This window comes from Notamacropus eugenii, chromosome 1 (genome assembly GCF_028372415.1).
Source record: "Notamacropus eugenii isolate mMacEug1 chromosome 1, mMacEug1.pri_v2, whole genome shotgun sequence".
Classification (NCBI taxonomy): Eukaryota; Metazoa; Chordata; class Mammalia; order Diprotodontia; family Macropodidae; genus Notamacropus; species Notamacropus eugenii.
Genome location: NC_092872.1, coordinates 83,195,746 through 83,267,834, shown reverse-complemented (window position 1 = coordinate 83,267,834; position 72,089 = coordinate 83,195,746).

The window sequence follows — 72,089 nt, the reverse complement described above, 5'->3', positions numbered from 1 at the left end:
CAGTTCTGATCCTTAATAGCTGTTAACCCAGTCAAGTCACTTACCCTATCAAGTCTCACTTTCCTGGTCTGAGCAATGACTATTACTACCAATGTTAACGAGTTATTACATAGAAAACATCTCCCAAACTGCAAAGTACTCTCGAAGAATTGTGGTCCTCCCAGCATCACTCCTGTCTTTCCAGTGCCTGACTAATCCTCCTTCAGTAAACCACCTAGCGAGCAAAAATCCAACAGGCCATGATGAAACCTCAGCTCAAACATCTTTCCCTGTCACTAGAGGTTTTTCTGCACTGTATTCCTGTTTACTAATTAGCGGAGCTGCTCTGTATTACAACAATGTACAGGTGGAGTAATGAATTGAGATGTAGGTTTCATAAAAGTGATTAACTGGTGAATTACAGTTTGGCTGAGAGTTCCATTATTCCATTCAGCTTCACATCTTTCTGTCCAAATCAGTTCTTATATAGATGCTATAGCCACAGGTGCAAAATGCTATATCTTAATATTAATTAAGTCCTCATTCCTTTGAGTTTCTTCTTCTCTTTCAGGAAACCCATGTTTGGGGATGGGAGGAGAGAGAAAGGAGAATGGTATGGTGGAAATATTGTTAAATTTGGAGTCAGATGGACCTGAGTTCAAATCTAGACTGTCATTTACTACTTGAGAGATGTTAGGTAGATCACTTAACCTCCCTGGGTTTCAGTTTTTTCATAAATGAGGTGGCTGGAGTAAAGGACCTCAAAGGTCCCTTCCAGTTATGATCCTATAACCGGGCTTCTTACTGCACTCAGTGATCTAGAACATAAAGTCCTTTGTTTGAAGAGTCCCAATCTGTTACTATGGAAAGAGAAATTTCTCTAGAGTCACAGAAAATGGTTTCAAATTACTGCCTTGTGACTCTGGGTAAATCACTTAATCTCCCTGGGGCTCATTCTTTATCTATAATATGAGAGGGTTGGACCCGATGTTTCCTGAGCTTCATTCCTCTGGATCTATGGATCCTGTGACTTTGCCTAAGGTGTGGGTTACCACACCTTGACCTCAGAGTCTTACCAAGTAGTTTTAGTGTCTAGAGTGAGCAGAGCGGGACACTTGAGATAGAGACAGGGATCTTTTGAGAATGAGAATCAAGTCAAAATATTGTCTTTCCCTAGTTATTTATCTATCCATCAATTGGTTCTTACATACTACAAGTATATACTACAGTTATCCCTTCCCCATCACAGTTTCAGTATATCAGTGGTCAGCATAAAAAATTAAATGGGAATTCTAGGGGAGCTTTGTGGCAGTCACAGATGACATGTGAAGGCCAGCAGATGACATTGAAAAAGTCTAGAAGTTCAGAAATGCATGACATATGTATAGTATTGTATAATATCTATATATTTTATCTTTTAATACTGTAAATGCCTCATAAAAGAAAAAGAAAAAATTAAGATTTCTTCTCCAGTATGGAGGGAGGGCTAAAAGGTTTTTCCATAGATTTTCTAGTTTGTTGGGGTACTGTGCCCCTAACCCCTGCAATATGGAAGGGATAACTGTCAGATGCTGGGTCATGGCTGTAGCTCTCCTCTTTTTTCCATCTTAGTCATATAAACTGAAGTTTGGAATAGGGAACTAGATTTGGAGACAGGAAGATCTGGGTTCCAATCCTACCTCAGATACTTGCTAGCTGTGTGACCCTGGCAATTCACTTAACTTCTCTGAGCTCCAGGTTCCTCATCTGTAAAATGAGGAGATTGAACTCATCGGCCTCTAATTTCCCTGTCAGTTCTAAAGGGATGATCTTATAAGAAGTATAGACCATCAGTTCTAAAGGGATGATCTTATAAGAAGTATAGACCATCATCCTATCTCTACTGGTGGAAATTATTAGGAGGTGAGAACAAGGAGGAGGTCTAAGGGGAGAGTCAAGCCCAGAGGGCCTCTGACACTTATTGTGGACAAAGTTGGAGGGGTCATCTGAAAGAAGATTCACAGGTAACTCTTGCCCCTCAAAAAATGAAAGGACCATCCAGACTTATGTCTTCATTTTCAGAAGAGGAAGTTGGGGTCCCTGGAAGTTAAGAAATTTGCCAAAGGTCACCCAAGGACAAACTAACAGAACCATAATTCTAATTTAGTCCCTCTCAACTGAAATCTAGTGTTCTTTCCACCCCATCACACTACCTCATATTCTATGGTTTAAAAGTTAGAAAAATTCCATGAAAGCACTTAATTATACTTTAAAACCATACGAAAAAATGTCAGCAATTCAGCTAATACAAGCTAAACAGCACATGGACATTAGGTCTGCAGAGGGAATGAATGAACAGCTGGGTGGGAGGTCGATCATGAAAGTCACAGGCTCTTTAATTAGTGGGTGTTGCATACAGACATTTCTGGATACAATTATTATTGGTGTGATGGATCAGAGTAGCCTAGATGTGAAGTTGGAAAGAGCCTTAGAGGTCACCTAAATCATCTCCCTCATTTAATAACTGAGGAAACTGAGGCTCAGAGAAGTTATACAAGCCACCCAAGGTCATGCAGTTAGTGACAAAGACAAGATTTGAACCAAGAACTCTAACTACAAATGTATCAGACTGATGTATCCATCAGACTGGAAATCAAAAGACTTGGATATTAGTTCTGACTGAGAATCTAACATGCTACATAGCCTTGGATAAGACATTCTATGGGACCCACATCCTTGAATGCCTAGCAAAGAGGTTAGACAAGATGATCTCAAAACTCCCTCCTAAGTTCTGAAATTCAATGGGTAGTCAATGTCTTCTCCTTTGACAGATTATAAATATATTCTTGGCCTTGAAGAATTATGGTCTAAACTTTAGATTCAGCAAATCCAGAGAATAAATTTTAATTCTTAGAGGATGGAAAGACAATAAAGAGAGAGACTGGGAGCAGAGCAAGAGATGGTTTGTTATTTCTTGTGCAAAATGCTGCCACCACAGGAAATGGCCTCCTACTCCCTGGAGAGCTAGGTGGCTCATTAAAAAGCCAGTTTGTAAACAGGGTAATGATTTTTCTCCTGGAATCAAAAGCCGCAAGGATGACACAGCAGCCTTTGGACTAAAGTCACAGAATAAAGAAAAGAAATGCCCATTCTCCATACAACAGAGACAAAGGTCTAGAGCCCCCAGAAAAGGGAAGGGAGAGGTGAGAAAATGTAATAAAGATGGAACAGCTAAACCATCGAATTTGTCTTGTATTTCTTTCATTGCTTAAAATAAAGGCAGTCTTACTTAAATTGGATTTTTTTGTCATTTTATTCTGAGCCAAAAACAATGGTAAAGTTTATATGGATTTGTGATTCTTACTTGTGACATCCCAAAAAGTTTAGAATAAGCAATTTTAGTTGGCTTTTTCTTCTTAAATATTGACATAAGGAAGAGGCATGCAAGTGAGTGACACCTACCTCAATATTATCTTCTTTCTGAAATGGCTGAATTTCCTGATGGATACTGTACAATCATATTGTCCCCAGTCTTCTGTCCCCACTCCCACCCTGAAAAGTGCTATTTCAGAAGCATATTTATGTGAAGATTAATTCATCTGGAAAACCTTGATTTTTATCAAGAGAGAACTCTGAGGGGAATTATACTTAAATACCTTTTTCTCAGGAGGATCCCTTCTGAAAAACTTAGAAAGACTCAGCTCTTTCACCTTTGCAAGAGGTATATGGTGCCACATATTGAACTACATACAGACTTTTCAGTTTGGATCAGTGAAATCTGAAGAGGAAGTAGGGTTCTTGTTGACTTGCTTGTTTTCTTTGCTGGGTTTTTAAAAGAAACCTCAGATTGAGACAGTTAGGTGGTAAAGTGGATAGAGCACCAGATCTGGAATCAGGAGGATCTGATTTCACATCCAGGCTTAGACATTTATTAGCTGTGGGAGGGAGGAGGAGGAAGAGAAGGAGAAAAAGGATGAGGAGGAGGAGAAGGTCCTGGACTTTAGAAACCTGGAAACTCCAATATCCAAAGAAAATTGAAAATGGCATTTAAAGCCTGCCCTAGTTGTGTCTTGCCTATCTTTCCAAGCTGATTATATGTTATTCCACCTACCCAGTCTAGATTCCTGCCATGCAACCTTAGCTTGGTGTTCCCATCTATGACATTTCCCAGCTCTGTGACTTTACACAGTCTATACCTCCATGTCTATTGAATACTCTCCTCCATCTCAACTACTAGCTTCCTTTAAGCCATAGCTACCTCCTTCAAGAGTCCTTTCCTCATTCCCCTAGCTTCTAGCTACTTCCTCCAATTTCTCTAGATTTATTTGCTACAAAGCTTGTGTTTACTTACTTGGGATTATGTTGCATGCCCTACCCATTCTCTAGAAAATTGCAATTCTTTGAAAACAGGGACTATCTTGCTTTTGTGTTGATATCACCAGTGCTTAACTTGTGCCTGGTACAGAGTAGGCACATAACAAATTCTTGTTGATTGCCTGAGAAGGTAGACAGATGGATAAAGAAAATCTCTGAGTGGATGAACAGTTGATGAAATATCTTCCAACCTGGGAATTAAACTATGACCAATGAAACCAGATTCATAAAATCTATACCCAGTAAGAGAGTCCCCAATACAGCATACTCCTGGGGAACTCTCCAACCAGAAGTATCATCTAAAGTCATTTCCACATGGAATGTGGTTTAAGTCATTAGGACAGATATTGATAACCTTTTAATAGACATATCCCAAGGTCCTCACCATATGCCTTCAGGAATTTTGCAGGACAGGGAGAATATTAGACTTTTTGACTCACATGTAGGGAGTATATGCCTCCTGCAGCCACTACAGCCCTGACAAAAAGACAAGAAAAGAGACGGCAAACAGTATAAACACTAACAAAAATCTACCTGCATTCCCTCTTCTATACATGTGGTGTAATTCACATAATGTTGGTGCTGTGGTCAGGAAAACCAGTGATTTATATCTGCCTCTGATACTAACTCTGGCACCATGGGGTATGCTATTTAAGCAATATGAACCTCAGTTTCCTCATCTGTAAAGTGTGTATCACAATACTCTACCCCTCTCTCACCAAGTTTCTGTGAAGATTAAATGAGATAATATATGCAAAGCACTAAACAAACTCTAAAGGGCTATAAATATAAATTATTACATGCCAAAAATCAATGCTTCCAGTATTTAGAAGTTTAAGTTTTAAATTAAGAGGAAAAATTCGGTCAAAATGACAAAAATGCCCAATCACATCTGGTATGACAAAAATAACAGAAGGAGGTCACATGGGAGAGATACTCATTGCTCTTGGTCACTCGATGGTATCTGGGCACTGGTAAGATTACGAATGAGACTCAGAAATGCAAAAAAAGAAAAAAAACATGCTCACATTCTTCCCTTAGGATGGTGAACACCTCCATCCTATCTCAGTCAGAAAATTGAAAAACAGATACAAAATTGTTTAACAGAAATCACTTCCATGTAGACATTTATGTGCTAGGGAGCTCAGAGTGACTGTTTCCCCATCCACAACCTAGGGTTGGGGGAATAAAATTTACATCCCCAGAAATCCTGACTGCAGCAGTCATTATCAGAGAAGTTCTATGGGTTCCATCTTCTGTGATCTTGCCTCACTCCCTTTGACATTAGTTGCAGTGAGTAAAGCACAGAACTGTCTGTGGAGACCATCACAGTCCAAAGCTAATTGCTCCATCCATGGACCTGGAGAGGTGAAATGTTTTTGTTCTGATTCAGTTTTTCTTCCTTCAGACAAAGCACTAGAACTTGAGACTAACTAGTCTCCTTGCATCTCCTGCCATTTCCCAGAAAATGTAATCAAGTTGTTTCCTCATAATTTGAAGTTGGAAGGGACTACTGAGACCATCTAGTTTAAACCTCTCATTTTACAGATGAGGAAACTGAAGCTTCAGGAGATTAAGTGACTTAACCAAGGTCAAACAGATACTGTGTCAAAAGCTGAATTTGAACTCGCATCACTTGACTCCATTGTTAGTGGTCTTTTCACTGTACAACCATGACTCCTGTACCATGGAGTATTCTAGTCTCTGGGTTTTTGATTCCCTACCTGGATTATTTCTCCACCCCCTTTATCCATTCAAATGTTCTCCTTCCTTGAAGGTCAAGCTGAAGTCCCATCAATGACTGTTTCAGCCTTCTTTTTCCACCCTCCTCTGGATCTCAACTGCATTCATCTGTACAACATATTGTTGATTTGTAACTATCTTGTACTTATTTATAAGGTGACCTAAAAGTCTTAGTGTAGTTTTAAGCATTAATAGGTTACTACACTAAAACTGGGAAAACATTCATATATGTATATGCGGGAATAAATATAGAAATAGATAGATATGTGTATTTGTCTATAGATATGGGTTTATCTCTATGTATATGCATATATATATATATAGATACAGATATAGATATATGTCCCTGTTATTTCCTCCATTAGAATGTAAGCTCCTTGAGTGGATGAATTATTTCTTTGTATTTCTGTTGTCAGGACCTAGCAAAAGTGCATGACTCATGGTAGACCCTTAATAAATGTTTGTTGATTAATTTTAAAGTATTCAATTATCCTCTCCTCTATTAGAGTATGCCTTTGATGCATGAAGTTAATCCTGGGGCTCCATAGCCTATTCCAATAGAGAAAAGACTCTGGTACGTCCTCCAAGTTCAAAAGTTTCTGAGTATGGGCTTGGAAATACCCTCTGTGTTTACTGATGAGAACCAGTCTGGGTATACCTGGAAAGTTTCATCTTCAAAAAAAATAGGTCACCAGGTGATATTTTTTAAAAATCTTTTAAATTTACTTTTGCAAAATAAACCAAAACAAAACCAACCTCATTAAAGCAGGAGTTGTGATCTACAGGTACCATTTTCAAAATCTGCTTCCACATTGGTGGGATCTACCTGCATCTAATATAGAGGGATCTCATCCTGAGAAGCTTCTTAAGACACTTAGATTCTACTCCATTCTGAGTTTAATACAACACCTCTACACAACAATATGGCAATACATAAAAGGTCTCTTAGGTTGTTAACAAAGACAGAACCTGTTTCTATCACCTTGTGTTTCAACCACTTGTAACTGAGAGTTGCCGGAGTCTCAGAGAAGTTAAATGACTTGTTTATAGTTACATAGGCATTAAGTATGTGAGGCTGGATTTGAACTCTAGTCTTCCTAACTATATGTCCATTACTCTATTTACTGTATACCCTACTTCTTTCATGGCATACAGCAGCAATTAATATCAATTAATAAATGCTTGTTGAATCAAATGGATCCTTGAAATATAAGAAAGTTTACTATGATAGAATGAAGACTGGATTTAAATTCAAGTACTTGAATTTAAATCCCAGCTTAACTCCTTGCTACTGTCTGTGTGACCTTAGGCAGCCACTTCATTTCACTGGACCTCACTTTCCTTATCTGCAAAGTAAAGGAATTGAACGCAGTAATCTCTAAGGTCTGTTGTAGTTTAAATTTCTAAGATCATAAGCATAGTTCTCTCATTATTCCATATTTCTTATTTTTATCTCTCCAACAACAATAAAAATGGACTACTTAAAAGCAGACTGTATATTCTCTGCTTTTGAATCACACACAAAGATGCCTACTGGGCATACACTTATTGACCTGAATGAGGTAAGGTCCTTATCCTCCACAGTGCCTATATGTGTGCCTAGGAAACTGGGCACCAAGGCCAATGACAGCTTGAGTCATTGTTGTCTCTTACCAAAAATAAAACAGAACAGCAACAAAAAAAACCCCCATAGTTTGTCATTTTCTTTCCCCCAAAGCTCCTAGAGATGAGACTTACTGCAGCCTGGAGAACTGTATCCCCACTCATCACAATGATTGACAGGGGATGGGGAAAGGCAATTATCTAAATGGCCCAAATTGACTTCTCTTATATATGCAAAAAGAATCAAGCCTAGTCTCTGGTCTCTGTATCTAATTCTGACTGGTACCTTGGAGTGAGGAAAACCTGGATTCTAATCCCACCTCAGGACTTAATCACTGTGTGACCTGGGCAATTTAGCCTCTAAAATGTCTTGCAAATTTTAAAGGCTAAATAAAAGTCAGCTGTTGTTATAAGATCTGACTAGGGATGAATCTGATGACTCAGAGAGATATAATCATAGAATCACTGCTTGTTAGAAATGGAAGGGAGCTTAGATTTGAGGGAAAGTCTGATCTGAGCTTTGTGAGATTTTTGTCAGGGGGTGATTTAACAGTGTTAATAATAGGTCTAGGGGGGCTTAGTGTACTGGACAGAGGTCTGGTCTTGGAGCCAGAAACTTCTGAGTTCATTCTACCCCAGAAAAACACTATACATGTGACCCTGAATGAGTCACTCCATCTTACAATGGCCTTTGACAGCTCTCTACAATTCTAGGTTCCAAATGAGTAGGTGATCTGAAATTAGAGAAAAGTTCTACACCAGGGAGATTCCTCTACTGGAAAAAGAAAACAATAACAACATAGAATCCTAAGATTTGAGATCTAGGATTAGAAAGGACCTTAAGACCATACAGTCTGACTCCCTTTATTTTTACAGATGAGGAAACAAAAGTAGGGAGGTTACAATCCTTGACCAAAGACCCACAGGTAGTAAGCATCACAGGTAGAGTCCTCTGAGTCCTTCTGTTATACAGGCCCTGATGAAATAACCACAATAATAAAAGCTTACACAAAAATAGTATTTTTTAGAATAAGCCAAGTTACACCACATTGCCCTATGGTCTTCACAAACATCATCCTTTTTCCGACCATTGCATTAGCATACTTAGATAGGTATGTAAAATGTTTTACAGGATGATAATGATGATTAACATTTGTGTTTGCATAATACCTTAAAGTTTGCAAAGAATTTCATGACATTATCTCATGTGATTCAGCCCTTGAGGTAGATTCTATGATCATACCCATATTAGAGATGACGAAACTGAGTCAGAGAGGCTGTGACTTGCTCAGGTTCACCTTGCCGGAAAATAAACTAGGTGGGACTAGAAACCTCATCTCACTGGCCCTGCAGCCACTCACAGAACCACTATTGGCGCTCCAGGACTAGGGGAACTGAAATTAGACCCACTTCTTATTAAGTCATTCAATTAATGATCTTGCTCTGGTGGTTCAATCAGGTCTCTGATCCTGATTTCTTGGAAGAAATCCTACTCCACCCTAGGTCTATGTTTTCCCTTCATATAATCTTAACTCCTTAAGCGGAGAGTGGGAGATGATGATGCATTTCCACTCTATTCCTGCACAGGCAAATCTAGCACTCAGGAGTGATTGAGGGGGAGCAGCTGAGTTTCCTAACACACCATTGGAGAGGGAACTGATATAACAGATGCAATTAATCATCACTTCCTTGACAGATGGGCCACCATATAGCCTTTGAAATCCATATGATCCTCTCCCAGTTACCACATGTGCTGTTTGATGATGCGGTGAAACAATCTAAGAAGGCTCCGTTTCGGAGCTCGTGTTTATGTTTAAACAGCTATTTTTTCTCCTCTCCATGTTTTCCATAGTCCCATTATTTGGCTGAAAGTTGTGTCCGATTGGGAACAAGACAGCTGTGTTTGGAGGAGCGATTGTCTTCAGCCCAACTACAGCATTTATGCTTAGTTTTCTATTGTTGAGGTCTGTGACTGCCTGGCTGAAAGCCTGATTGAATACTCCCTTCTTTTCTCAGAACTTCCCTTCAAGCGAGATGGACTGGAACCAGAACCCTGCTTACCTCAGATCCCCTTTGGAAAAGAGTGATGTCCTGCAGAAAGGATAGACTGCCTTGTAAACGTGAATACCTTTTGTGGTTATTTCAGTCCAAAGTTTCCTTCTCCAGTTGTTCCAAGTACGCACAAACTGAACTCATCCCAGGCTATTAGAAGATGAGAGGATCATAGAATGAGAGCTGAATAGAATCGGGAAGTCTTCTGATCCAAACCACTTCCTTAACTGTCTTGTTGTTCAATTAGTCCTGTCCAATTATCTGTGACCCCAATGGGGTTTTCTTGGAAGAGGTACTAGAATGGTTTGCCATTGCCTTCTCTAGTTCATTCTACAGATGAGGAAACTGAGGCAAACAGGGTTAAGTGACTTGTCCAGGGTCATATAGTAAGTTCTGAGATTGGATTTCCTGACTACAGGCCCAGTGCTTTATCCACCACACTACCTAGCTGCCCCTTAATTGTCCCACAGAACTTCAAAATCTTTTAATTTAGAATGAAAAGAAGGAAAAAAATGGAAAGGAAGTAAAAATTTAGATAGCACCTACTATGTGTCAGGCACTATGTTAAGTACTTTTAATAAATATCTCATTTAATACTCATACAAACCTGTAAGGTAGGTACTATTATCCCCATTTTACAGATGAGAAAACTGAGACAAACAGGGTTAGGTGACTTACTCAGGGTCACATAGCTAGTAAGTATCTGGGGTTGAATTTGAACTCAGGTCTTCCTGACTCCAGGATCAGGGCTCTATGGTACCCCTAACTGACTAGTAATTCACAGCTCCTAGGAATTAGGAAAGGATTTTTAAATATCTTTCCAAATCATTCAGTTGAAGCTAGAAAGTCTTCTATGCCAGAGATGTCAAGTTCCTTGGCCAGCAAAACTCCCCAGTCCTTCCAGGCTCCAGAGGAGAAAGTGAAGCTGGTGAACCTTGCACAGCCCTTCCTCACTTAAATCCAATTCAATTGTAAGTCATGGCATCATCTTCCTGATGTCATGTTCCTCCTCAAGAACAAAGGACAAACCACAACACAAAACGGAAATGGGAAATGTTTAACAAAATAAATAAAAATATAATACGACATAGATAATGTTAACTTGTGGTTTTCTAAGTCAGTCTGCAGTCACAGGGATCCTTGCTACTTAAGTCTGACACCACTGTTCTATGTCATTCTTTTCCCAAAGAGTAAATTAGGATATTTTATTGCGTTTAGGAAAATGAGGGCAGTTAGGTGGCACTATAGTGCACAGAATGTCAGGCCCGGGATCAGGAAGACTCATCTTCCTGAGTTCAAATCTGGCCTCAGACACTGCTTTGCGACCCTGGACAAGTCACTTAACCCTGTTTGTCTCAGTTTCCTCATCTATAAAAAGAACTGAAGAAGGAAATGACAAACTATTCCTGTTACTTTGTCAAGAAAACCCCAAATGGAGTCAAAAAGAACCAGATATTACTGAACACCAGCAGAAACAAGAAAACTATTTCCCAGAATATCAGTCATAGGTGCCATTTTTATAACACCTTCAAGTTTGCAAAGCACTTTACACACAACATCTAATCTGATCTTCACAATCACACTTTGAGTAGCTGTTACTTTTGCCCCTTTTTTATAAATAGGGAACTTATGACCAGAGAAAGGAAAGATGTGCCCACACTTCCCAGCCTTGCCCAGACTGACCCATAATCTCTCTGTCCAAATCCCATGCCCTTAGGAACACACACACACACACACCTAGACACACACATACACACATAGACACACACACACACACACACACACACACACACTGCAGGGATTCTTCCCTCCCCACTATGGCTACCTTCATGAATATCCTCTGGGTCACAAATTAGCAAGTAGTGTCAGAGGCAGGACTAAACTCAGGTTTCTTTCTACCTCAGTTCTTGCATTTTTCACACCAACTCTTACAACATCATAAGATTTAGAGTTAGAAGAATCCTTGGAGACTATCTAGTTAAAACTAGGTGGCGTAGTAGATAGAGAGCCCAGCCTAATGTCAGGAAGATCTCAGTTCAAATCTAGACTCAGGCACTGACTAGCTGGATGACTCTTAAGTCACTTAATTTTAGTTTCCCCAACTGTAAAATGAGCATCAGAATAGCTCCTCCCTCCCAAGGTTATTGTGAAGATCAGTGAGCTAATATATTTGTAAAATACTTAACACAGTTCCTGGCACATAGTAGGGGCTTAATAAATGTTTCTTCCCTTCCCTTAGAAGAGTTCTTAACCTTTTTTTGTGTCACGGGCCCCTCTGACAATCTAGTGAAGCCTGTGGACCCTCCTGAGAATAATATTTTCAAATGCATAAAACAAAATACATAGATTTACAAGGAAAATTAATAATATTGAAATATACTTATCAAAATATTAAAAAAGAAAGGATCATGGGCCCCAGATTAAGATTCTTTGATCGAATCTAACCCCTTCATTTTACATAAGAGAAAACTGAGGCTCAGTAATGATACAGGTAAGAGGAAATGGGGCCAGGATTCAAATTCATTATCTCTGACTCCAAAATCAGATCTGTTTGAGCCAGTCTAAAGAGATTCTGGGTCTCTTCGCTCCCCCTTGCTAATTTGTAACCCGGAGGATATTCACGAAGGTAGCCATAGTGGGAAGGGAAGGGTTGGTGTGTGTGTGTGTGTGTGTGTGTGTGTGTGTGTGTGTGTGTGTGCATGTGTGTGTGCGTGTGTGTGTGCGTGTGTGTGTTCCTAAGGGTGTGGGGTTTGGACAGAGATATGATTAGAATAGCATATGGTTGGATTTGGGCCATGGGGCAATGAGAGCCAATCACAAGGTATGGCAACAGGTTAGGGTTTACTTCACTACACCCAATCAATCAAGCAATAAATTAACCAAGCTATATTTATTAAGAACTCCATCATAGGAATATATGATTAATAAACTTTCTTCCCTGAGTTTTAACAGTGATTTCCTATAGGGCTACTTCGAGGTAACAGCACAACCTGTGCTACCCTCAGAAAGAGTGATGCCAACATTTGGTGGCAAAGCCACAAGCCTGTTCTATACTTTAATATGAAAATTAGTTTCGAGTGACCTTTGCAGTGAGTCGGGGGGGGGGGGGGGGGGAATGCTAGGGAACTGGGATGGAGCCATAAGGGTTTGTTGGTTTTTCAGAGGTGAGGGGATTGCAAAAATGTCTTCCTTTCCTTATTGATCTGCTATTCTGATATTAACGTCGCAGCCCACAGTCCTGCTTCCTGGCAGGGTCTCGAAATGCCAAGCACACAAGAGATTTCTGCCCTTTGGCCCTCTCTAGCTATGTTTTCTCTTTTCCTTTTCCCTCTGCACAGTCTCAGAGATGCCTACTATGTACTATGGAGAATAATAAGCCTCATGTATTTTCTAACTTTAAACCATTTCCCTTTCTAAGGCCAAATTATAACGCTATTGTATGTTAGCAGGAAAGTGGTCCCTGGCTTTCTGGGGGGGGGGGGAGGGGGAGTTTGAATGGCTAGTGGCTTCAGGTTTTTCCCCAAATCTCTCCGAAAGTGGATGTTTCCCACCAACCCCACAGCTGAGACCTCGGAACTAAGGCTTCTCCTCATACTCCTGAATGATTTCTGGCCCCAGACCAAGTTACCCAATTATTTCTGAAATAGCTTAAGATGAGGAAGGAACTGCTATTAATTATGAAAACGAGGAAAAAAAGAGAAACACATGCTGGTCAGACAGACTTTTAATCAGTCCTGCTTCGGTTTTCAATCTCACAACCAAGTGGGATCATTAGCTAGATGCAGCAGCACTCAAGCCAGCTACTACTCTCAAGCTACAAAAATTACTTGCCAATGGACACTGACCAAATCCATTCATGGCATCACAGACTTAGGGCTGGAAAAGACAGGAAAGGTCATCTTGTCCAGCCCCCTCTTCTTATCATCCCTCCTGGTCATCACCATGGTCTCTCCCTAACAGGAAGAAAGGATGACTATAGATCATGGGGGAGTGGAGGGAGAGTGCTGGCCTGGAATCTGCCCCTGCCTTGTTTTGATCTGGCTCTCCAGGCATGTGCCTTGCTCTCTTTGTGATCTGATTTTCTTCTATTGCTGTGAAAGCAAGCAGAAAGTCATTGTAAGAGGGTTTGGATTGTGTTATAAGCTGAGTACCCAGGAGGTTGTTCTGAGCTTAGAATGGGGGCAAGAGCTTGAGTAAAAAAGTGCATTGTTCTCCATATATAGTCACAGATGACCCCTCCTCACTCTTGATTCTCAAAGGACTCACAAACTTTCATGGTCCAGCTTACTAACAATGGTAATAAAATCTGATATTTATATACATCTTTAAGACTCGAAAGTGTTACACATACACACATATCTTATTTGATCCTTATTAACCTTTTGAAGTAAGTGCTATTATAATCCCCATCTAACCGATAAGAAATCTAATCCTAAGAGAAGTTGTGACTTTCCCAAGGCCACACATCTGGTAGTAGCACAGTGCTCTGTCAATTTATCCCTTCTCCTACCCCCTATACTAAATTGAAATTCCTTTGAGATCAGGGATTATTAACATTTTGTTCATTCTTACTTATGTGCTATTTGTTGTTGTCATTTCTGATGCTACATGACCCCATTTGGGGTTTTCTTAGAAGAGATACTGAAGTGGTTTGCCATTTCCTTCTCCAGGTCATTTTATAAAGGAGGAACTGAGGTAAACAGGGTTATGTGACTTGTCCAAGGTCACATAGCTAGTAAGTAGCTGAGGTCAGATCTGAATTCATGAAGTTTATCTTCCTGATTCAAATTCAGCGTTCTATCTACTTGGACACCTTGCTGCGAGGCGTTCAATAAATACTTAATGAACAGAAATAAATGATGGTATTGATTCAAAAGCAGTAGATCTTAGATCATTTCTACCACGATCCCTCCCTCAGAAAGCCCTGGCCAGGGCTAGGGATGCAGCCATGAACACACAGAACAAAACAATGGAAAAATATTTCTGTAATCCCTCACCTTCCCTTGACCCCTTTCAGGCCTCTGATTCTCCCTCTAACTACAATCTTATAATCCAACAAGACATACAAAAGGGTATGGGAAAGAAGCAGAGCTTCCCACAAAAGAGGTTCACTTTAAGCTATGAGTTCCCTGATGCCATCATCTCTAACCATCTGACTTTCTGAATTATCGGTCTCTATTTGATCCATCCTCATTAAACTGAACTTTTCAACCCTTAGTTTACTCCAAACCATTATAACTGTAACTCCATGGCATCTGTCCTAAATCCCAAATTTCTGTACTCTTAGCTCCTTTTGACCTCTGGTAGTGTGGACTATTGGCCAACTATCCTTGTCCGAGATCCTCCCTGACCAATCATACTCTATCCTGACATAACAGTGAACCTGATACCCTCAAAGGGTACTGACTTCCTGACCTAGACCTTACCAGTGCTATCATTTAAGTACACTAACCAAGCACAGGAGTAGAAAGAGGTTGGCTTACTCCAGTCATCATTTGTTGCATGAAGGTGCCACAGTTCTGAGAGAAATGGCAGCCTTCCTCTCCCATCAGCTCCAACCATGCTTAAAGAAGTTCTTCAGGCAGGTAAGTACAGGATACTCATAAGTCATTGCCTTTAACAGTGATAAGGCATTTTTTTTTCTATTCAGATCAGGAAAAAAAAATATGAAGAGACATCAAGGATATCCATCAACTTGGTTTTGCTTACTGGTAGCATTCAAGAATGTGTTATTAAAGAGATGGTTGGCAATCATGTTGAAAAGGAAGTAGTGATCACAGTGATCAAGAAAAGGCTATGTCAGCTTCAACTCATTTCCATTTTTAGCAAGGTTACTAGATTAGCAGCTCAAGGGAATGTTGTAGATACAATTTATTGATATTTTAATAAAACATTTGATGAAAGATAGAGAAATATACCTAACAATTAAGTAAATTCAGTACTGAGCTCAATGGGAGAACCCAAAGAACTTATGGTCCCATGCTAATATGGAGCAGGCGGTTTCTAATGGAGTACCCTATCAAATCAACTCTTTGCCATTTAATATGTTCATCAATTCTTTGGATAAAGATAAACATGCTTGGAAGACCTGCTCATCAGATCTACAGATGAAACAAAGCTGGAAATGTCTTTCACCTATAGTATGGAATAGCTACACTATTGATGGCACAGTCAGAATCAAAAAAGCTGATAGGTAAGAAAAATTGAGTTTAATCTGATCAGAATTATATGTAATAAAAACTGATATAAAGTTATTCATTTATTTTTTTAAATATATATTACATAAGTATAATATCATTTGTCTAAATAGGAATTTGTCTGAAAAAGATTCCAGGGCTTTAGTGAACTGTGAATTTCACATGAGTCAATAGTATGATCTGGCAGCCAGAAAGACAAATATGATTCTAGAAAATATTGAGAAAGGTATAGAATCTAGTACATGACAGGTGGGAGTACCATTGTACTCTGTTTTGTTCAGATTACACCTGGTCAAAACAAAGATATCATGTTCTGTTCTGGATGCCATATTTCTGGTAGGGCATTGATAATCTAGGGAGCATCCAGAGGAAGGTAAACAGGTAGATGAATGACTTATAAAGAATTGCTGAAGAAACTGGTGATGGTTCATCTGATTTTTTAAAAAAAAGACTTAGAGACGACATGTCAGTTATCTTCAAGTAATTGGAGCACCCATCACAGAGATTGCTAACAGCTCACATTTACATTGTGCTTAGAGGTTTGCAAAGCACTTAAATATTTTATCACAACCACCTTGGGAGGTAGCAGCTATTATTTCATTCATTCATCCATTTTTGGGTTTTTTAATAGTATTCTATTTTTTTTTCTAATTACATGTAAAGACAAATTTTCACATTCATTTAAGATTTTTTGAGTTCCAAAACTTCTCCTTCCCTTCCTCACTTCTCTGTACCTACCATTATTATCCTAATTTTTATATATAAGAAAAATTGAGAAAGTGAGGTTAAGTGACTTGCCAGGGCCACACAGCTAGTAAGTGACTAAGGCAGGATTTTAATTCAAGTCTTCCTGACTTTAAGTCACATACTTTATCCATCACACCTGCTAGCTCCAAGATAGATTAGACGTGTTCTGCCTACATTCAGAAGACAACTGAGGAACAGTGGGTGGAAGTTGTAAAGAGGCATATTTATGATGGAGGCAGGGAAAATTTCATTGTTAATGAGAGCTATCCAGATGCTGAGGAGACTAACTCAGGAGATAATGAATTCCTCTTCCTTAGAGATCTTCATGTAAAGCCTGGATGAATGCTTGGGTACATTGGAGAAGGCATTTATGTTCAGATATGGGTTCTGCTAGATGGTCTCTCAGATCTCTTCCAAATTTAAGAATCTGGGAATGTGTTTGATGCTGCCTGCCTCCTGAAAAACAAGTCCTATTAAAGTCCCTTGAACAGAGAGAGACTCACTAGAAGCTAGAATTCTAGTTCAGAACTTTTCAGCATGAGACTCTGGTATCTAACAGATCTCCATCTGAACCCCAAACCTTCAAATGCCTTGTGTACAATACCCCAACCAAGTTTTTTGTATCCTTAAGATAAACTTCAGGTTGAAGAGACTATAATCATGGAAATCTGCTACTAATAAACCTCAGAATTTTGAGGAAATCACATCACTTACCTAGGCTTCATTCTGCCAGTCTATAAAATGGAGGGGGGTGGCATGTCGAGATGCCATGCTTTCTTAGATCTCTTCCAGATCTAACGTTCTGATATGGTAGGATTGGGAAGTAGGCTGTATAAGAAGAGTCACACAACATACCTGTCTGCTATATCTCTTAAACCACATGCCAGGAAAGCTACTGAAGAGATTTCATTCCATATAGAGTTTGGACTAAAATAATAAAAATTTCTTAAGTGCCTACCATGTGCCAGGCATTGTGCTGGGGATATAAATCTGTAAAAAAGAAATGAAGTTCCTGACCTCAATGAGTTTATAATCTAATAAGGGGAGATAATAACACAGAAGAAAGTTGAAAAGTGGGGAGAAGGGATAAGAAGGGGAAGATGGTACTCTATGCAGGAGTATGATGGAGGGGTCAGTCACAGAAGTCCCAAAGTAGTGCAGTCCGGTGAGAAATGAGGATATATCTGAACTGAGTTCTTTCTTTAAAGAGAGATTTGGAGTTCCAGTTTTCACCCTCCAGATGGCCATAACACATCTACAATTTTGCAATTATATCAATCATGAGTTTCTAAGCATCATGCAGGAGTATTTGGCTAATATAAAAGAAGACTGAGTCTAAAACAAAATCATTCTTCAGACAAGTAAAATAAACATTAAAGCTCACAGAGCTGAGATTTTAGTGATCTCTATCACACATTGTTACTGTCTCTGGATTGAAGCACCTAATGGCTCAGGAGCTTCCTAAATCTGACTCTCAGACTGCTATGAGATTCCAGCTTTATGTTCTCACACGCACACTGGCCCAGAGTCAATAAAAAAAATCCTCTTCTGGATAAATGCCACATTTTACATTATTTCAATCAGTTTCAAATTTATTCATAGAGTCACTAAGCCACTGAGAGCCCTCTGAGGTCATTCTAATTTGAGGACAAGTGGTATCCACAGGAACTGTGAAGTCAGGTGAGGGAAGTAAGAAGAAAGGCCAGGAACCAAACCTCTCAAGAGTGATCTGGGGATTTGGAGACTCCATGGAAATATAGACCACTCATATTTGATTGGACGCTTACTCAATGCCTGAAATATGACTGAAAAAAATAATCATAGACTCTGGGAGAAGGGAAAGGAATAAAACACTTAGATAGTACCTACTATGTGTTACTGTGTTAAATATGTTTTTACAAATGTTATCTCATTAGATCAGAAAAAGTATTGTCTCATAAGCATTTTTCAACCATTTCATATAAATGTCTTCTGCTTCCCTAGACTTTATGTCCTTCAGGTGAATGGGATATCATCATCTTCTTTGTACCTGTCTCTTCCATCTTCCAAATACACACACACACGCATGCACGCACGCACACACACGCACACACACACACTATGCAAGAACAAAGCACTAGACACACAGTGCTCAGTAACAAGTGTTGACTGAGAATACAAAAGGCAAAGACATGGGAATAAACTGGACACTGTTTCACTGAACACTTACCAGAATTACTGAACTTTCATTTATTTCCACACCAGAAGAGCCAACTGGACCTTAATTTAAAGAATGGCAATACATTGGATTTGTGACCTGGTGTTGGACTCTGAAATTGGCCAACTTGAGAAGTAAATAGCTCCTTGGACAATGTGAAAGGGGTCCACAGCTGCCTACATTTGGCAGTTTCCACAGGAAAAAAAATGTTTTTTTAATAGTAGAAGCAAAATCTAGACCTGAGGGAAGAATAATTTCTGAATTGTCTGGACAGATTCTGAGGTATATTTTTAAGGGCAAGGAAAGGGGTAAGCATTTAATAAGTATCTACTATGTGCCAGGCACAGTGCTAATCTAAGCACTTTACAAATATTATCTCATCTGATCCTCAAACCAGTCCTTTGAGATAGGTGCTATTATTTATCTCCATTTTACAGCTGAGGACACTGAGGCAGTAGCTTGCCATGGGTCACACAACTCCTAAGTGTCTCATATGGGATTTGAACTCAGGTCTTCCTGATACCAGACCCAGTGCTCTAGCCACTGAACCACCTACCTATCTTTTTAAAAAATGATAATAAAGTTGTTGGGCCCTCAGCTATAAAGGAAACTCAAAATGTTCTTTAGATATTAGCAAATGGGAGAATGGGAAGATTGCAAACCACCCCCTTGGTATTTGTGATGGGGTGGTGGTGGTAAGAAAGTGCATTGTGCATGATCAGTTGGCCAATATGAATGTTTATAAGAAGCAGGACTACAAATCAGTGCATTGTCAGTGGGGTTGTTCTGGTACCAAACTTTGAGGTATGTTTCAGGTCTTCAGACATACTTCCTTGAACGGTTTGAGCAGAATTAATGCTGGGATTATATGTAAGCTGACATGTTTACCTCCCTATTCAATAAATTCCACTGGCTCCCTATTACCTCTGAGATCAAATAAACAATCCCACTTAGACTTTGGAATGTCCTTCCAAAGCTGGCCCCCTTTCGTTTTCATTTCCATGTCCTCTATGATTCAAACACAGGCCACCTGTTCCTGGCACAAGGATGCTCCATGGATGTTCACAAGCCATCTCCCATCCCTGAAACTTTTTCTCTCCTCATCTCAGCCACCTGGTTTCCATGGCTCTCTTTAAGTCCCAGTTAAAATCCCTCCTTCTGCCAGAAGCCCTTCCTGACCCCTCCTAATGCTAGTGCCTTCCCTCTGGTTTCATCTTCAATTTATCCTATCTCTATCTTGTTGGGCACATAGCTGTTTACACGTTATCTTCCCCATTACATTTAAGGGCAGGGAATGTTTTGGGCTTTCTTTGCATCCCCAGCACTTAGAACAGTGTCTACCCATGGTAGGAACTTAATAAATGTTTTTTATTGACTTTAAGCTCTGAGACTAAACATAGGCTAGTCCTTGTGCCAATTCCCATGGGACAAGACCAACATTATGGGAACTATAATGATGAAGCCTTGGCAGAAATTCTATGACTGTCACAGTTCAGAATCCCCAGTTGTCTCTATGAAAGAAAAGAGAGTGCCCAGGAGAAAACAAGGAAAGCCAGTGTCCATACGTATATGCATGTGTCTATGAAACCTGGAATCAAATACCAGGTGCTTAATATTTCAGGGCATCATATAAGGCTGGACAAGCACAGCAGTTCTTAACCTTTGTTGATGTTATGGATCCCTTTGGTACTCTGGTGTACTCTGTGGACCCCTTTTTAGAATCAGGTCTTTAAATACATGAAAATAAAATATGTAGGTATACAAAAACCCAACTATATAGAAATATAGTTATCAAGACATTTTAAAAAACAAGTTGATAGACCACAGACAAAGAACTTCTGGGTCTCTAGATGCTATCTAAGGTTCTTTTTCATTCTAAAAGTGGAAAGTGAGAAAAACTTAGGCCAGATGTTAGCACTTGTCATTTCATTGTCAATAATCCCTGTCTGAAGAGTGGTCAGGGAGGAAGTTCTTTCCATGTGGTCTCTATGGGAGTAGACAGTATATTCCATGTGAAAGTTAGTACTCAACTGGGATAGAATCATTTGCTTACAAATGGCTTTCCCAGTCTGTCAGGCTTTATGGAAAAAAGAGGTCTCTGTCAGGTCACAAACACTGACTAGAACTTAACTACAATTAAACCCAAGGACAAAATGCCACCATTTGACATACAGAGCTCACAAAGGACTTTGGTTTCAAGTTAAAGAATGCCAGGAGGCCAATGAATTATTGTAATCTAAAACAATGGTATCAAATGCAAATAGAAATGGAGACCACTAAAGCACACAGGAGGACTCCAGTGGGCGGCATACTGACTTAGTTTTAAAACATATTATTTCTATTTTGGGGGTGTTAATTATTTTGCTAAATACTTCCCAGTTACAATTTAATCTGTACAGTCACACTCTGAAGTGTTGGTGGCATGGCACCTGTGGTCCAAAGGACTTAAACAGTCCACATAGCCAATCTCTTGCCTTCCACTGGATGAACATGATTCCTTCCCTTCACAGTACAATGATTTCAAACAAGTAGTTGGGAGAACAAACATGGTTCTCAACATTCCTTCTCCCACCTTCTACCTTTGCACAAGCTATCATCCATGCCTGTAATTGACTCTCATCACTTCTATGTCTTAGAATCACAAGTTTCTTTTAAGGTTTGACTCATGTCTTATTAGAAGCCTTTCTCAGTGCCCTAATTATTGATGCCCTCTCTCTTCTCAAATTAGCATGTATTTACTTTTAGAACATGGCTCAATTGATAAACAACTATTCTTGGAATGAGGGTGCCCTGAGTTCAAGACTTGTCTCAGCCATTCTTACCCTGACAAAGTTAAATGACCTTTCAGTGCTCCAGGGAACTCTAAGCTGTGGAAGATTTACTGACATGCAGTGATAAGAGGGATTTCTCTCACCATGGTGTCTCCCTATGCCCATGAAGTTAGGTCCAGACACCTCCCTTCGTCAAAAAATTAATTAATTGAAAAAAACATTTTTTACATATTGTGTTCACTGTACCACACACACACACACCAGAGCATAAGTTTCTAGAGGGTAGGAATGGTTTTCATTTTGTCTTTGCATCACCAACAACTAAACATAGGTCTTTTCCCATATCTGGCACTAAAGTCATGCTTTTTGAATTGGACTGGAAAGCTCCACTACGTCCTCTGAGCATTTGGTGAGGAACAATCTCTTTCTCACTCATGAAAGACTCAATCATCGCCACCCATTTAACTGGGTTACCTGGAGAGCACACAACCAATTTTAATATTCATCGCTTTGAGAGAAAACTGATTAGATATTTGACTTTACCTAGAAAAGCGAGTGCTCTGATTTTAATCTGAATAAACCCGCCTGGTGGGTGGGTGTTTCTCCCCCCTGGAGATATTGAAAAATTTAAATAGTAATTTAAAATTATAAAAAGACAAAAGACCTCATATTTGCAGGATGGCCTCTTCTCTCAGGGCCCATCTGAATTAGCAGAGGCAGCAAGTCCTAAAAATAACCAGGCAAGAGAGGTGTCCCATTCACGAGGGCTCACATTAGCACTTTGATCATTTGCCCATCAAACTGTGCATTTCTGTATAGGAAACCAAGAACAGCTTGTCTCCACAGTCTATTATAATTACCACTAAATGCTCTAGAAACTTGGCAGTTTTGAATTTCATAACACCCATGACTGACATTCCTAATTAATACTATTGTTTTTCTCCTCTGGCTGAATTTCCTGAATGCCAACATGCATAGCATACACTAAAAACAGACATTAAAGAAAATAACATCAATGTTAATCTCCAACACAAATATATCAAATGCCTCAGTGAAGTGTATAGAAAAGGACTGCATTCCTATAAATAATGGATTGTCAGTGCCTGATAATCTTTATCCTCCTACGCTAATAAGATGATAATCTTTCTCCTCCTGTGTCCTTGCTTTTGGATTTCCAAATTATTTTCAGTAAAGGACATTTTTAACATCTTTCTCTAACCTTACTCTTAAACTGGAAAATGAACATTTCATAAAAAAGCTCTAAAGGTACTTGGAAATATCATTACCTGTCCATACCCATAGCAAGCTTTTGGTGAATACTAAAAAGGTCGAGCCTAGTGTACCGCATAAGACCTGACACAAAAGGGTAGTTCTAACAAATACTTGTTTTATTGAATTGAATTGAATTGAATTTCTGCATCTTCTTTGGTATTACCCATGCATACTTGGAAGAAGAAAACTCAAAAGCTGTTGGACTTGTTGCACTTCTATGAAGATGATGAAGTTATAAAGATGTGTCTAAGTTTCAGAATACAAATAACAAAGAGTGCTGGGTTCATAACGGGTATAAAGTACACATTTGTTGCTCAATAGATGAGTATAAATCCCCTTCTGAGTGTGCAAGACTTTGACCAACGTCAAGCTAGAAATGGGACTAGAAGCTGAAAAGATGACAAAAGACTTACAGGTGGCATTAGGACCATGGATAGTGTCATTATATAAAGAGAATTTGGTGTTCTTTTTTGTCAAATGCCTCCTACACATCAATCATGTTCTAATTTATTTTGCAGGTATTTCTGTATTTCTCATCTTCCTTTTTGACTGTTGGATTCTTGTGAGTGGGGAAAGTGTTAATTATCATCTCTGCAATTCTGTTTGAACAATTCCCTGTACTTATGTTGATACTTTGGTATATCAGTAATCAAACTAAAATGGATACTCCTCTCCTAAAGTATATATTACCGTCTATCTATGCTCTCTCTCATCCTACCCAGCTTATGTCTAGGTCCTCCCATAATTCTTCACAGTGAATCCACCCAATGTGCTAGAGACCTTCCTCTAGATCCCCTAACATGGTGCTACCTAACAGTTTTCCTTTGTCTTTGCAACATTTACAGAGTAGTTCATTAATTAACATAAATTGAATTGAATAGAAATGAACTGAATTGAATTGATCTTCCCTCATGGTAGCACTCATACTGCTTCTATGAACTGAAAAGAGTAATCCTGAGGACAGAAAGAACTGGACACAGATGCAAAAGATCCAAAGTCCACAGTTAAACAAGATCCTCTATCTCCTCACTCTGGGCATTTGAACTGGCTGCCCCCCATGCTCAGAATACTCTCCCTCCTCATTTGTCTCCATGATGTTCTGGTTTTCTTTAAATATCAACTAAAATCTTACCTTCTATATGAATCCTTTCCTGATGTCCCTTTAATCCTTAATGCCTTCCAAGTAGCACTTCTCTCCAGTTTATCATGTCTTTCTTGTTTATACATAGATGCTTGCATGTTGTCTTCCCTACTATATTCCTCAAGAGAAATTTGGGTTTTTCATTGATTTATTTGTTTATTTTTCTTTTCTTTGGATCCCTAGTACTTAGCACCAAGCTTGGCACATAGAAGGTGCTTGATAAATGTTTGTTGACTAACACTCAAAACTTTGTCTAACATCTTTAGACAAGAGACAAATGGTTCAGAAATTATGCTGGAAGATTTTAGGTCTATTTATAAAGGTTCTCCACTATAATTTTACACTAACGACTCATGATGGCTCAGAGATTACACTGGGTATTCAAAGGTTATACCAGCAGAGAATATGTTTTGTCAGTTGTAGAACTGGAAAGGGTTCAAGTAAGGGACCAATAAGAGACTGCATATCCTTTTTCTGAGGTCTAGGTAGTTAGATTCAAGAATGCTCCTCACTAGCTTGGCTTATAAGTGATTAATTTTGACTGCAGGAATTATCTAAGATTGTCAGGTGGCACATGGGGGAAGGGAATATGTGTTAGTATAAGAAACAGCCACAATGACAAAATTGTTACTCCTAAAGGAATAAAATAATAAAAGGCCACAAAATGAAATGCACTGGGATGGAGAATCTCTCCTATCTCAAGCCCATCAGACTCACAGCAGGTGCAATTAATTCTTTAGAATTACAGTTTAGGTTAACTTACCTATCATTTCCCAAGAAGTTCTAACAGTGTTGGCCATAGTAGTTTTGACATGAGTTGGGGTGGAAAGATGATTTACCCTGGATTCAGTTAAAGCTGCTTCTACTAGTTCAAGGGAAGGATGAAATGTATCTTTTTATTAGTAATTATTTTTATGAGATCATTCTAATTGTCCCTGTGTTTTAGTACCACCTCTGACTTCTTAAATTTCTAATCTAGCTTTTAAAAAAAAAAATAACTGTCATGTTTCAAAAATATCTGAGGCTTTCTTCCTTCTGACCATATGAAATCTGAGTCTAAGAATATAATAATCTCCTATCGTATTTATTATGCCTAGTCAAAGTAATGAGACAACTTTAACTTTGTATTTATTTGAGGGAACCTGTTTCAAAGGATGATGTTGTTATGGTTGATTGTCTGGCTTATAGATTGAAGTCTTGGTTGGTTAAATGCCATGTTTCTAAAAATATACTATCGAGAAGTCAGCCAGCACAACATCTGTGCTCACTGAACAGTTCCAGAGGCAGATGCCTATGTTCTATACTGGGACATCTTTGCCCTGGGCAATTTCATTGCATAAATGAACTAATCCTCAAATAACTGGAAAATTCAATCAGAAACAACTTCCCGCTCCTTTTTCACCAACCAGGAAGAGTTAACTGAGGCATCTTTTCTTTTTTTTATATACTATTTTGAAACTCTCCAGCCACAAAAGAACCTTAATTTTTCAAAGAATTATTTTCCCTTCGGTTCAAAGAAGTTTGATAATGATTCAATCCATTACAAGGTCATTCTCCTCTCAGGAGAGAATAGACTTTCACTATAGCTATGGGAATGGCTATTACCCAATTCAGAAGCTTACTTAGTTCTGTCTACCTCTCCACAGAAGTACAGAAAGCTTTTCATATTTCTTTAAGCAGCAACACAGAAGAAAAGATAAATTTTCTAAAGAGACATTTGGAAAATAAGATTCTGTTCAGTCACTGAGATCAAGGTGGTCATTCATTTCCAGTGGGTGGATATAGCAATCCCTAGACTCATTGCCCCACCTGTGGTGACTCAATTTAAGGAGCTGCACCTCTCCTTTCTGTCTCTCTTTTCCTTCTTGACAACTTTCCCTGCTACATGGCATTTAAATCTTCATATAGGTTAGGCCTGAGGTCTTCTGTTTTTTCTTTGGACAAATCCATGCCCTTCAACTTTCTACTTGCCATGTAGGAACTTAGTGAGAAACTGACTAGACAGGCCACAATGCTACAGTGTTGTATGGGTCTCTCTCAAGTGCATGCCTTCCATTTGTCACTAAATATTAAGAAAAACTGACATTTCTTGAATATTTCTCTTGTAGAATTCTGACAGGTTTGAACTGATGGCCGGCTAGATGGCTGGGACCTTATCATCCTTTTTCACCCTTTGACATTTTCCTCAACTCTCTTTCTCTCTTGACATTGCCATGTCCACAGTTGCTTTTTGAAGAATCTTCTATAAAACTCAAGCTGGCTGACACTCATTTCTCTCTTCCTCCTTCTTTCCTTCCCTCCCTCCACCGGCATAGGCCACAGGCATGATTCCAGTAGATGCAAGGACATGAGATATTGAAGCCATTAATACTAAGAAATAAGCCACATGGGTGACCAGGAAGAACTCTCAGGGATGAGGGCTATGTATAGAGGGGCTTGAAGTCAAACCAGTAGATTTCTGAGCACAAGTCTTGCAAGGAGAACAAATATGGGACAAACAACCATCCCATGTGATTGAATGCCCATTCATGTGGATTGTCCATCCATTCATTCACTTTATGGATGCTTATTGAGTACCTGTTATAGATAGTGTGGGAGACTTAAAGGATTAATAGCACATTTCTGCTATTTACTATCTATTGTTTTTAATGACATTTTCATGAGTAAAGCTATATCTTTTTGTGATATTGAACCATCTGGTGGTTTACTATCTAATTAATAAAACATATACACAAATACATGGTATAATGTGGCATTATGGTGACAGATACAAAACGTTATGTTAATTCTGAGGAAGGAGAGACCTCTCCCTGATGGAGAAATCAAGGAAGAATTTATACAGGAAATGACTTCAAGCTGAGCTTTAAAGGGTGCATAAAAATGTTATAGATAGTGGATATAGTGCCAGGCCTGGAGCCAGGAAGACTTAAGTTCAAATTCTGCCTAAGACACTTAATAACTTGTGACCTGTGTAATCCTTTTTGTTTCAGTTTCCTTATCTGTAAATGAGCTAGAAAAGGAAATGGCAAACCAGTCCAGTATCTTTGCCAGGAAAACATCAAAATAGGAACAAGAAGAGTTGGACATGACTGAAATGACTGGGTGGCGGGGAGAAGGGATGTGACTGCCTATAACCGTACAAGCATATTTTAGAGAAGCATGCTGCAGTTAGTCTAAGATCTGGTATTGGTTATTCTGAAAGTAGAGATGGATGTGAAGACAGTTGCTGAGGGGACATGAAAGGGCAACTAGCATTTTGATGAACATACATTCTGATGAATAAAACTAGAGTATGCTTAGAAAGTGAGTTTATGGTATGAATACTTGGGGAAGGGGAAAGGAGAGAAGGAAAGGGAGAAGAAAAAGATGAGTGTGTGTTGGTGTATATGAGGGAAAGTATTAGGGATCCATCAATTTGTAATAAAACCTGGTCTTAGATAGACAATGGGTAGGACTGAAATAGAGAACTAGATCCTGCTCTAAATTCTTGCCCACCTCCCAACTGCTGTGATGCCAGGACAGAGAAGAATGATGATTAATGAATAATGAAGTCAGATACTTTCATAAAATGAATGTAAATTATGGATTTATGAATATCTCAGTTCTGTTTGGAGAGAAAGAGAGTGAGAAAGAGAGAGAGAGAGAGAGAGAGAGAGAAGAAATGCGATGCAATGAAAGGTGAGGTGATAACCTGGGGTACAACGTGACCATAGAGAGGAAGCCACAGAAAGGTATTCTCAAAGGTGTGGAAGCAGGAAAGCACAGGTAGGGTTTGGGCAACAACAAATTACCCAGCGTGGTTGAAGTAAAACATATATGTGTATATGAAGGGGATTAGAGTAAGTTAAGTCTGGGAAGAGAAATTGGGGCTCAGTGGTAAAAGACTGAGAAGTTCAGGCAAAGGGTTTCAATTTTATTCAGTAGGAAACCAGAAACAAAGGCTTTAGAGCAAAGGAAGCGAGGGTGAAATGATCAGAGTTCTCCATTAGGAAGATTAATGTGGTAGCAGTTAACTATGACATTAGTTCGCTTAAATGGACTTCCCAGACTTCCTTTACAATGATATTAAAGCAGCTGCAGGAGCCAATTGGACATTTTATTTTCTTTTTATCAACTACCACCCACAGGGTAGGCAACTTGGCCCAAGCTAAAGCAGCAAGGCACCCTAAGGGCAAAGAAGAGGTGGTATGTGCCAGGCAAGCCAAACCACCATCATCACTTTGACTAGTATTTCTGCACAAATCATGATGGAGACCATCCAGTCCCTTGAACCCAAGAACCAAATGGTTCAATATCACAAAAAATATAGTTTTACTCAGGAAAATGTCATAAAAACAAATGTTCTGATCTGCTTTGCAACTGCACCTTAAGAACAACTGAAATTGAAACCGTCTTTGTCTGGTGTATTCTCCTACTAGAATGTGAGTTCCTTGAGAACAGAGATCAATTTCCTTTTCGTTTTGTATCCCCAGCATGTAGCAGAGTGCTTTTCACCCAGTAAGCACTTAGTAAACATTTTTTCATTCATTCATTCATTTATTCATTCATTCATTCATTCATTCATTCATTCATATGGCATCAGGGTCTATCATCTGTATCATTCTCTCCAATGAGAGGGAGGGAGGGGTCACAGGGCCAAGAGGCTTGAATGCTTATAGGCTTCAGTGTGACTCATTTTTTTGGTTGTTGTTAATTTGCAAAAGAATGCCCTGAAGAAGAGCTAGAAACTGGACAAATTCAGATAGCCCTAAAGCCTAAGTCCTATATTAGAGACACAATGAGTTAGTCACAAGGAATCTTAATTATTAAAAAGTCACCAAGTTTAGATCTAGTCTATGTGAATTCAGAGCTCCAGGTCTTGACACATGGGTTACGTTATGTATTTATGTATCTCCGACACAAAAAAAGTAGGAAAGAGATAGACAAACACGCCAACAGAGGGCATCACGAAGACAGACACAGAAGCAGAAGGGAAGTGTTCTGGATACTTACATTTTTTCCTGTTGATCTTTTTATAGACATTAAACCTTGAGAACAGCTAAAATTGTACCTCTCATTTACTTTGGGAAATATCCTTGTATCTAGGACTTTCTGAATGCAGACATAATGGAAAGGATGCTGGATTCATTTGTTTCCACTCCTGTTCCTACTATGAACTTACTACTCGTAACTTAGGTAAGTCATTACATTCTTTGGACCTCAATTTCCTTGTCTTGAAAGAAAAAAAAGAGTTGAATGACATCCTTTCAGTTCCAAGTCATAGGGAACCTTCGAGACCCTCTATTCTAATCCCCTCATTTTACAGATGAGGAACTGAGACCAAGAGGAGTTAAGTGACTTGCCCAAGGTCTCAGAGGTAATAGGTATCTAAGGAGAGATTTGAACTCACGTCTTCCTCACTTCAAGTCCAAATTGCAATCCACTATGTCATGCTGTCTATCCGGCCCCCATGATCCAATGACTGGAGACAAGGCAGTTACTTTGAACTAGAATATAAGTTTTAGGCTAAATAATTACTCAAAGAGTCCCTGAGGCATGCCTTCCTCCTATGTTAGCCTTACTTACACTTTAGTGACCAACCTTCCAAGAATATATGCCATTAGAAAGTCAAGCATCTCTAGTATGGTAGAAGAACTAAGGCATGGGCTTTTTTTAATAAATAATCCAAAATTAACTCATAGCTCAGAATCAAAGAATTTCAGAAATAGAAGTAGCTAACTAGTTCAACCCATACTTGAGAATAGAATTCCTTATAAAAAAAATTCAATGAATAGTTCATTTCAAAAAGAGAAGAAGAAGAAAAAAGATCATACAATGCATTGAAAAAGTGATTTAATTTTCTGCTTGACTATATTATAAGCTCCTTGGACAGGAATGTTGGGTAAATCATAGGGTTGCTGCCCCCACAGTCCCTAATATCATATCTTGAACATAAGAAGTACTTAAGACCTGTTCATCTGAAATCTGTTTTTTTCCCACTTCGTTTTGTGATAGTGTTTATTTTTATTTTCAATCATGCCCTGCTCTTTATGACCTCTTTTAGGATTTTCTTGAGAAAGAACAGAAAAAGTGGCTTGCCATTTCCTCCTCCAGTTCATGTTGCAGATGAGAAAATTGAGGCAAACAGGATTAAGTAACTTGCCCAGAGTCACCTAGCTAGTGTCTGAGGCCACATTTGAAATCACAAAGATGAGTCTTCCTGACTCCAGGCCTAGCACTCTATCCACTGCATCACCCAGTGACCTAATAAAATATATTAATTTGTCACATCTGACCCAGGAACATGCAGATTTTAGGGTTAAGGGGGAGGGAAGGCTTAGAAATCATTTAGTCCAAGCCCTCCTCTCTACAAATGAGGAATGATATGACCTGCCCAAGGTCACATAGGCATTTCATAGTAGAGTTCCATTATCTTACCCCTGAACCACATGACTCCTATCAGAAAGCACTCTTAAATGCGGTGCTTTAAATTAGTGTGCATTCCCAATCTGCAGCTCATCTTGAGGCTTTTAACACTAATTTGGCTTGGAGAAGGGGAAAAAAAGCTCTCCATTTTTCTTCTACGGTATTATCTCACAAGGAGATTGGCAGGCACGAGACAAACTGCATATTGGAAATCCCAATCTCTCTGTTCCACTGGGCCATGTTACGGAATGTCGCTGAGCTCAGCGCTAATTAAATATGGGGCTTACTTCCCCATCACAGTTTGCAAGCCATATGCAAGCCACTTATTACATGACTCCTTCTTCTTTGACATGTTAGCAATTCAATTTCCATTTCAGTGTGTTACAGCTGCAGTAATAACCCAAGCCGCCCCTGAATCTTTTCTCCCCTACATTGGAATTCTATAACCGAAGCTCCCATCTTCTTAAGCACTTCCTGCTCTCCCTGTCTTGGTCTTTCTCAACCTCCTGAGGCTCAGTAGGCATCTTAAAGGATCATTCACAGCACAATTTATGGATCTGTTTGCTTTATCAGCTTAACTCAGAAGTAGTTATTTTAAGCACCTTATCTCAATGGTGAATATAAAAAATAATGAAGCATGTAGGAGGGACGTCAAAATTATCTAAACATAGCAAACTAGGGTAATAAATTTTATTTCTCTTTGAGAGATGATGAAAACATCCAACTGGAATTGCCCTTGTGTGATTTAATGAAGCAAAAAAAAAAAAAAAATCCATGCTAGACAAGTAGGTGTTCATTACTCACTTAGAGATAGCAGGCTACATGGAACAGAAATGAAGGCCTCCTTTGGAAGGTCAGAATTCCCCTGATGGGTTGGGATTGGGTAATGAGGCTACCCTGTCATCAAATTCAATCACATCCACCTGTGAGGCCTCACAGTGGGAGGTGACAGATGATCACAAGTCATACCGATAACCACTACTTTCCAGAGGCAAAGTACATGCAAAAATATTCTTCTCACTACTGGTCATTTGAAAAGATTGTTTAGCTATGCACTATCCAGGTAACTGGGGCTCTTGGCCATCAAAATTCTCAGACTGCTTTTTCTCCTGATTTCCATAAGGCTCCTAGGAGCCCTTCTTTCATCAGGAACAAAGGGGACAGCTATATCAGGACCCTTTGGGGAAGCAATAAGGCAAGCAGTTGAGTATTTGTCCAAATGCCAAGGTTAGGCTGCAGAGGAGGCACATTTAAGGCCACTGTACTTTACCTCCGATGTCTTTCCCTATGCCAGCATCTAAGCCTGAATTTTGGTGCTTCCCTTGCCCTTATTTACTTTCATCCAATATTGTGACCTTGGTAAACAAACTAGACCCTATTCTCTTGTGTTCCCAATCCTGGCTTGATCCTGACGTCTTGTACTTCTGACCTCATCTTGAATTTCCCATGATGCATTCCCCCAAGTGTCAGTATTTCTGACCTCTTATAAACTTTGCATTTCCTGATTTTTTATTTCTCCCTTTGCTTGACAGTTTGGCTTAGATTTTTTCGTAATGATACGTACTCTGATTTCAATTAAGCTCACAGTAGTAACCAAACAAAAAGGCCTGGATTGCCATATACATTAAAAAGAAAAGACATGTGATAACTTTTTTTTATTTAAAAGGAATTGCAAGTTGTATGTAATAGACTTGCACTTCCTTGTGCAATTATTTTTTATGTTATATTATGCTATGGAAATATTCTATTCCATAAATTGTTCTATTCCATAAATTAAAAATAAAAGAAGTTTTAAAAAATATTTGTGACAGGGCCACTGAAGAACTGTTATTTCCTCATGTGTACTTAATTGTTTGCAGACTGACTCTTCATTTAGATTGTGATCACTTTGATGGCAAGGATTGATTTTTTGCCTTTCTTTGTGTCTTCTGCACTTAGCACAATACCTGGTACATAGTAGGTACTTAACAACTAACTAACCTGAGATAGTGCCTATAACTTAACTAAATCTTCCTTTAACCTAGAAATTTGGGAGAACTCCCAGTCAATCTATAAGCTGTTTTTTATGATCATGACTGTTTTTCCAAAATTTGTTTTTAAATCCAGTTTCAGCAATTCAGGATAAAGACATGCTCAGGACATATCTTCAGAACCAAGCTATTCTTTTAGTCATTTTAAAGCCCTTTAGAATATGGCCCCAAACTACCTTTCCAAGCTGGTTTTACCTTGCTTTGTTTCTTGCATTCCAGTTTCCAGTCACATAGGCCTATGTGTACATGAAGTTCCAGCTGCCACTCTCGTATTTTTGCATAGCTACCCCTAGGAATGGGGGGGATGGCACCCCTTCTTTGCTTCTACCTCAGAGAATGTCTATCTTTCTTCAAAGCTCCACTTAAATGCTTCCTCTTACGGGTTCTCCTAGATGCTAGTGCTCTCCCACCACTGAAATTGCTTACTACTTATCTTGTGTATATCTTGCACTGAATTTTCTTTATACACCATCATCATCCCCCAATAGAATGTAAGCACCTTGAGAAAAGGAACTGTTTCATTTTCATCTCAGAGTCTTCAGTGCATTGATAAATGCTTTTTCATTGAATGAATGAATTTCCCAAGGAGATATGTTTCCTATAAAGAGATTATTTAATGGTTTTCTGACATCGTAGGCATGTCCTGCCCCCTCTCTGATTGTTTTAGCCTCAAGTCAGGAATGAAAAAAGAATTTTGATTTGCCTGTGAAATAATTTCATTCAGATGCTTCCTAATGTGTTAGGGTCTGAGTTTCTTTGTAGGTAAGTGCTGCAAGAGGTCAAAAGAGAGAAAAGGGATCCAAGTCTAGGTCTACTAACATTTGAGATGGAATGGAAACTATCCTTTGCTTTTCTTCTTTCACCTTTTCTAATAAGTTAAATGTCCATTTGGTTTTGTATTTGGCTAAAGAAGAGCTTTCTTTGTCCAAACTTGGTCCCTTGATGGATGACTCACTCACTGTTCAGTCATAAATAGGAGCCAACTAGAGCTCCCAATTCTTCCATGCACTCAATGTGAATTGGGCTAATGGGATGAAAGCGAGAAATGGAGTGGACAGAAGTAGAACCTTTCTTCGATCAATTATTGGGTTTCTTCCCTGATGGAAGAATAAAAATAACTCCAACTCTAGACTCAGAGCATTTGGGTTCAAATCCAACCTCTGATATTTACAACCTGTATGATCTTGGCAAAGTTATTTGATGTCATTGGAACTAATTTATAAAATTAGGTGGTTAGACCAAGAGGTCTCTGAGGTCCCTTCCAGCTCTTGTGTGTATGTATGGAGACAGCTAGAGACACAGTGGATCGAGCAGCTTCCTGGCATCAGAAAGACATGAGTTCAAATATGACTTCAAAGACATACTAGCTGTATGACCCTAGACAAGTCACTTAACTTCTATCCAATACCGGTTCCTCAACTGTAAAGTGAGAGTAGTAATAGCACCTACCTCCCAGGGTTCTTATGAAGATGAAGTGAGATCATATTTGTAACAGTCCTTGATACAGTACCTGGCACATAGTAGGTACTTCATAAATACTTATTCCTCCCCTTCCCACCAGAGTTCAATGGACTCATTGACCAAATATCAACTGAGAGCCTGTTATGTATACCAGGAGGCATGATAGTGCAATGTTAGTGTGTTCATCCCTTTTGAACTCTTTTTGCAGCATATTATAGTGATTTTAGGTTAGGACTTGCCAAGACAAGTTTTACAGCAGAATAGGAATGTTATGTTAAAAGCCTACTCATCCCCTGCTTGATTCCTAACCAAATAATTGATCCAAGAAAGGTTCTACTTCTGTCCACTTCATTTCTTACTTTCATCCACATTGAGTGGATGAATGAAAAAGGACTTAGTATGCATGGAGTATGTGCCAAACTCTCTGCTAAGTACTGGATAAATAAACTGAAAAACTGAGATACCCTTTGCTCTCAAGAAACTCACATTCTAATCGGTGCAGTCAATACATAGAAGAAAGTTTGGTTGGACGGTGAATATAAAACTTCAGAAGTCCTAAGGTTTTAGTAGTATGTCTGAAGGCAAGGCCCAGAGAGCCTTAGGCTACCCAAATAGGACAGATGGCAAGACCAAGAGATTTCAGAGCATAAAGACATGATACATGCCAAGGCTTGGAGGATTATAGGAAGTAGGGCAGATAATAAACCCAAATGGCCCTCCATCTCATCAGAAGGAATAGAAGAGTTGAATTCTATCCCATCTAAGCCATGTGAAACAGTAAGGCAGACAAGGTAAGGGGAGAGGACTTCTCCCATGGTGGTGGGTCTTCCCACCGTTTGACTTTCCCAGGTGGCTTCTGATAAGGACCTATCTAAAAGTAGGCTAAAGCTTCCTAACCAGATCCCCTTCTTCCAATATCCCCCTAATTGTTCATTCACATAGCTGCCTATACCCTCCCTTCCTCCACTGGACTGTACACTCTTTGATCCTAGGGGCTAGGTCCTATTTTTTATTTTTATTTCTAGCATCCTTCACAGTTCCTTGTTTGTACTTCACATATACTACTGTTTCTTGCACGTAGGGAGGTGCTTAGTAAACATTTACTAAAGTTAACTAAAATATTTGTTAATCAATGTCTATTCAGTGTTGGCATCATGTTGGGTACTAAAGGCTATCACAGTATAGGTCAAGAAAGATATACACACACGATGCAGATTAAGAACAATGCAGATTGATCCAGTAACAGGACCGATGAACACTGACTTGGTCTGGAGTGACAGAAAAGGCTTACAGAACATATAGCACATATGTCTCTTGAACAGTATTTGGATTGTGAATTCACAGAGTTGCAAGTAAGAATAAGGCCTAGGTATAGTGGTCTCAACTCCATAAAGAATCCCTGGCAAGGATTTATCATGGAGGACACTACGTATGTGATGGTGAGAGAGGGAGATGGAAGAGAATCTAATTCCTCCTTCCTGGAAGGCTTGAAGAATGGGTACAAGAAATATGTTTTGCTGAGTGCAAAGATGACAGCAGAGGCAACTCATCTATCCCTCCTACAATTGCAGTTGCACCCATTTTGGAAAACACTGGCAAGAAATTAAGTGTGCCATTCATCCCAGTTCCTTGGCATCTTTCTATCCTCAACCCTTTTCCAATTTTATCCTTTTTCCCTCCAATTACCAGCTGTTGTTGCAGATGTTACTTCCTGCCAGATGTGTTCATAAAGGACTCCAATTAACATCAATCCCCATATCAGGCAGCAATAGAGGTGACTGTGGGAAGTTGTATGTTTGCATCTGAAGAAGAGACCTATTGAGCGAATAGTGTTCACAATCATCCAACTTGCCTGAGTGAGTCAACATTCATGGGTCTATGACCTAAGAGAAATATTCTAAGTCAAATTGAAAAGACACACACATGCGCATGCGCACACACACACACATCCCTTTCAAATCTATCATGAGAAAATTCATGAGATGAAGTTTTCCAAGAGGCATATTCCTCAAGTATTCCAAGAAAAGTGTTAATTTTCAACATCAGACAGTCACCATCAGCAACATTGCTAACAACTACAACCACTTACCAATAGTTTTTATTCACTGGGAATTTTTAGGACCCTTTCCTCTTGAAATTCTGAGACAAAGTTATATAATCTCTACAGTTCCCACTCTCTGACAGGAAAGCAGGCCAGATGGCCCTGATGTCCTTTGCCAGGCATGTCTGTCTTAGAATGACACAGCCTCTGTGTTAGTCCCTAGTGAGATTTTCTTAGCCAATCATTCTGCACTCCATTCCACATAGCTAGAGAACTGGTGTTTGCGAACTCAGTTTAAAATGTACCATGTGATAGCAATTAAATACTTATTCAGTTCATTTATACCTAGTTTCATTGATTTAATGCCTATTTCACACATTATTTACCTTATTGCCTTTTAAAAAAACTATTAGATATTTTATTCCTTTTTAAGTGCTGCCACCTCTGATAGTCTCACAGGTTAGAATTAAAAGAAAAGAACATTCTATGAGCCTTTTGACTGGACAACCCATACCTCAGGCTAAAGGGGAGACAAGCTAGGGGCGGGAACCTTAGAACCAGAGTCCTGGACAATCAAAGTCCTTGATCCCCTGATTAATTTACATTGGTCAGTGTCACTGTCTACGTAATATGTTTCTCTTTCTCCCTCTCTCTCTCTCTCTCTCTCTCTCTCTCTCTCTCTCTCTCTCTCTCTCTCTCTCTCTCTCTCTCTCTCTCATGCACACATACACACACACACACACACACACACACACACATATACACACTCATCCTCCTACTTAGAGAATCAGTGGAGTAAAGTGGAAAAAGCATTACTGGCTCTGAAATAAAAGGACCTAGGTTTAGTTCCTGTCTGTGATGCTTATCCACTGTCTGAAATTGGGAAAGTCATTTGCCCTTGGACTAGGTAGTTTCTGAGACCCCTTCCAGTTCTCAATAGATAATCCTTTGAGGATGGATGGGTGAATCATTAGATAGTATCAGATAGACCAAAAATTATAAATATTAGATCTTATTCAGTTTTTATATAGATTTTAAGCATATTAATCACAACCACTAGGTTTCTATTTCTCTGCCTAGAAAATGTGAGAGGTCTGAGATGTAGGCCCATTAGGTCAGTAAGTCAGCCAACGAGCATTTACCAAGCACCTGCTTGGGATGTAAAGAAAGGTGACAAATTAATCCCTGCTCCCAAAGAGCTCACAGTTTAATGAAAGTGACAACATGCAAAAACTATGTACAAATAAGATCTATACTGGAAAAATTGAGTGTAATCTTAAAGGGCCAGGTCCCTTTTGCCCTCAAATGGGGAAAGGAATGCAAATGTACTGATGAATACCCTTGAGAGCAGTCACTGAATTCAAGAATTCTACCAACCCCTCTGTGCTCAGCTTCATCTGATCTGTTAAAGAGTGGTGCCTTCATAAGAGGTTCCAGCTCCCTTTGTCAAATTTGATACGAAATTAGAAAACCCATAGAGTCTATGGCATAGCAGAAGTCTGGCCTTTTGGGGACATCGCACCATCTCAAAGTTGGTATGTCGAGCTTCATATTCCCATCCAGACAAAAGGTTAGTGACCCGCTAGAAATGAAAGAAAAGAGAATATGTGTATTTTTGTTATTCTTGTATGCTCCCTCTATGACTGAGGGCACTTGTAGTTCCTATACTATTCAATTAAACTCTACAGCTAGATAAAACCAGCATGAGATTTTGTCTATGACCCTTGAAATACTTCATCTGACTCCACACCATGAAAAGTCTCTGAGCTCCCCTTGGCAAGTATGGCACAACTTGATCATCCAAGAGTTTGAAAACCCATTGGGAACCTGGAGAATACTTATTGCTGTGATTTAGAGTGTTGTGCTATACTTTTGCCCCATACTATCCCACACAATGGAATTTTCTCAGGTTTCCAAGTATGAATAGTATAAGCTTATGAATGATTTGTATCATTCTCAGAGTTCATTGAGAGAATGAACCCTGCCCAGTAAATCCACTTATGTGAGGCTCTGGGGCTGAAATTATCAGGTCCCATAATATGTTATCAAAGTCCTTCCAAGCTATATTGTAGTGGGTATGTTACAGTGGGATTTCCTTTCATATATTCATTGGATTGGCTGGACAGTGAGATTCCTTTCATCTTCAATTCTGTGATTATATGACTGTTTACTTAAAATTGGAGCTCTAGACAAAACGTAATTAATGCCCATTTCTGTTTTTAAAAAGCCCAACACTAAAAAGCTTAAAAATAAATGAGACTTTCCTTAAAATGGTAAATAGTATCTTAAAAAATCAAGAACCATTATTAAATGCAATAGAAATAAATTAGAGATCTTTCCAATAAGATCAGGAGTAAAGCAGGTATATTATCATTATTATTCTTTAACAGTGCTGGAAATACTAGCTATTATCTTAATAAATCATAGGAATAAGAAAACGCAAAAAATAAATTAAATTTATCACTTTTTGCAGATGATATGATGATCTACATAAAGTACTCTAGAGACTCAGCTAAAATTAATTGAAACAATTAAAAATTCATCTAAGTAGCAGAATATAAAATAAACCCACACAAATCAACAGCCTTTCTATATATTCAAAACAAATCCCAGCAGGAAGAGATAAAAGGAGAAATTCTATTTAAAATTACTACAGAATGTAGAAAATAATCAGTAGCATACCTACCAAGACATATACTATGCAAGAACTGTAAGACTCCAACTACAAAATACTCTTTATAGAAATAAAGACAAACCTAAATAAGTAATTATTCATGGACGGGCCAAGCCTATATAATAAAAATAACAACGTTACCTAAGCCAAGTTAATAATAATAGCTATTTTTTACAAAATGCTTTGTAGTATGCACCATGTTTTACATATATTATTTCCTTTTATATGACAACCTTGTGAGGTAAATTCTGTTATTATTACCATTTGAAGATGGAATTGAGGTTAAGAGACCTGCCCTGAGTCACACAGCTAGTAAGTAATTTGCTTTCTCAGTTCTGTACGGATCTATCCTGATATTTTAGAGAACTAGAAAAAGCAATAAACGCATTTCATATAAAAGAAGAAAGGGCAAGATTCTCAAAGAAAATAATGGGGAAATGGAAGGGATGGGGCCGAGCAGAACCAAATCATAAACAATATTATAATGTAATGATCATTGAAACAATTTTATACAGGCTAAAACATAAAAAAGGTCAGAATTAGCAGAAGAGATTAGGTTCATAACATACAGAAGCAAGTGAGCATGGTAACAGTGATTAATAAATTTAGAAACCACATCTCCTGGGGTAAGGACTCCCTCTTTGACAAAAACTGAAGGGAAAATTGAAAAGCAGTATGGCAGAAATTAGGTATAGACCAATATCTCATAATATATACTACAACGTACTACAAATAGTTATAGGAGCCAAATTTAAAAAGTCACATGATAAATTAGAAGAGTAAGGAAGAAATACCTTTCATGATTATGGGTAGAGGAAGAAAGAGTTCATGACCTGAGAAGGGACAAAGAGGTTCATAGGAGATGAAATGGATAGTTTTAATTACAAAAACCTGAGAAATTTTTTGCACAAACAAAATTAATGACGTTAAAATTAGGATCAGAAATAATTCACAACTCTACCAATAATGCACTAATATACAAGTAATTCCCAAAAGAAGAAATCCAAGATATCTAAATACATATTTAAAAATTCCAAATCATTAATAATTAGATACATGCTAATTAAAACAGTTCTGAGGTTCTATCTCACATCTATCAGATTGGAAAAAATGACAAAAAAGGAAAGGAAAATGACAGCTGTTGTAGGGGCTTCTGGGAAGACAGGTATACTGGTTCTTCTATTAATAGAGTTGTAAAGTGGCCCAGCCATTCATGAAAGCAATTTGGTACTAGATCAAAAAATAATTAAACTGTGTATTCGCTTTTACCCAGGGATACCACTACTAGGCTTATGTACCAAGGAATTAAAAAAAAAAAAAGAATCGATATGTTCCAAAATATTTATAGCAGGTCTTTTTCTATTAACAAAGAACTGGCAACTAAAGGAGTAGCCATCAATTGAGAAACAACTGAACAAATTATAATATATAAATGTAATTGCACATTATTATGCCATAAGGAATGAATAAGGAACAGTTTCAGAGAAACCTAGGGAAAAATGTATGAACTCATGCATAATCATGTTAGCAGAGCCAGGAAAACAATGTATACAATAACAATTTTATTTACAAAGCAACAACAACTTTTAAGAACTCTGGTCAATATGATGGCCAACCACAGATTCAGAATACTGAAACGGAGGCTTGCTATACATTTGCCAATAGAGGGGCAATGGATTTAAGTTACAGAGTAAGATTTTTTTTTGAAGGTGGAAAAAATATGAATTTGTTTTACATGATTATGCTTATTTGTTAAAAAAAGGATGCTGGTTTTCTTTTTTTTATTTTGGGAAGATTTGGAGGGGGAAGAGGAAAATTGGTTGCAAAAAGAATGAAATAAAAGAGGGGTCACTGAAACATTTTTAAGATACACAGACAGGAACAGAAGGAATTTCATAAGGAAGCAGATATGTAAGATAATTTTGAAAGTAACACATTGAATTTATCGTGTGTATGTACATACCATATATATTTCAAGCAAGTTGTATATAATAAAGATTTGTCACTTCACATGGTCCTCTTTCCCTGTTACTATGCTTTATGGAAATAGTCTCATTTTTGGTGTTCATTAAACTCTGAATTTTAAATGAATATTCTGAGTTCTGCTTGGGACCTAAAATGGCAGGCAACCCAGGTGGTTAATGCAGGCATTTCTATTTGAAGATGGAACCACTCATGAGCAGAGCTCCTTGAATTATTTTTCTTTCTTTAAAACAAAGTTTTATTGGTGCCTTTTTTTATATATCACATTTGTCTCTGGAACTATCCCATCTCCTCTATACTGAACATGCCTCATGTAAGAAAAGAAAATAATTTAGCAAAAACACCACATCTGACAATACATGCAGCATTCTGACTTCTTAGTTCCCCACCTCTTTGCCACGAAGGTAAAGATATAGTTCACCATCCAGGACAAATATTACAGTATTTTGATTGCTCAATATAGCTTTGAGCTATTTTTGTGTTAATGGTAATAAAGATTCACTGGTCCCTCCACATACTTGTGGCCAGTCCTCCTTGTGACCAACAAGGTTTACACATGGCTAGAGATATAGTCATTAACTGGTCCTCCTGTCAGTTGAATCCCTCATGCTGGCTCATCAGCACAGTATGACTGTGCAACTCTGTAAGTGACTCCTTCATTCAGCATTAGGCAAATGTCAGGACGTTTGCCAAGTGCCAAGGTAAATGCATTGGCAGGTGTCAGCTTTATCCTTATGTCCCTCAGTATTACTACAGGCACAGGCTGAGAGGATCTCTCTCACTAGGCGCAACTGCTATCTGGATGACACAGTAACCAAAGCAGCGTCACTGGGGCCAAGCTGTTCAATTGTTGTGGCATATTCTGTCTACATATCCAGCTCTAGCAGGTAAACTGGCTGAGCATGATAAACCCAGAGTTCTTTGCTGTAGTGGCCAATGGAAGAAGCCCTGCTAAGCATTTTTCAAAGATGAATAATATCCCCAGTAGCCAGCCAGCACCTGCATATGAAGTCAAGCATTCCAAACTGGTAAGTGGAGAAGGATGCTTACAGTGCAGAAAGTGCTTCTGCTTTATAAAGTGGAGGAGAGGAGGGCAGCGAGGGGGGAGAGATTGCCAGCCCAGCAAATCTGGAAACAAACACCTCTGAGGATCTCAAGTGTCTCTAAACCATTCAACTCCTCTATATCAGCCCCAAGGGCATGAGGGGCTAACATGGCAAAGAAGTTTTTGAAAAATTGGGTTTAATAGGAGTCAAGACTGCCCAAGCTCATTCTGTATCACAGAAAGGCATGGAATACACATACACACATGTATACACATGTGCATATGTTTTTATGTGTGTATGTGTATATGTGTGTATGTATCCATGTTATTTATGTGCATATGTATGTGTATATGTGTGTGTACCTATATGTACATGTCACTTGGCAGTTAGCTGGCACAAAGATAAAGCTCTGGATTTGGACTCAGGAACACCTGAGTTTAAATCCCATCTCAGACACTTCCTAGCTGTATAACCCTGGGCAAGTCACTTGACCTCCTTCTGCTTCAGTTTACTATAAAATGAGGATAATAATAGCCCCTATCATAATGTTTGTAAAGCAAAATGAGATAGTATTTGTAAAGCACTTACCACAGTGCCTGGCACAGAGCAGGCCCTACATAAATGTTAGCTATTATTATCATTTACCAGAATTAAGGAGTCAATAGCCGAAAGGAATAGGAAACAGCCTCAGGAAGGAATTCCTGAGGGAACAGGTTCAAGGAAGAGAAATGAGCATTAAGAAGAGACTGAAGAGGACCTCATGGTCACCTTAAGTGGCTGAAGGAATATTAGAGGAGTAGCAGTAGTTTTTTTACCTCTTTCACTCTTCTTTCCTCATTTTCTCTCCAGTTCACCAACATACTTCTACTTCCTTTCTCTTCCAACTTCCTCTAGTCTCATCAAACCATCTTCCATACACCATAGGCTATTTTCTGCCACTGTCTTGTCTCAAACGTTGGCAACAAGAGAATGTCTTGTTGTTTTTTAAATAAATTTAGGGGCTGTTTGGTAGCTAGGAGATAGAAGGATCATAGACTTGGAGCTGGAAGACATCTCAGAGGTCACCGGTCCACTTCCTTTGACCAATAGATGAAGAAACTGACCCTTGGAAATGGAGAGTCAAGAGCCTGGAATCAATTAAGGGGTCTTCTTGATAGTTCAGGTGAAAAGTGGGGAGGCTAAACTACTGAACTAGGATGGAAGCAAATGCTTCAGACTTAAACCCAGAGTTACCTTAGTAATCACTGGAACAGGTGCATTAGGAATCCAGGCTCTGGATATGGATGACAGAGAATATAGTTTTAGCATATGAAGAGTTAATGTTTGGTTTATATGATTAAACCAATGATCAGAGAAGTGGCAGGAATCAGAATGTGACATAGTGTTACAACATAGCCTGTTGTAACAGAGGAATAGAAGCCCAAGAGATGCCCAGAGTAGTAGATGTGTTTCAAGCCTTTGGCTTGAAAACTCCCAAGAGTTTGGGTTGCCCCTTAGGGTGAACCCTGGCTTAGGAAGTATCAGAAGAGTGAGAATTAGGGTCATAGTGTAGAAGCAAGCACCCCTGAAACTGAGTGCATACTGGGTCCCAAAACTGTGCTGACATGCATAAAAACAATTGTAGTATCTGGGGACAATGATGACAAAATCTTTATAAATGTAAGGCTGGTATAATTCTGAGCCTCAGCACTTTTTTTTTACAAAGGATGCCAGTTGGACCCAGAGATTGATTATCAGAGATCCTGTGCGTCTGTGTGTATATGTATGTATGTGTGTGTGTGTGTGTGTGTGGATGTGTGCGTGTGCATCAGTCTCTATTATAAGATCATAGGATCGTAGATTTCAGATGGAAGGGTCATTGGAGGTCAATTCCTTCATTTTGTAGTTATAGAAGGTGAGGCAGGAAGAGAGGCTCGATGATGCTCAAAGTCACACAGCTAATAGAGTGGGCTTTTAACCCAGGTTTTCCTAAGTCCAATTGCAGCAATACTAGGCTACCTCTCCTGTCGTATGAATGCAGAGGGAGGATCAAGCACAACTGGGAAGCTGGAGACTATAACTAGGTATTATGACTTAGTACACTTTACTACCTAAGAGAGTACAGCATATGGCCGAGTAAAAACATTCAAGAACCAATAACTGTTTTGCATTTCTCTGCCAGAATAGATAGCTTCTTTGCCTAGGAAAGACTTTTCCACAAAGATGGAGCCGGGTTCTTTTAGGAATTTTCATGTAAAAAGCTCCAAAGAAACTCCCCCCAAAAAGAGGAGAAAATAAATAAAGGAAAAAAAATGGGAAGAAATAAACAAAAGAGGAGAGAGGAAAAGAAGTCTTCTAGACCTCTGGTTGGATTGAGAGATAAACCCTTGCTATTGTTTATCTAAGCAGCTAGCAGAACTAAAGGAGTTTTGCTTAATATCATTTCCCAGGAGATTAGCATCCCCTTTCACACTTAAAAGACTTCCCTGAAACCACAGAAAAAAAATTGATTTTTGCTATAACTAATTACCCTCCAGTTTAATAGCACAGAGCTGTTGCCTGCTTTTCAACTCCCATGTCTAAGAACATGCAGACAGGGCATCTGACCAGCCTCTCCCCCACTGAGTCCTGGGGATGGCAAGATGATGAAGTAGCTACTCAGTCAATCTCTCTTTCTCTCTCTCCAAAACAACTGACACTGTTCCTGCATTTAAAGAGGGAGAAGAGTGTGCTTTGAGAGCTGGGGAAGGAACCCTTCAAGCCTGGCAAAGCTGTGAGAAATAACCAATCTGGCTTACCCAGGAGAGCTTAGTGTTTCCAAGTTGGATTAAGAGCATTATCTTGAGAATGTTTCAGAAGCTGTACAAAGCTGAGGTCATTCAGATGCTATTGTATCCCATGGATGTGAGCAAGGGGCACACAAGACAAAGAGGACCCTAGAACAGCCACGAGACAAAGACTTTGTAAGCCAAACTTCCTTTAAACAAAAAACAACAGCTTTGTGTTCTCAAGATGTCTGTATTGCTAATACCTAGAGAAGAAAGAAATGGGTTCATTGCAGTGTATCCACCTACAACTTCAAGGAAGTGACTAATTTTTCTTTGGAATTTGCACATGATGAGAAGCAGCAATGCCTAACTCCATTGGGAGGCTATGTTAAGAGTGAATCAGTGATCTGCTCTGAGTAATTATTAGCTTCAGAATCTAATTCCACATCGCAATTCACCCCTTCTCTGGTCTCAAGCCTCTCAATCCATACGGCATCCTTTCCTTCCTTCCTTCCCAAGACCAAATGGCCCATATTTTACCCCAGTTTTTCTCCTCTTCCCCTTTATCTACAATAGCTAGAGAAACCACTTTTATTCACAGGCACTGCCAGTCCTTTCTTCTTCTATGACCCAGTAATTTTCATATCACATAGGGCCTGGTTTTCTTTTTTCAGTGTTCATAAGCATTTCTTTCTTTCTCTAAACCCCTTTTGCCAAAATTTTTATTCTAACTTTGATTCTCAGTAGTCCATTTATACATATATGTGTCTGTGTTATATTTCTATATACTTACATATATACATGTATATGTATATAAATATATATTTATATATATATGGAGGGAGAAAGGGAAAAAGAGGGAAAGGGGGAGAGAGGGAGGAAAAAGAGAGTGGGAAAAGGGAAGGAAGAGAGGGAGAGAGAGAGATTTATTGAGTAGCTTATGAAACAATGAGCTGAGCCAACAATTGTACAAGAGAAAACTGATTGCTGGATAGCAATATAGATAGAAATTCCAAAGTTCTCTAAGCTTCTCCATAGAACCAAAACTCATCACATTCATATTATTCTATGATATTGTAAAGGTTGTGAGTCATATGTTGTTACACTCTCCAAAGAACTAAAGTTGAGGATCATGAGATGGGGAATGGAAAAGTACAGTCTGCAGTGCCTTGAGAGAAAAAAAGAAATAATGGAAAAGAAGCCAAGAAAAAGTGTCATCAAAGAAATATATGATTTTAAAGGAACATTGGTCTATCATACAATGGGAAAAAGTGACAAACAAATGGTCACCCTATAGACTTAGGTATCTTCACCTAAGGAAAACCTGCAACACATTAGGTAGATCTATGGTGAACTTATTGGAAGACATCAACAAGATTTGCACAAATATGGACCAGTTTCCATTTGCATCATCAGAGAAAATACCCCACTTTGATGAGGTCCTAGATCTAATGGAATATTAGAGTACTCTTGAATCCATATAGGAACTATGGTGTCAGAGGATATGAATCCAAATGCCAGCTCTGCTGCTTACTGTAGCCTTGGGCAAGTTCCATCACCTCTATGAACCTCAGTGTCCTCATCTGTAAAATGAAGGATTAGGAGGGGATGACAATTAAGAAATCTTCCAGCTCTAAATCTGTGGTCATAGCTCCAGATATTTTCAGCACCAAGGCAAAAACCAAAACATGATTTTTACTGTCTGAAGCATCTAACTCACTGCCTATTCATTAATGTGTTACTTCTTCAGGTAACATCTGCATTTGAACAAGTACCTTCTAGAGGCAGTGAAGGGAAAAGAGGATTGGACTAGGAATTAAAAGATGACTCATTTCAACATTGGACAAGACACAACTTCTTTTCTTATCTGTCTTATGAGGAGGATAGATTAAATGGTTTTTAAGTTCCCTCCCAGCTCTAAATCCAGACAATAGTGAAAGAAATTTGGGGCTTACCATGACCAGGTGAAGGAAACATTTTGATGCAAAAGTAATGAGTCCATCAATTACTCGATAAACCTCTTTGACACTTAGCTGCCTACTATGCCAATATATAGGCATCTAGGTGACACATTGGATAGAGTGCAGTACCTGGAGTCAGAAAGACTCATCTTCATGAGTTCAAATCTGGCCTCATATATTTATTAGTTGTGTGACCCTGGGTAAGTCACTTCACCCTATTAAACCCGTGGGAGCTGATAAAACCACCAAAAGAAAAAGCAGAGTGAAAAGAGAAGAATATTGAGGACAGAGCCTATTATAGCAATCACAGGGAGTATGACACGAATGAAAGGTTTTCAAAAGACCGTAAGAAGGAATAGTCATCCAGCTAGAAGAGGAACCGAGAGAGAGAGACAGAGACAGAGAGACAGAGACAGAGAGAAGTGAAAGGAAAGGAAAGAGTATCCAGGAAGACAGGTTGGTCAACAGTGTCAGACGTGGCAGAGAGGTCAAGGAAGACAAGAAACGAGAAAAGACCAGTAGATTTAACAATTAAAGGATCATTGATAACTCTGAAGAGAATTGTCATAGTTGAGTAATGAGTCTAGAATGCATAAGGTTGAGGGTTGTTGAATAGCGGAAGCAGAGTTGATGCATGAAGACAGCATTTTGGAATTGTACCTACCACCCCATGAGAAATTATAATTGCTTAGGTAGAGTATCTAATTCCATCACCACAAAGTCTAATATCACCACCCCCCCCCATCCATGCCCTGATATCCTTCCAAAATTAAACTAGATCCTATGATAAGAGCTGAAAGCAACCCTAGAGGCCATATAGCCTAACCTCTTCATGTTAACAGTAAGGAAACTAAGATTCAGGGAGATTAAACGAATTGCTTAACTAAGGTCACAAAGGTAATAAGTGTTAGAGGTTGGATTTGAACCCAAGTCCTCTTTCTCCAGTTGCATTGTTCTTTCCAACGTACCACAATATCTCTTTGGGGATTATTCCACCTTAATTCCTAGCCTCGGTCTTTTCATTTAACAATAGATAAAATCACACCTTCAGGGGAGGGTCACTGGACTCTGTCCATGGCTTATATCTTTTTTTTTTTTATGAATTGCTAATTCACTTCACTTCAGATAAATTGTATTCTCCTCATGTATAGATTTAACCTATTAAATTAAAGTCCTAATTTACTTAAAAAAAAACACTTTAAAGCTACAATTGGACTAAAATTACACCTTTTGAAAAGATGCAATTGTTTCCTGACCATGAACTTTTGCTTTTATGAATTGCTAATTTGGTTAATGGGCTTATTCTGCTCTGAAATTTGCATCATGAAAATTGCTAGCTTCCAAGAGTCCTCTGTGTACTACTCAGTTTGTACGTTTTGTTGTAAAGGTCACATTTGACATTGTAAAGCAGTGGGCTCTTTTGAAAAGGTACAAATGCAAGAAATTAAGTGGGCCCATTGGTATAATGTCATTGTTAAGGAAAGGGGGGAAAGATTCTAAAGTGAATTTTTATTCATATTGTTTACGAGCAAAGCGAGCCCAGCTCAGCTCCACGTGAACTCCTTCTCAAGACTTTTACATTATCGGCTTAGCTTACAATTCAGAGGCGGTGGTGATTGGAAAAAGGATTGTTAAAAATCACGTATAGCAGATCAAGGAAGTGTATTATTTGATTAGTGCAAAAAATAGAATCCACCAGCACCTATGTATAAGCATGTCTCATTTTATGCAATAGATGCATGCCTGAAAGGTTGCTCATAAAACCCCCACTTTCCAAAATAATAAATAATAGTCTACATTTATATAGCACTTTATTGTAAGAAAGCACCTTGTAATCGATGTCCTCAACATCTCTTGGAGGTAAGATAGGGCAGATATTAGTAACCCTTTTCTACTGATGAAAAACTAAATCTCAGAGGGATAAGTGTTTTGCTCAAAATCATAGGGCTAATATGTGATGGAATTAGAACTCAGCCTCAAATCTGTATGACAAATCAAAAGTTTGAGAGGAATGAATTGACTTAATAATCAGTTTTATTAATCATGACTAGCAGATAATTAATAAAATGATGGTCATTTGGCTTTCTCTCATAAACCAAAGGCAACTCATGGAGGCTCTCAATGCTTATATGCCCTTGGAAATGGGGTGCTCTGGGAAGGTGGAAATCAACTCTCATTGGTTAACAATTAATGAGAGAATGAATATTCTAAGGAGAGGTGGTCCTATTCTAATGAGGGGCTGGATACATGACTCTGATCATGTCACTCATGGACAAAAAGAAACTCATCTCAAACCAGACTATTCCCACCTCAGGCAATCTATACAACAGGATCTATCCTCCATCCAGTCAATGAACAACAAACCATGGTGGGGTAAAGATTGCATCTAGAGGAGATGGCCTGGGTGTGGTGAATTCTTTGGGCAGTGTCAGAAATGCCCTTGAGAGGTTGTACTTTGAATAAAGAAATAGAAAAAAAAAAACTGGATTCTCCCCCCGCAATAATTGGTTAACATAGGTGAGAAATAAAAATTTCTCTTGTCTGTGAGATCCAAGTCATTATTTAAGTAGTGACTGACAGAGTGTAGTTTAGTGGTTAGAGTATTAGACTAGGAGTCAAAAAGACCTGAGTTCAAAACTTGTCTTAGATGCTTAATAACTGTGTAATCACTTTCTTGGCCTCAGGTCCTAATTTGTGAAATGAAGGGTAGGATTCAGTGGTCTCTAAGGTCCCTCCCATCTTTAAATCTAGGATTCTCTGACCTTCATTTTGTAAATGCGCTGGGTGGGAGGAGGGGGGAAAGAAGGACATGAAAATTAAAGCAATCTTATTGTGAATCTATAAAAGTGAAACATACTTTAAATCAAGTACATTATTAATCATCCTTAATTTGTCCATTTCCTAAATCTGGATTTTCATAGTCTAGATGTCCTTAAAGGAGAGTAGCATTGAACTAAATAAATATCAGACTAGATCTGTTCCTATCCAGTCCCATTCTTGATTTTGTGGACTTCAAAATCATGCCTCTACTATTTTCTAAGGCTGGACCTCCCATTAATTCCTAGGGCCTCGATGCCTTGTAACATCCTACCACCCCAGAGACCTTTTCATCATGCAATCTCTCTCTCTGCAAGGTCTCTTTCCCTTCTCCCCTTGGTAAGTTCTTCCTGGAGTCTCCATTTTGTAGAGGAGCCCATGCTAGTGTGCCTTCTTTCCTCTCCTATCCCTATTCTCGACTTTTCAGATTCCAAAATCATGTCCCCTCTTATCCTGCTTTTTAACTCCTTTTTGTGGGTTATCTTTCCCCATTAGAATATAATCTTCTGGAAACTAGGGACTAGTTTTCTTTGTGTTTATATTTGTATAACTAACCCTTAGCACATAAAATAGCACACAGTATGTGCTTCATAAATTCTTGTTTCATTCCTGTCTTTTTTTGCTTCCAAGCCAAGTATGTAGCAACAATGAGGGGTGACTGTTCATATCCTTTTTCTGCGTACTCACAAAATGTTAAAAAGAACAAAGAAACTTCCATATATAGAGGATCTACAGACAACAAATTGTCTATTGAGGATCAAAGGGAGAAGAAGAGGAAAGGCATGGAATCATGAGGACTGATGAGTTCTAAACTGTGCTGGTGGAGACAACGACCCTATTCTTGAGATCACAAATCCATCAAAGTACTGAAGTATTATACTCTGAATACATAAGTACTGACAAAACACTTGAATTATTACAATAGTCCATTAACAAGCCTTTCCACTGTGATTCTCTGCCCCAAACAATTTTTGATACCTCTGCCAGACTAGCCTATCTTATAAATAGATCTAGCCATGCCACTTCTCTGTCCAAAAATCCTCAATGAGTCCCTATTGTTTATGTAGCACATGTTTTGGAACCAATAACCCAACTGCCACTTATGTTGACAAGCTGAGTCCCCTGAAAGTGGTTCCTCCTCTCCCTGTATATTCTAATGGTAACCCAATGGGGCAGGATATTCTTTTCAAATATTCTTTCTCCTGAGTTGAAAAGGTCAAGGTCTCCTACTGTATCCTGGGCCATCTCCAGTCATCCTGATCTATATCTAGCCACTGGACCCAGAAGGCTCCAGAGGAGAAAGGGAGGCTGATGACATTGCACAGCCCTCCTTCACTTGCAAGTCATGGCATCATCTACCTGATGTCATGATCCTCTGTGAGAATGAAGGACAAATCACCCCAGGTATGCTTCTCCATAGATTATCAGTTAATATCAATTAATCAGCCAGGGTTAATTAGCTTTTAGACAATGACGTTTACTAAGATGGTAAGTAAAGTCAGGCAGTTGGTACAAAACAACTTCCCTCCAAAGTTTTTGTCATTCTCTCCCACAAGTATATACAGAGGTTGGGGAAAGTGAGCTCAAATGTAGAGTATGTTTCAAAAAGAATAACAAAACTCCTAGAATTCCCTTTGCTCTCCTCAACATGTTCCCCTTAAATATTGTTTAACTTTCAACTCCTTGTAGTGTCCTGAGGCTGCACTTCCTTGGAGAATCTAGTTTGTCCTTGTCTCTTGATACAGACACAATTGCCAAGACATGCTATTCCAAGGACACTGAAAGGATGTCAATAAGAAATACAGATCCTCTGACCTTCTGAAGTTCAGATCATCCTCTGGTCAAGGGGGATGGGAGTGGAGAGAGAGTAGCTCTGTTCTTCCTCTCCTTCCACCAAGCAGTTCCCTGAGTATCCAAGACTTCACTGGCATTGCTCTTTCCTGGTTGGCAACTGGAAGTGTCCAATTCCAATTCAGCTTACTGGCTTTATTCACAACCCACAGAGTGTGACTGAAGTTCCTCAACCAGTCCCAACACATTCCCTGCACAGTGTCACTGCATTTCATCCAATAGCTTTCTCTCCTTTCAAAATGATCAAAGACTTTTTAAAATTTATGGTTTTGATGGATTGATTATAGTAGAGGGGTTCTCACCTGGCTTAGGAAATTACTTTAAAAGGGATGACTCACTGATTCAATGTACCCTACACATACACTTTTACACTTGTAAAGTAAAATACACTGCTCTGCTTGGTGATTTCTTACATTTTCAATTTTATTTCATATTACTTCTTCTATGATACAACTACGCTGTCCTATTTGTATCTTCCTTTAAATATATCCCACATTGACTTGTCTTTGTTCATTTCATTTCCTATGGCTGGCACATCTCATTCACTTATTGTAGCACCTCCTTCTTGAAACATTATCTGATGCCCAAGTTGGCAATAACCTTCTCTCTTGGAATTCTCTAATGTACTTTTTTTAAATGAAATACTATACATTATAGTTATTTATACATTTACCTTATGCCATAATAGGTTATGAGTTCTATGCACCCAGCACAATACTTTGTAAACCAACCAAACAACAAATTGTTCTATCATTAAATGAATGAGGAGATTTAGAGTAAAAGAATGCTCTGGATAAGATAATCATTAAGATTGCTTCCAGTTGTGAGTCTTTATTATTCATTATTTCCACCACATGTATACGTCAGGAACAGTGTCCTATATGTACCCGAAATTGTCAGTCTTACACATCCTGGAATGGGGTCATAACTTTTTTTTTTCCCAAATAGTAGTTTAGGGAATTGGAAAAGTCCTTTGTGTACTTGACAATGTCCCTCTGCCCCAGCTTTCTGTCTTTGTTCTAATGAATTCAACAGTTTTAGAGTACTTTGGGCAATATCACATATAACCTTTATAACCTTTTTTTAAGGTCCCCTGGCTCTTTATAGTCATCTGGCATCCCCACTTTAGTCAGGCTTTGTGCGTAAGTTTCTGTGCCCTTTCTGAAGACTTAGATTGGACTAGATAGGACCTCCTGTCCCTTCCATTGGGAAGTTCCATTTAATACTTCTACTATGAATACAAGTAAACCAAGCACTAGCCGGACAAACAAAAGTCCTTAAAGGGGGCTTATTGGCACAGGTTGTCAGTTGTGGTAGTCATTAAGGTATTAGCAACTGTGCAATTTCACCTTACCTAGGTGGTCCTGAGTTAAGAAGTGGGTGGGTGTAGGGAGGGGAGGGGACAAACATTTTTTTTAGACCAGACTTATAACTTCATTGCCAAAGGGAACTTGTAGTGAGAAAAAAACCTTCAACCAATGTAAATCAGTATCTGCTCTACAACTCAGTTTTAGAAGCCCTTGCTAGAGTAAATGACTTGTCCAAGGAAGTAGGATTTCAACCCAGATCTTACTTCTTCTGAGACTAGCTCTCTAAGAGTCTAAACCCTAGCCACACTGCCTTTCCTGAGCAAATCAGCAGCTTTGAAATAAGCATGCTGAAGTTAATGATGAAGAAGATCCTGCAGGAGGAATGGTTTGAGCCAAATTCTGAAAGAAAAGGAAGAACAGGAGACAGGCAGAGACATTAGGAGAGAGAGGAGGAACACTTGTTCCTCCTCAGAACTGACCATAAAGGTAATCGCTGCTTCACTAACCTAAAAGAAAGGAGGCTGAGCCTAAGAGAAATTAGGCAGGTACTGTCCTGTGGCAGGCTCTAAAGTGAGGCTGGATTGGACAGTTCTGATAGGAAAACCTGAGAGGTCTCAGCCATCCACTTCCAGGTGCAAATCTCTAAAGCCAAGTCCTGGAAGGAATGTGTGGACTGCCAGAGAGCTGTGATCAGAGAAAATAGTCCTTTGTGACAAGAAAGAAAAAAAGGAGTGACCCCTTTAGAAAACACATGGAGCCTCCCACTATCTATAATTATGTCTAGTAAATTTTCCATTCATCTGCTTGTCAATTTCTATGCAGGAGAGGATGTTTGGCTGTGCTGCTGCACAAGGGGAAAGACTGTAGGCACATTCATCCTCACACAATCCCCAATCACAGCACCTGATGGTGATGAGCATTTGCTTATGTGAAATTTTCATTTCAATCTCCCTCCTTAAAATTGGGCAATTTCACTGTAATACTCCTTAGTGCTTACATAATGCTTTTCATCTTCAAAGTACCATGTGAGCGTTAACTAATTAACATTAAACAATGTTACCAAACCTCCTTCTTTTAAAAATGTATCAACCTAGAAAGGTCTGAAAATTAAGGATTTTGATCTCAAATGGATTTCTTTCATGCTGCTCAGATAATTTAGACAGCTGCTTAAAGAAAGATCTTCATCTACTGTACACTGGTTCTAAATTTTAGAAGCTACAAATGAACCATTTTCTTATCTTTTCTGACATAACAGTAGCCTCCCCCAGTGTTTTTATTTTGCAGAGTTAAGACAAACTCTCCTCTTATTTCAACTGCAGTCTCTTTGCAGGGGGAATTCAATGAGGCAAGCAGTTTAAAACAGCAAGGATTCCTACCCAGTATAGAATAAACCCTCAGCACAATCTTATCCCTGATCCACTCCAGCACGGAACCAATGAGTAAACAGAAGCCCAGCAACTATTTCTTTTTTGAATCTCTCAGTACCCAGGAAACATGGACTCTGGGCTTTGAAAATCAGAGATTTTCGAATGAATGTAGTTTCTAGGCTTAATATTGGCAGGTCTGAGAAGTATAGACCTAGATTATAAGGGGGAACACTGTTCATTTATCCTTTGCTCAGATACTTTCCAAAGTTCCTTTACAAATATTTGGTATTTAGATAGACCCTTAATATTTCAAAGGTAAATATTATCCCCATCAAGACCAAGTGCATTGCACTATAAAAAAAGGAAACAGTTGAAATCCACATGAAGACTTCTTTTGTCAGCATGATTTGGCTCAGGAATGGGTGAAGGAATTCCTCATGTTTCTGAGTAAAATAATTTTAGTCTTTATAACATAAAGCATCTTACAAAGAAACATTCCTCTTCACACCCACTTCCTCTAGATCATACACTCAGCATCTCTTGGTGGAACTATTTTCGTAGCCTTCTAAGTGATCTCCCTGAATGCATTCTCTTCTCTAATTTACCCTCCTGTCAAAAATTACTTTTTAAAGTACGTCTGGCGATGTCAAAGTCCTGCTCAAAAATTTAGGGTCACTTCCTATTTTTTACCAAATAAAATAAAAATGCCTAAACCTAAAACTCAAGTCTGTCCTAAATCAGGTTTCAACCTATCTTCCCAAGCTTCCTGAAATACTGGACTATATTCCCAGATTTCATCCTGTCCTTCTCTATGTCAGTATCTCTTGGCTCAGCATCACCAGTGCCTAGACTATACCAGCCCTATCCCATTATCACCTATTAAAATCCTTTTCCCCCTGACAAAACCAACCTTAGACCCCATCTCTCCCATCAAGTCACCTCTGATTATACCTTATCTCTACTAATAAATAATCCTTCTTCCATCACATCTCTCACAAAGTTCTAGTTATACTTTTCCTAGTCAGTTACCATACTAGTTATCTCTGTATTCTACCCCAACCCCTACTGAGATGTTGAACTCCATGAGAACAGGGACGGTGCATAATATCATCTTTGTATCACCAACATCTACTGTAGGACTCTCCACATAGCAGGCATTTACTTATATGTTTGTTAAATTACACTGAACTAGAGTGTGACTCACTAATACACCACTGGTAAAACCATGAGTTGGTCCAACCATTTGAAATTATACTGAGAAAATTATTCAAATATCCACAAGCTTTGACCCAGAGATCCCATTGTTAGGCGTATTTGCCAAGGAGGTGAATGACTAAAAAAACAAACAAACAAACAAAAAAAAAAAAAACCTCACAAAAAACTACATAAACACATTTTTTTAGTAGCTAAGAACTAGCTAGCAAAGTATTCATCAGTCAACTAAGGAATGGCTAAAGAAGTTGCTTTCCCCACATTTACAAAAATATTTATAGCAGTTCTTTTTGTGGTGGCAAAGAATTGGAAATTGAGGGGATGTCCATCGATTAAGGAATGGTTGAACAAGTTGTGGTATATAAGTGTAATGAAATAACGTATGCTATAAAATGAATGGGCAAATTTCAGAAAAACCTGGGAAGATTTACATGAACTGATGCTGAGTGAAGTGAGCTGAACCAGGAGAATATTGTATGCAGCAACAGCAACATTGTACAATGAATTAACTATGATAGAATTAGCTCTTCTCAGCAATTTAATGGTCCAAGACAATTCCAAAAGACTTATTATGGAAAATGCTAACCATATCCTCAGAAAGAATAACGGAGTCTGTATGCAGATAGAAACATACTATTTTCATTTTTTTTCCATTTTTTGTTTTCTCTTTCTCTTGGTTTTTCCCTTTTGTCCTGATTCTTCCTTTCACAACATGATTAATGTGGGAAAACATTTAAAATGATTGTATATGTATGACCTATATCAGGTTGATTGCTGTCTTGGGGAGGGAGGAGGGAAGAAAGGGAGGATGAAAAATATGGAACTCAAAAATTTACAAAAATGAAATGTTGAAAACTATCTTTACATGTAATTGGAAAAAAAACTGTTAAATACAATTAATGAATAAAAAAGACATTGTCCTCCATGAATGTAATGGAATATTGTGAATGCAAAAAATTATGACTATGATGAATACAGAAAAAAACACTGAAAGATCTATATGAACTGATTCAAAGTAAATTAGGCAGAACAAGGAAAACAATAGAAAAAATAAAGACAACAACTGAAACTGAGTAGGCAGGAAGTGGGCATCCCAACAGGAAAGGTGGGATGAGTCATATGTGCCCATTCCAGAGGCAATGATGGTTGAGTCCAAGCTTGGGGACATAAATTATAATATGGTGAAGATGCTGTCCCAACTAAACATGGATCTGGAAAAGCTACTAAAGGAGATGGAGAAGATATCTGTTCAGATGACCTGGATGACCTATGACATCATAGTGATGCATACCAACTCTACCTTGGCAGACTGCACGAGGTAACTGAAAGCTGTTTAGAATTTTAAGTAGATAATGGAGAAGAACTGGAACAAACTGCTTGATGAGACTTTTTAAAGTGTTGGGTAGTTTTGTTAGAATGCTTATTTTCTATCTGTTATTATTTATTCTAAGGGATGGCTCTCTGACAGAGAAAGGAGGAAGGGATACATTGGAAAATGTAAGTAGTATAAAAAACAAAAGTTTGTTGTTTGGTTTTTTTTTTTCCTGAGGAAGAAGGAAAGAGGATGTGACTTTAAGCACATATAATCCTAACTTATTTTGCACAGTAAATAAAGAGCATAGCCTGGAATCAGAAAGTTCTGAGTTCAAACCTTGCCTTAGACACTTACTGGCTATGTGACCTTGGGCAAGTCACTTAACCCTGTTTTCTCACCTGTAGAAGAGCTTGAGGAGGAAAGGCAGTATCTTTGCCAAGAAAACCCCAAATGAGGTCACAGAGAGGTGAGACACTACTGAAACAACTGAACAACAACAAACCCTAACTTACAAAACAAAGTCATATAAATTCAAAATGTCCTAAGGTTATATTTACAATAAGAATGAAAAATGCATTTTTCTGGATACTTATAATGACTTAGACATAGCTTTTACTTGAAGGACTATCATTCATCAGAAGATAAAATAGATTTCTTCTGCTTGCCCCCAAACAGCAAAATTATGAGTAATGGGTATAAAGAGGAAAATTTAGGTTTGAATTGAGCAAAAACCTCCTAGTCCCTAGAATGGAAGGTAGTAAGTTCCCATTGACCCCAGAAGCCACCTAGCCTAACCTTACTCAAAAAAAAAAAAAAAACCACTGCAACACAAATGATAACAGTCATCTAGTCTTTGTTTGAATACTTCCAGGGAAAGGGAACCCAGGACTTTTCAGAGGCAGCCCATTCTAATTTTAAACAATAGCTCCAGCACCCAGAAGAATGAAAGACCCACCTACCTATCCCATCCTGTCAAATTCCTGGCTGATGGATAACCAAGTCTTTTGATGCTCCATACTGATTAACTTTCTGATTTGGGTGTTTAGGATTAATCCACCAATACATTTTGGAAGCTAGGTCTCCTGTCCTCCTAGTTATTCCACAAAGTAATATTAATGGAATGGGAAGATCTTTCCTGTCCATTAATAGGCCTATGTGACACCTGCTTTGAGCTTGAGCTGACTGCTGTAATGGAGCCTGTGTCACATGGAGCATGAGTCACATGGAGGTGGGAAGAGCTTGCTGAACTAGTGGTGTAGGAAGTGAGGGTGAGGCAGAGCTGGGAGACAGGGAGGCAGAGCAGTTAATGTGAGTAAGAGGGGGAGGAATTTTTCCTAGGGGAGCTTGTTTGTGGGGAGGCTTAATGGAGAGAAGGCTTGGGGGTGGCTGCGCTCCCTGGATTGGTGATGTGTATAAAGGTCTTTGTTACCATGGTGGATTTGGCTTTCCGGTATCTGAATAAGTATTTTGGTTTCATCTTTGAGGAAGAGAGTTGTTTAGATTTTTTTGTACTTACCCTTGAAATACACATGCATGTTCATAACAGCTGCCATAGGTATCACATGGGTGTTACACACCCATAACCTAGTGAAAACATGAGCTTAGATCTAAGCCAAGAAAAAGTGTACTAACTAATATACTAAGGTTGCTAATGCCCTTTTTTATTTAGAGTCCTTTCACTAATTTTACCAGGATGAAAATCTTTCAGGATAGCATAGTGCTTAAATCCTTAATCCATTAGATTGTGAGCTACTCCACTAGACTGTGAACTCCTTGAAGACAGGGACTTTCACCTCTTTTTATATCCTTAAGCACTTAGAACAGTTCCTGAATCATAATAAATATTTAATAAATGCCAATTAACTGACTAATTCTTCTATCCTCCCTAGCAGAAAAAGACAGATTAGACCAAGAAGAATTTTGAATTTACCTGTCAAAATATTTTTCCTTACCTCATAGACAACTGGAGGAAACAACTGAAAACTTAGTCTGAGTTTCTAATAAGGAAGAAATTCATCAAAAATTAGTAAATCCTTCATTCTCATACTAAGCCATACCCATTTGGCCAGAGGGCTCCATTTAAAATTGAGTTCTGTCAAAATACTTTTAGGGTTTCTTCTTCATCAGAGCACATTACAGAATCCTTTCCCTCTACTTAAACAAGCAAACTCCTGGGAGAAAGCCCCAAAAGCCATCTTAGCCCACATTATATACTTGAATGTGCTGGATTCAGTTTCCCCCTCTGTTGTACCTATAGTACGTATCTCACAGTGTTATTTTAAGGTTCAAATACACAAAGTTTTTAAACTTTATAGGCTATAAATATTTCAGTCACCATCACCTTTTTTGTTGGTGTTTTATTGTTTTTATATTTAGCACCTCTAGAGCTTTCTGTAAGTTAGAAAAGGACCTGTCTGAGCTAAGGGAATCTATACACTTTTCTCAGCTTCTAAGAGAGCTTCTGAGTCTATAGAGGCTGGGTAACCCTTGAATAATCTGAGCCTTCTTGTCTCTGATCAAACTGACTAATAACTGTTTAGTGATAAAAATAGATTATTTCTTTTAGGGACCAGGATCTAGTTTAACATACTGGAAAAGGGAAGTTGCTTACTAATTCATATTCTTAGCACAATTATGTCTTCCACCAATAACCTTGGCTCTCTGTTATCTCAGACATTTTGAACATGATGATTAGAAGGCACTGAAAATGTCAAAGAATCTCAGAGCTGTGTAATCCTCAGAGATCATCTACCTGATAAAACCTCCCTCTGCAGCATTGCCAGCAAGTTGCCAGCACTCCACCCTGCATGAACCAATAGCAAGAAGAGACTCACTTCCAGAGGCATCCCATTCCAATTCAAGATGGCTCCAATTCATTATTAGGAATGTTTCTTCTTATCAAGGATAAATGTACTTCTACATCTTCTACCAATTTCACCTAGTTCTGCCCTTCAAGGCTAATCAGAGCAAGTACAATCTCTATTCCACTTGAAGGTCCTTGAAATACTTTAAGATAGCTATCATGTCCCCTTAAATCTTCTTTGCTTCAGGCTCAACAACTCAAGTCCTTCATCTCAGGCTCATTATCCCCAGATCCTTAGATGGAATAATTTTAAATTCCCTCACAATCTTGGTCATCCTCAAGACACACTCCAGGTTGTCAATATCCTTCTTTAAATGTGGTACATGATACATGTTATCATACAATGTTACCTATGTGGCCTGCAAAATGATTGTCACCTCCCATCACCTCAACACTATTTCTAGTAACATAGCCTATGATTCCATTAGGTTTTTGGACTTTTATGTCATGCTGTTTACCATACTGTACTTCCAGGCTGCTAAAATTCTCGGGTCTTTTTCACATAAGTGCTTGTCTAGCAATGTCATCCTCCATTCCATTACTTGCATCATTCAATTTTTAAACTCAATTACAGGAATTTTCATTTATCCCTATTAAATTTCATTTTAGATTCAGTCTTCTAGCTTATCAAGAGTTCTCTTTCTTGGATCCCAATTCTGTCATCTATATGAGCTTTGAGACATCAAGTTTGATAAGTATGCCTGTATCCAAGTCACTGATGAAATGTTGTAAAAAGCAGGACCACGGACAGATCCATGTAGCATTCTAGAGGCTTGCCTCTAGGATGAACTCACTCCATTACTATGGTGATCTGGGACCCAAACCTCATCTTCCTTTTCTACCAGAAACATTGATTGGAGACAAATAAAGCCCAAATGGCATTAAGAGAAAATTCACCTAGAAACTTTCCAACCTGTTTTTTGTCCTAAATAATGACCATGGGCTAAGTTGAGGATATTGTTTTAAAGCCTGCTTTGGGGTGATCTGTCTGTTTCTCAGTGGTATGTCAGCCACTTCCCAGTGTGATGGCTTATTCAAAATATTGGGTAGAAATAAGATTCACTGTGAAATTAGCTGTAGACAAGCTCAGAAACTGCTAATGATGCAGAGATAATAAGGGGATTTGCAGAAAACACTGATATTGCATTATGATTAGTGAGCAGAACCTCACCCCTTGATGCCTGCAGGGCTGAAGCTCCCACAAGAAGTACAAATGCATATGTATTAGCAGCACACACTGGCAAATCCAGGCTCTTGAGGCCATTGGGCTCAGCACTCCTGGTCAGGGGCTCAGAGCTCAGCCCTGATTTGCAAAAATGATTAATTTGTGGTTTTTGAGAATAAGAAATGTTTACCTCCTAGTAACAGAAAAGACCAAAACCTGGTCTTCAATCAAATTCCCCATTTACAATGACAAAATCCAGAGAAACACAAATCTGCAGACTTTTCAAACCCAGTGCCCTTTTAAACCATGCTCTTTGCCACCAGCTGCCTCTTCTAGGGCAAGATTTCAGATCCTAAAATCTCCTTTATGTCAAGACCTATTACAGAGACACACAAGTATGTGTCCATGTTTGCCTATGTTATGTGCTGGGATATGCAAACAAATACTCATGTGGTAGAAACACAGTCTAATAAGTACAGGATTGAATTTCAGAACTGAAATGTAACATCTGCCATAAAGTCATGACACTGGAAACAGCCATTTTCAATGACATCTGGGCTTTTATCTAATGGGATTCATATGTACATATTTACACACATACCAAAAATACATTTGTGTGTGCTTTTGGATAATTTCTGTGTACAAGTCATAGTCTACACATTTTTTTGGCACAGAAAGAAAAAATGCAAATTGTATGCATGGCAACGAACAAGTCACCTGCATAATAAGATGCCAGAAAGTTTGAGGCTAAAACTCTTATTTACATGAAAAACAATTTGGTATGGGAAATGTATTTTGCTTCACATCCCATCACATTTATTTCTCAAAGTTGGAAACCTCTACTCAGTATAAACCCTCAGTTTCTAGTTCCATTCTAATTTTCTCCAAATTTGTTGCTAGGCTCCTAAGGTGACAGGGTGAGGTCCCCAGTTCCCAGGACTCAGTGCCCCATTACCAGTTTAGGGAACTTCACAGAAGCATAGACTCTCAGATGGAAATCACTTCGGAAGCTATCTAGTCCAAACTTTTATCTAACCTATCAATTCCCTCTATGATATCTGACAAGATTCTGTAACTGCTTGAGTGCTTCTAGAGGTAGGTAACTGAATACCCAATAAGACAGCCCATTCCAGTTTTGGACATCTCTGATTATTCTGTTGTTGTTTTATATTAATTGAATTTAATGACCCCAAACTTCTCCTTGAATCACAGGCCAAACTTTTTTTTTTTTTCAGTTTGGTAATGTTATATGACTACAAGTTGTAGAATACCATAGTAGTCATATCTGAGCAGAAAACTCCAGAAACAATCTGACCAAAGTAGAATACAGTGAACCTAGCACCTCCCATGTTCTTGACATTAGACTTCTATTAATACAGTCTAAGATCAAACTGGGATTTCAGAGAAGCACTTCACATTTCTGACTTATGTTGGGCTAGTAGCCAATATATATGCAAAAAGAGTGGTGCATGTTGGGAGAATGGGCTTCCTATTTTGCCTAAACCCTGTATAATAATACTCACAGGTGACAAAAATTCTTTACTAAATTTATATATCCATTTTAATCTTCAAAAAAGTGCAGTTAAGACACATAAATAAAGCAATGGACAACCACATGGCATCATCCATTTTAAATAACGAATTAAGTGTAAGAAGTGGTGACAAGGATGTCTTTTTTTTAAAGTATGATTGAAAAGAAAAGACGGGTTAATCATGTATCAAGAAGAGATCTTTTCAGTCTCCAAGGCTCACTACAGTGACCCCTTATTCTCCTTCACCCTACATAGCCAATCTATTACCAAATATTGTTTTTTTCTCTGCAATTACTTTCACATATGTCTCTTCTTCTCAATTTGCATATTCTAGGTCAGAGGCCCTCATCGACTCTCACCTAAACTATTGCAATCATCTTGGCTTGATCACAGGATTATAGACTTGATGGCTTCTTTTCTCTCCTTAGAAATCTGTAAACAGAGGCAGGCTGACTACATGCAAGCAATACTATATTCTCCTAGGTTTAGAGCTGGAAGTAACCTCAGAAATCATCAAAGTCAGCAGCTCATTTTAAAGATGAAAAACTTTAAGGCACAACTGAAGTGCCTTACTCAGGATCATGTGACTAATAAGTATCCCAGGAGGGATCTGAACTTGGATGTTCTTAAAACATTGTGATCTCCTAATGCCCAAAACATTTGCCCTCCTTCTAGATTATTCTGTCACCTGTCACACGAAAGGCTACCAAACCATACAATGCACATAGTTAAAAATAAAAATAGATATAGGCAAAAGGAAAGGAGATCCTACTAAGTCAACCACACATCAAATTTTGCAATCTCAGGGTCATTCATGAATCTTGTCTCCTCTCTAAATCCAGCCAATATCCAATCAGCTTCTAAACCTTGTCACTCTTACCTACACAACGTTTTTCCCTCTCACAACCTCCAACTTAGTTCATACCTTCATCACCTTTCATCTGGATTATTTGAACAGCCTCCTGCTTCCAGTCTCTGTTCCTCTTAAATGCATTTTCAAAATAGCTGCTAATGTGACATTCCTAAAACACAGGTTGGACCATGTCCATTGGACCATATCCATTGGACCATGGACTCTCCTACTTGAAAGCCATCAATGCCTCTCTACTCTTATAGGATATAATAGAAAATCCTAAACCTGTTGTTTAAATGCCTCCAAAGAGAAGCCTTGTTTATATATTACACACTTTTACACACTTCCCACATTTTCCATTCCAGGCAAATGGGACAGCTACTTATTCCCTATATGTTATATCTCCTGCCTCTGTAACTTTGAATGACTCATCCCCCATATCCAAAATTCATTCTCTCCTTGTCTTTGCTTCACAGAATCCCTAACTTCCTCCATATCGCAATTCCAGAGCCACTGTGTACACAAGGCCTTTCCTGACACACCCCTCCCCCCCAGGTGACAGTGTTCTGTCAACCTCTTGAGAGTACTTTATATAACTTTTTAGTACTTGGCACTTATTATCTGTGTACATGTTATATCTCCCCTAGCATAATGTAAACACCTTGAGGGGAGGAACTGTCTCAGTTTTACCTTTGTATTCTCGTTAACTAGCACAGTGCCTGCCACATAGTAGATAAATTCTTAATATTTCTTGAACTGGATTGACTCCTTTATCCAAGTGCTTCTGTCTTGAAATCATTAAGGAAACAGAATGCATTGATACCCAAAGTATTGTCTCTCTATCTAACCATCCCCAAAGCATCATAGCCAATATACCTTTGCTTCCTGAAAAAAAGCCCCAAGTCTTTCTTTGACCTTGGTTAATCTTATCATCCCATTGGTAGATCCCCTATACTCAAGGGCAGAATGTGAGCTATCTCCTGGTGGAGGCCTCCTATGCAAAAAAAAAAAAAAATGTGCCCCATCCTGTGGCATCATCTCTCTTGACCCCTGGACAGATGCTTCCCTTTCCGGCTTCTGAGGCATCAGAGCACAGAAACAGTAAAGCAAAGGCACCTTGGGTAGTAAATTTCCCTGGGTATCTCAGTCTTGTCTCCTGGATGTCATACAGAGAGTTTAGGAGAAAGCAATGCAGCCAGTTCCTTCCTTGTTTTCATGGAACAAGGGAAGAGCACTTATGCCTCCTAAGAACACTGTCCCAAACACATTGCACTCATGGACAGTTTGGTGAATAATCCCTCAGAGGGGGCTTCCCCCTCATGGACCTCTTGCTTCCTAAAGAAGCAGGTACCTCTGTGACCAATTTCAGTCCCAGAAGTGCCATGTTTTCACTACCCTTCTGGTCATTTGTTGTGATCTGCCTGCATATGTCAAGTGACCTTTCAAAGTTAAATATCTTTACCATCCTCATTTTTTCCCCTCTTAAATGTCAAAAGTTGCCATTCTGCAGCTGTTTCACAACAGATGGTGAAAACAACATCAAAAGCCACTGAGAAGCTATATTTGGCTACTGAGCTGCCTTAGAAAACTTCAGTGGTTTCCTCTAGTCTCAGAAAGAGCTCTTCCACCCATAGTGATACACAGTCATCTATCTTCTAAATAAGCACAAACAACCAGAAGGTAGGGAATGGTGAAATCAGGGAGACCTCTGCTTCCATGGGTGATAAACCTAATCTGGAAAAAGAACCAAGAACCTGGTTCCTCCCTGGGCAGCACTGATCAATAAAAGCAAAGGTCCATTCTTGAGTTTATTTGAACTCCTATGCCTTTTAGTTGAACTTTATTAGAAGAGACAGGTGAGGCATCTTGGTATTTCCATAACCTCTGATACAAATATTTGATCCAACAAACATAGAGTGAGTACCTACTTTGTGCAGAATATTGTAGCAGGTACTGGATGAGATATAAAATTTAGCTAAGACACACAAGTCAATTTCACTTAAACATTCCCAGAACCAGAGCTTAATCGAGAAAATTAAAATGTCTAGGAGACCTGTGATTTTCAGAGGATCATCTGAGATCAGAAAAAAGTCCTATCTCTCTACCCTACCTCAGAAAACTACACTAAGAATCAGCCCAGAGGAATGCAAGAATTGGACATTGGAACTCAATTTTCTTATCCATAAAATGAGAAGGGTGAACTAAACGACTTCTAAGTTCCCATCCAAATCTAAAGTGTGATCCTACAAAACAGGCAGGCTGGTAACAAGCATTTATTGTCAGACACTGTGCTAAGCTCTGGCATACAAATACAAACAAAAAAGAAGGCAGTTCCTGACCTAGAGGAGCTTACCTTCTAATGGTGGAAGGCAATGCAAAAAGAAAAAAAAAGAGTGGGGTAGAAAGGGGTTGAAAAGTGGGAAGATGGTGTCAAAGTTCAGAGAGCCAGAAGAAGAATCAGTCTGGTACGGCTAACCTGGACCCCTCAAAGGTGTCCCTGAGAGGGACTTATCAATTAGAGAAGGAGGACAGCAAGGATGTTCCAGGGCAAGAAGTCCAGAGGCACTGAGGGAAGTTTGAGAATTGGATGACAGCTAAGGCATACAAGCAAAACCCAGAATATCAGAAGCAGAGCTGGAAGGAAAATGGAGGATGGCTCACCTGGTTCTCTACTCAAAATGGAGCTTCCTGTCATTCTAGGACATCAAGTCCAAGGATGACTTACTAACTACTATCAGTAAGGGACCTGTATAAGGGAGAATTTGAAAGCCTAGTAAGGTCTAGAGTTGAAATGCGCAGGGCATCCAAATTCAGGAAAGGACTAATACCCAGAGATGTCCCAGGAGGAGGAAAGTTTGGGAACATCAGTCAGTATCAAGAAGCTAAATGATTCCTCAGTCACAGCCTAGAGATGACCTAAGGTCCTCACAGCTTTGCTCTGTTACCCCATCCCTGCTGCTGAGGCTTTCTAGTATTTAAAGGGTCAATGCCTTCTACTTCGGGCTAAAGCTTTTATGGAATTGAGTCCGTAGCAACTCATATGAAGATTCAAAGCTGAAATCCTTAGGATTCTATGAGAGGAAAAGAAGTTCCTTGAGGGAATTTTGTTTCTCCTTTTGTATCAAAAGGCAGCACAATCTAGTGGGCAGAGAGTTAGCACTGAAACCAGGAAGACCTTCCTCTGAGTGCTCTAGGATGACACCAAACTCAAATAGAAATGGGGGGGCACTAAATTGTACATAAGAATCCCTACAGCCTGTGCATTGACTCAGAGAACTACATATAAATATTATCTATGTTTTTATATTTCTATTTATTTTGTTAAATATTTATCAATTACAAGTTAATCTGACTTGAGCCACACTCAGGAGGGTTACGAGTCACATGCAGCCAGTGGACCACATATTTGACACCATTGTCCTTGAAAATTCTCTTAGACAATGAGTTACAGTAAAAATGTCAGCCTTCTTTAGTAGAGGAAGTTTCCTCACTGACAAGTTCCCTAAGTCAATAAAATCCCAAGGCCAATTCCTGTAGCCTATATATCATTCCTTGTGAATCACAGGGCACCTAGCAAGTGACTTGTACAGAGTCAGGGCCTAATAGGTGTCCATCGAATTGAACTGATTGGAAGGAAGAGATCTAATTATCCTCCAAATTCTTAAGATTCTGAGTGGTCTCCATTGACTAACCGTGCCACTCTGTGACCAGTATTCCAAAGACCAATATGGGGTCACTTTTAAGTCTTTGTAGGGTCTATGACCCCAGAATCAACCTGATGGCCCTGAGCACCCATAAAAACTCGAATCTTGTATCCTCAATGAGTTATCAGTGGAAAATAAATAGTAACTTCCTTACTTCATTTTGAAGATAACAGTTTTTCTTTTCTCTTTATAGCTTACTGCTACCCTGACACATTTGTTTGCTCTGTTATTGGGTGCTTGGGGCTTTGATAACATCATTATAAAGACATTTAATCAAACTCACGGCTTACTCTGCCGACATTTGGCATCAGCTATAACTTGCTATAAACACTAAGCTGCAAGGTTCTTTCATGCATGATCTTCCTTAGTTTATAACTAACTGTTCAAACACCACAGGGGCATATTAGAACTCACTGAGAACAGGTATTTTAATAAATAATTGAATGTGGGCCTCTTGGGATTTTTTTTTTCCTTTTTGCTTAAATGAGTGTAAATCACTAGTCCATTCATACTTGGCAGTTCTCTGGAGTTTAGAGTCAGCAGTTTCCATTCTTGTGTACAGGACAAAGCTTCTCATCAGAATTTGGCAGGTGAGAAAATGGAGACGGCCTCACTGGCACTGGCTCTGCGCCGGGGGAAAATAGCTGCATTATCCAAATCACTCCTACCTCTCTTTAAAACAGTCCCAAATAGAGATTCTATGATTTTTTAAATTATATAATTGAAGAGAGAGGAATGCCTAGGATGGTGTAAGTGCAGGGTGCCCCCAAAATTTACTGTGCATTTTAAACATGACTTTGGAGATTCTAGTTCCCGCATTCATGAGGTGAACAGCTCTTGCAGGGTACAAATAGACAGAGAGATGACACAAACAGATGAAGGGACTGGGTCTTGAGTGCTTCCCAAGAGTCACAGGAACTATTCAACATCCACTCAGAATCCTGGTGTCCTGATTCATACTCATTATTACCTTGATAAATTTGGTTTTATCAGTGATCCATTTTCCTCCTACATACTGAAATCCACCATTTCTGGAAGTCCCTCTCATAATATTTGGGGGGGGGCAATAAATGAGTCAAGAGTCAGCAGAATCAATCTCCTGAACCTCTGAATACTTTGCTCTGTGACCTTGTAATGATAATAAATATAGCTCACATGCATCTAGTGCTTAAAGATTTGCAGGATACATTACACCAGTGGTTCTCAAAGGTTCGTGACTTTGGTCCAAGTGGTATATGCTAAAAAAATTTTTTTGAGTAGCACCTTAAGTAATAATAATTGTGAGTGATATTATCAGCAATGTATCAAATTACCCTGGTGGGGTTCATAATTCATTTTTATTGAGGTTATTGAAAGGGGTTTAAGGAATAATAAATGTTGGGAACACATAACATTTCATTTGTTCTTAATTATTACTAACCAACATCCTCTCCCCATTTTACAAATGCAGAAACTAAGGCTAAGAAAAATTAAGGACATACACAGGGTCACACAGCTAATAAGTATATGAGATTGGATTCAAAACCATAATTTTCTAGTTTAAAGTCCAGCTCTCTATCGACTGTGAGGGAGGATGTCTGATTGTCTGTTCTGTTGGTATGAAAAACATACCATCTGTCCTGAATAGCTCATATCCTTGGGCACTTGTATCAGAAAGTTGTCTTTGAAACTTCCTCAATATGGCATTGGACTTTGGAGACAGTGTAACTGAAGTGATGTCACCATGTAGGAAATGCTAAAAATTATCCTAGTCCATTAGTTAGGCAGCTGTAACTAAATACTACCCTTTTTGGAAGGAGGTAGTAGAGGTGGGAAGGGAGGTGGAGTGAGTATCTAACTAGTATTAAATATATCATTTGATACATCTTGGTGTCCCAAAATTCTTAGTGCAGTTTAAAGCTACACAGTAAGATTTTTGGGACACTCTGCTTGCAACACACTAGGCATCTCTCTTCAACTGTTCTTATATAATCAAAAATAATCATAGATTTAGAGCTGGAAGGGATATTGGAGTCCATCTTATTTATCCCCATCATTTTACAGTTGAGGAAAATGAGACAGAGAGATTAAGTCACTTGCTCATAGGCACAAGTAAATATTTGTCAGAGGGGGGATTCAAACTGAGGTCTTCAGGCTTTAAATTCAATGGTCTTTTCAATATACTGCTCATCCTCTTCAGTGAATTTTTGAGCATACAAAGATGTCATTTCACTGTAATTAGACTCTGTGTGATAGAATCACTTTCTGTTCAAAATTTTTTTCAAATTAGACAGAAGCCATTAACCCGAACTTTATATTACACACACACACGCGCACGCGCACGCACACACACACACACACACACACACACACACTTCTAATGGCAGAATTTCTCAGCGTGTTAATTTGGGTAAAAAAAAGGTTTTAAATAGATTTGAGTGCTTAAATACATCTGAGGGAAGAAAAGACTACAACAGAGGAATGCCTAATTCACCTAAAAGTAATTAAAAAGTAAGTTGGATCAAGATGCCTTTTCCTCCAAGATTGTAATTTAAAAGGCAGCTGAGTTATCAGAATTGAGCAGGGCTCTCAATTTTAACAGAAATGAGAAGCCTTCTTTTCAAAGGGAGAGAGACAGAAATGAAACCAAGGTATAGATTTCCAATTAAGCAAAATTCTTCCTTCCAGAAAACAAACAAAATCTAAATGAAAGTCAAATGATCCCCAGAACATGCTTAGGAGAAGAAATCCAAGAATGCTCACATTACATTAATGAAAATAATAAAAAATTACCATAATAAAGATGTCTCTTTCCCAAATCCTCATAATCTCCAAGCTACGTGGAGAAAAAAAAAAGCTTTCAAAGTATAGAGACCTGGCCAAGACGATCAAAATCATATGGCAAGAGCATGAGATACACATCACACCTATCGGCCTTTCTGCAACTGACGTCAGGCCAAGGATGCTTTCAGGGAGACCAGGAGAATTTACATCACAGCTCTTTTATTCAACTACAAAAAAATAGTTACTTTATCTACCTGTGCAGTAGTCCGTACAACAATGAGAGTAAAGAAATAGCAAGATAATGACTTGTCCCAGGATCATTTCTGTCTGAATACCATTGAGAAATATTATAATAGCTAACTAGCATTTATGTAGCCCTTGAATGCTTGCTAAATGTTTTACATATGTTATCTCATTTGGTTCTTACAACATCCCTGGGAGGTAAGTGCTATTATTATCCTGGTTTGAATCCCCAGATGAAAAAACAGAAGCTGACAAAGGTTCAGTGAATTACCCAGGGTCAAACAGCTAGTAAGTGTATGAGTGAGGATTCAAACTTAGGTCATCCTGCCTCCAGGTCCAGTACTCTATCTACTATGTCACCCAGCTGCCTAAAAGGATAAGAATATGATAATAAGTAATACTACTACTAATAATAATTATTATTATTATATATTTATACAATTTACATATAACTATATAATAAAAATAAGATAATACTACTAATAATAATAATTACATATTTATGTAATTTACATATAATTATATAATAAGAAGAAGATAATAATACTCCTTAAATGTTCTATTGAATGTGTGGTCTCATCAGTGTGGGTATTCCCTGAAAGAACATAAATTCAGGCCATCCTCTGCAATTCTGATCCATGTCCTCCCCTTCATTTATCAACAGAGGTCCACTCAGTCTGCTAAACATCTTGTTTCACATCATGGAGACACCAAAAGAGCACATAAGCAATCCTTCAGTTATCCTTGCTCTTACTATATGACTGAGGATGATGATGATGATAGCTAACATTGATATAGAGGTTACTATGTGCCCCACACTATGTTAAGTGCCTTATAATTATTATCTCGTTGGATTCTCACAACAACCCGAGGAGGTAGGTACTATCATTATTCCCATTTTACAGATGAAGAAACTGAGACAAACTGAGGTTAAATGATTTGCCCAGGGTCACACAAGTAGGACCAAATTGGAACCCATGTCTTCCTAACTCCAAACCCATTTCTCAGTCAGTTTTGCTACCTAGCTCTTTTTGTACTATTCCATGTTTTTCTTCTCATTAATATAGTTTATTTTCACATCACCTAAATTTCACAATAAGTCTCTCTCCCTTCCCAAAGAGCGATGCCTTATAACAAAATAAACTGGAGGAGGAAAAACAGTTTAGCAAAAGTAACCAACCAACCCTAACAATATAGTCAGAACTGAATATAGTCACGCACCTCTGCAATGAAGGTAGAGAAATGCATTCTTGCATGTCTTCTTTGGGCATCAAGGTAGAGTAGATGGAGCACTAGGTTTGGAATCAAAAGGACTCATCTTCTGAGTTCAAATCTGGCCTTGGACACTTACTAGCTATGTGACCCTAGGCAAGTCACTTAACCCCGTTTGCCTCAGTTTCCTCATCTGTGAAATGAGCTGGAACAGGAAATGGAAAATTATTCTAGCATCTCTGCCAAGAAAACCCCAAAATGGGGACATAGAGTCAGGTGCAACCGAGATAACTGTGCAACAAATGTCTTCTTTGGCACCCAGTTTGATCATTGTAGTTTCACGCTGCTCAGTTTCAATTGTTTCATTTTTATTGTTTCTATTTGCATTGTTGTGTACCTTTGTATGTATTCCCTGGTTCTACTTGCTTTACTTTGTATCAATTCGTATAAGTCTTTCCATGCTTCTCTGTATTCACTATTTAGTAACAGCTAGCATTTGTATAGCACTTTAAAGTTTGCCAAGTGTTTTACACGTTATCTTTTCTGATCCTTATTTTTTAACATAGTAATATTCCATTATATATATGCCCCACAATATGTTAAGACATTCTCAAATTGAAATAGCCCATGTTTTTGTCAATCATATATTCTTTCAATGAGATTCATTATATGGCTTCTCCTGCCTAATTCCTCATTTATAACATGTTGCAGCCTACTTATACCCAGTACATTCCTCATCATGGCCTTTTAGTTGTCATGGAGGAGATCCAGTAGAGAGAATAATTATAATACTGACATTTATAGAGCCACTTAAAACTCCTCTCAAGTCCATCAGCTGCCTCTCTGTGGTATATGCAAGTGATCCTGAGTTGTCAGAGGCCAGTATATCCAGAGATGTATAAAATTTTACCAAGCTGGAAAGGTTTTGAGTATAGGCCCAATAATGAATATGGCTGTATATCTATTGCCCAAAGTCTAAACCAGGAATGAGGAACCTGCAGCCTCAAGGCCACACACATGTGGCCTTCTAGGTTCTTGCATGCAACCTTTTAACTGAGTCCAAGTTTTGCAAAACAAATCCTTTTATTAAAGAGATTTACTCTTTGAAGTTTGGATTCAGTCAAAGGGCCACACTTGGGGACCTAGAGGGCCATATGTGGCCTTGAAGCCACAAGTTTCCTACCCCTGCACTAAATTCTTTAAGTTCAGAGAGGTTAGAAGGTAATATATGTTTTTGTCCATACTGACTTAAAAAGACCATACACTAAAGTCATAAAGGGTTTGAAAAGTATGATGGCAGTATGGATACTAGAAGAATTGTCCACACTATTACAAAAGGGGATGTGGAGAAGGAGAAGAATCCTCAAGTACTAAGGTTTGGGAGTTTTATGGCTTTTGGTCTAGACTTATGATTTCACTGGGTAGGGAACTCAATGTAAAGAAACTTCCTGTAGCAATGCAGATTAGCACCTCCTATTCA